At 39.7% G+C, this 61966-nt stretch overlaps 1 protein-coding gene and 1 pseudogene across 1 annotated transcript; both read left to right on the forward strand.

Moving 5' to 3' along the window:
• Positions 1-8353: 8353 nt before the first annotated feature.
• On the forward strand, positions 8354-9901 carry LOC117695532 (C-terminal-binding protein 2 pseudogene; annotated as a pseudogene).
• Positions 9902-33241: 23340 nt separating this feature from the next.
• On the forward strand, positions 33242-60267 carry Pasd1 (PAS domain containing repressor 1). The gene is given in 26 exon segments (XM_076919007.1): positions 33242-33270; positions 33935-33947; positions 33949-34108; positions 34479-34564; positions 36518-36607; positions 37988-38087; positions 39094-39243; positions 39687-39688; positions 40290-40418; positions 41983-42056; positions 45146-45236; positions 45955-46135; positions 46499-46938; positions 47934-47964; positions 47967-48085; positions 48485-48521; positions 48524-48617; positions 48707-48753; positions 48756-48795; positions 49241-49322; positions 49324-49381; positions 49384-49446; positions 49490-49564; positions 49567-49764; positions 57346-57491; positions 60223-60267. Coding segments are annotated over 26 exon segments (2580 nt in total).
• Positions 60268-61966: the final 1699 nt, after the last annotated feature.

A 61966-nucleotide genomic window follows, 5' to 3' on the forward strand; every position in this document is an offset into this window, starting at 1 on the left:
GGAAGAGGGAACCTGAAGAGATCACCTCCAATAGAGAGACAGGGTCCCCAGTGGAGGGATCGATCAGGTCACCAACCCTCCTTCAAAAATTTTGACCCAGCATTGTTTCTGTCTAAAGGAAATACAGGGACAAAAATGGAGCAGAGATTGAAGGAAAGGCCATCCAGTGATCTGCCCAACTTGGGATCCATCCCACTGGCAGGCACCAAACCCTGACACGATTACTGATGCCATGTTGTGCTTGCAGACAAGAACCTAGCACAGCTACCCTCCGAGAGACTCTACCAGCAGCTGACTGAGACAGATGCTGATACTTACAGGTAAGCATTGGACTGAGGTTGAGGACCCCTATGATTGAATTAAGGTAAGGAACTGAAGGAGCTGAAGGTGATGGCAACCCTATAAGAAGAACAACCATGTCAACTAACCTGGACCCTTGGGAGCTTCCATGGTCCCTGGAACATATGTAGCAGAGGACGGCCTTGTCTGGCCTCAGTTGGAGAGGATGTGCCTAATCTTGTAGAGACTTGATGCCCCAGGGAAAAGGATTTCGGGGATTTGTGGGAGTACCCTATCAGAGGCAAAGGGAAGGGGGAAAGAGATGAAGAACTGTGGGAGGGGGAACCAAGAGGGGGCAACATCTGGAATGTAAATATATAAAATAAAATAAAATAAAATAAAATAAAAAATACTGATTACAAAAATGGACTCTAGTCAGGTCCATCCCTGGTGTCCCAGTGAATAGTGATAAGATACTTGTTGTAGAGGTTCCTTAAGGACAAAATCATACAGTCACTGCATTTCCAATGTGGCTTTCTTATTTTCAAAGAACTACAGCTCCCAGTATTCCAGATAGTGGGTCCTTGTAGAGCTTACAGGTTAACTTTGGCTCTTATAATACCCAAACCAGAGAAAAATGTTACAGGAAAGCTAAGCACTAATTCTCCTTATGAATATTAATTTAAAAGTTATTCACAATGAATGGAGATATACCTTAGCTAGTAGATTGCTTTCTTAGATTGTTCAAAGTTCTATATCTAACTCCCCAGAATTAAGAAGTAAATAAAATATATTATAAAGTATCACCAGGGCTGGGACAGTAGCTCACTTGGCAGAGTAGTTCCCGAGTGCACACAAGGACCTAGTTTCTATCTGCTGCACATCACAAACTAGATGTAGGGGCATACATCTGTGATCCTAGCAGTCTGGAGGCAAAGGCAAGAGAACTGACCAGAAGTTCAAGGTTTGAGAACAGCTTGGATTACATGAGACCCAATCTCAAAACAGAAATCACAAACAAAATGATAGCAAAGGATCCTACTCTAAACAAAAATCAGAGAGCATGAACAAGTGAGCTTTTGCTCAGGGATGTAATATTGTAATACACATTCATCAATCCATGCATACAGAGGAGGTTTAGTTTTAATAAAGAAGATACTGCAATAAATTGAGTCACTCAAAAACATTTATGCTTCAGAGCATGCGAAAGTTATATTTTGTGCCATAGTCTATTAAGCATACAAAAGCATTATACCTAAAATGTACACACTTAAAGCATACAGAAGAACCAGGGGTGGGAAGTTGTAACGTCCTGACAATTGTTTTTGTGAAAGACTGGTCTGTAGCATGTGAAACTGCTTTGTACCATTTCACCCTCAGTAAACCAGCTAGAAGTTTAAGGCCAGAATGAACTACATTAGCAGGCCCATATCTCTAAAACAAAAGAGAAAAAATTTGTGAGAATTTTGATATTCTTCCCTATTTCATACAACAGACTGTTATATGTGGATGTACCAGAGAAGTGGTATGAATATCATTCTCTTCTACTTCCTTTATTACCGTGTTATTAAAGCAGGACCAGTTTTTCTATAGTCATGGAACTGAGTTTTGCAAAAGAGAAACAAAAGTCACCACATTTGGAAGTAGGTTACTCAAGTCTCAAATTTGCCTCTGTATGAGATCTTAGGCCTTTCTTTTTTTTTTTTAAAAAAAAAAGGTTTATTTATTTTATGTATAAAAGTGTCCTTTCTGCATATATACCTGGGTGCCAGAAGTGTGCATCAGATCCCATTACAGATGGTTGTGAGCCACCGTGTGGTTGCTGGGCATTGAACTCATGACCTCTGGAAGAACAGCTAGTGCTCTTAACCACTGAGCCATCTCTCCAGCACCAACTTAGGGCTATTAATTCGACAAAGTGATCCAAGCATTTGAGAGGTTGAGGCAAGGCAGTCAATAGTTAGAGGCCAGCTTGGACACATGGAAAGATATGTCTGCAAAATTTAAGTAGCTATGTATATGTACATGCATATGTAAATGTATATATGTCTTTATCTCTGAATGCTTCTTTAGCTATAAATCATATAATTCATATTGACTCTTGATTTTTAAAAGTTAGCCTATAAGTGCCCCTTTAATATAACTGCTAAGATAACTTTTTTAAAATCTACTTTTATATGTACTAATGTTTTATGTACTTGTATGTAAGTTCACATGTGTGCCTGAAGCCCACAGAGTTCAGAAGTGGGCATTGGAAAAAAGCTGAAGTTACAGATGTTTATGAGCCATCATGTGGGTGTTGAAAATCTAGCCGATGTCCCTTGTAAGAATGACATATGCTCTTAACTGTTTGCCATATTTCCAGCTCTCCAAAAGCTTAGTTTCATAAGTTACCCTGTTTATTTGAACTTATGCTAATAGTAAAAAACAAGTAGAACTTTTATGTCAGGTTAGATTGTAGTTTCCATGCAAGTGTTGTAGATAGTTCAGTTTCCCTGGGTCCCATTCTCACTGAGTTTCTCCCCGTAGAAATGGGTTGCCAATCTCCATTGTAGTTAAACAATTTGGCAATGGCCATAAGATTTTCCTTGGTGCTAAGGAAATAATTTTAAGCACACTATTTCTTTGGCAATAAGATTCTATGTACCAAGATGATTGTCACATTATAATAGAGAAAAGTATAAAGAACACAAGTGTCTAACAGCAGGAGATTTCTAAATTAATTGTGGAATCTCCAACTAATAGAGTAGTATGCAACTCCTAAAGTCAACTGTCCTAGTTTGCTTTTATTTGTTGTTATAAGACAGTGAACAAAAGCCACTTGTAGGGAGGAAAGGGTTTGTTTTACTTTTGTTAAGAACGTTAGGGCAGAAACTCAGCAGGAATCTGGAGTAGAGGTCATGGAGGAAAGCTATATGGTGGCTTCCTCAGCTTGTTTTCTTTTTCAGCTTAGGACTACCTGTCCAGGGATGTCACTATGCACAATGAGCTAGGCCCTTCCACACTCAAGAATTATTCAAGAAAATGGCCTGCAGAGAGACCCACAGCTCAATCTGATGAGGCCATTGTTCAATGGCAGTTCCTTCTTCTCAGGTGACTCTCATTTGTGTCAAAATGACTTTTCTTTAATTGTATAAAGACTATTATAATAATGTCAACATATAAAATCAGAATATAAAATTGTATGTACAATCTGTTGCAATTGTGTGACAGATATATAAATAAATTATCCTAAGGTAACACTCATAATTACCTCTGCCTAATTAAAAATATTCTTGTTCTTCAAATTTTTCATTTTTTCTTCAATAGGTAAAGTATTAATTTTGCAATAACAAAAATACGCAAATGTGATGTGTATTCAATTGTGACAAAATTATTAGAATGGCGTACTTGAATAACAATAGTGAAAAAGCTTTTTCCTTTTTCATGTAAAAGAGAAATCATTCCTATCAATTTTTGTTCTCCAGAACAATATATAGTCTTCAGATAGTTATTTGTACCATGCTAGAGTAAGATAGATTACAAGTGCAGCCATATGACCCCATACACATCTCAGTTGATTAACTGGCCCTTTGAAGTCACTGCACGAAAGAATTTTCCATGTCCTCTAATTTCAGATAATGGGTGCCATTTAAATATATAGATTTGTAAAAATTTCAATTCTGTTTGAAGAGGCATTCTATAAACATGCTGAATGTTCAATTCCAAGTTGAAGATAATGGATAGTACATCTTTAGGGACATGGTGTTCCACATGAAGACAGAGACAATGTGTTGCTTTTCACAGGCTTTAATTGGCAAGGACCTTTTTGCATAGAAAGATTAGGTTCATTTGAATTCTCTTTGTATTTGTGTCACAGTGGTGGCTTTATATACTCAAGAGTCAGATGATAGATCATCTGCCCCTGTCTGATAGATACATATTTCAAATGCGGATCTATCTTTTTAAAAATGAACAAAAGGTCAAGGGTCTTTTTGAAAGTGCTCCGCAGTAGATAGAATGAGGCTGAATCCTCAGAGGGCCCTTCAAGCATCAAGCTGATGCTGACTCCCAGGCAGTTAATACATTTTTATTCAGCCACATGGCTAGATGTAGATAGTTCCAGCTCCCATGTTTCCTTCTCAAATACATTTTGTGATCAAGAGGTCCATCTCTCTCTCTCTCTCTCTCTCTCTGTCTCCGTCTCCGTCTCCGTCTCCGTCTCCGTCTCCGTCTCCGTCTCCGTCTCCGTCTCCGTCTCCGTCTCCGTCTCCGTCTCCGTCTCCGTCTCCGTCTCCGTCTCCGTCTCCGTCTCCCTCTCCCTCTCCCTCTCCCTCTCCCTCTCCCTCTCCCTCTCCCTCTCCCTCTCCCTCTCCCTCTCCCTCTCCCTCTCCCTCTCCCTCTCCCTCTCCCTCTCCCTCTCCCTCTCCCTCTCCCTCTCCCTCTCCCTCTCCCTCTCCCTCTGTCCCTGTCCCCCCCTCTCTATCTCTATCTCTCTCTTGTAGTGCTAAGGATAGAATCAAGGGCCTTGCACAAACTAGGTAAGCACTCTGCTACTGAGCTGGAGGAGTCTTCCCAGGCTAAGAGATGGGTTTCCAAGATACTGGGTCAGTAGCCTATGGGGTGATAATTGGCAAGAAGTAGCACATCTTCCCTCCTGGGTTTAGTCTCACAGCAGGCATTGACAAACATGATTTTGAATTCCTGAGCTTTTCACCTTTATCTCCTGAGTGCTGAGATTACAAGCTTTGGATTTGGTGCTGAGGATCATGCCCTAGGCTTTGTGCACACTAGGCAAGTGCTGTATTAAATGAGTTATGCCTCCTTTCCCATTTAATTTTTTCACTTTTTACCTATCTGCATCATCTCCCTTCTTGAGATTCTGCTCTATCTTCCTGTGTATGTTACATTTCCTTCCTGAACTTCATGACTAGATTCTGGTCCAAGTTTGGTCTTATTCTTCTCCCAGCCCTTAGAAGCTGATACCTATTTCCTTATGAACCTGACCTCCAGCCCTTCCCCCTCACCCTATCCACACAGGGCTCTAGCTGGATTCTAACATCTGCTGAAATTAGACTAGTTCAAATAAACAAATAATTAGCATTGAAAAGAGGTACTTAGTTGCTCAACAATAAACTAACATGAACCATTATCCGAAAGTTCATGTAAATTAGAGCTTATTTTCCCATATCAGTTTATAATTTGAAAACATTTAAAGGAAATCAGTTTCCCCTCTTGAACCAGACACAATACAATGTCACACAATTTACCCATTTTTAACTATTAAGTGTGACTAAACAGTACATTGGTATAAAACACAAAACTCAGCGTCCTGTAAGTTGAAGTTAATTTTAACTCATTGAAATTTTAGAAAATCAGGTTGCAAAGGAGTCTTGAACACCATGGTTAAGGCATGCTACTGTTCAATGCTTACAAACACTAAGCATTCTCCATGTTTTAGAGCACTGTTGTTAATTAATGGGCAGGCCCAGAAGTCCTAACAGAGCAAGGCTGAATGCCTCCTCCCCTCCCAAGGCCAGTGTGGCTGGGGAGACTGCAAATGTTCCTGCAACACTAAGTGTTGGCATGTTTACTCACCATTTTCTCTTAGCCCTACAAAACTAAGAAGCTAATATTATGTTTGCCAGACAGGGTGGCCCTTGCTCTTTGGTTTTTCATGATTGAGATAACTGGAACTTGCTTGTGTTTTCCAGCCAGAAGCCACTGCTGTTAATGCTTTCAATATTGAAGCACTCTGGTTAAAGCATTGAGTCAAATTTAAGGGAATCATCAAGCTTTCAGAACTAAAGTATAAACAGAGGGCAATTTTCAGAAATTTTAAGTCCTTCTTCCTGGCTCTGAAGTCTTTCCCTGAGACTGACATTAGGCAGGACTGTCATTTTCCTTGAGGCAACAAGTTAAGCTCCCCAGGAAATTAGCTTTTGTCTTGGTCCATCCTGTGTTTCCTCCTTAGATAATCATTGCAGATTCTTAAGCATAAAAAGTCAAGCTACACAAGATAGTTTGTCTTTCTTCAGTTGTGCCTACATCTTCATAACCTAGGCAAGCACTCCACAGCCACTTATCTACACCAGAAGCCCCCAACAGGTTCTTTGCACTAGAAAGTAGAAGTGGAAAATAGGTGAAAGACAAAAACCAACAAAAACAAAAACCTCAACAAAAGAACAACCCACTTAAACAAAACAAAGAATTTGATACATCTGATTTGATTGATATATAGATGAAACTTACTGCCATAAAGATAATTATTCTTTTTTCTATTACAATAATTATATTTTTATTAAAACAAAGAAGTATGAAAATATTGTCCAGGCATGAATTAAGAGAGAAATCCTATCTTTCGACATTTTGTTTACTATAACCATATATCTTAGATATTGTCTTTTTTCTTGCTTTCTTTTATTTATTTATTTTTTTTTGGTTTTTCGAGACAGGGTTTCTCCGTGTAGCCCTGGCTGTCCTGGAACTCACTCTGTAGACCAGGCTGGCCTCAAACTCAGAAATCCACCTGCCTCTGCCTCCCAAGTGCTGGGATTAAAGGCGTGTGCCACCACTGCCTGGCGCCTTTTTTCTTTTTTCTTGAATATTTTATTTATTTCCATTTCAGATGGCATACCCTTTCCCCAATTCACCTCCCTAGAAACCCCTACCCTAGCCCCCTCCTTTTTTTGCTTTTATACCATTTTAATTACATGCAAGTATTAAGGTCAGTTGTAGGTTGAGGAACTAGAAATACAATAGACACAAATAGTCAAGGAACAAGCCAGACAATAAACACAAATAGTCAAAGAACAAGCAAGGCAATAAATAAAATTCTGTAAATACTCCCTTGATCACTGTTTCTAAGGGCTTATCAGGATGACCAAAATATCTGAGCCAACTTCCCTGTCCTAGCCCAGAGTCATTTTCATGTCTGAAGCCTACTTCCTTGTTCTAGCCTAAAATCTAGATTCTTGTCTGAAATTACTTCTTTATTCAAGCTTAAGATTTAGATTACTGCCTGAAATTACTTTTTTGTTCTAGCCTAATGTCAGATTCCTGCCTGAAGCCTACTTCCTTGTCCTTGGCCAATGTCATATTCCTGCCAAGCAGCCCATTTCCTTGTCCATGGCCCATGTCAGATTCTTGCCAAGCAGCCCAAAAGCTTTCTGTCTCTCCCCCTTTTTTATTTCATAAACAAGATTGAGTCTCTCTTAGGTCATTCTGACAAGAATGCCTTCCTTACCTGTCAAGAAATATGCATTATCAAAACCAAAGAATTTCTGCCTTAGGTTGGTAAGGCTCAGCACAGAATCTTACCTGTCCTTGGCTTGCTAGGCTGTTAATGTAATAATTCTGTCTGTAAGTCCATTTTCAATCTCAAGCCATGTACTTTGGCTGCCAACAAGTTGACGTTGCTAAAGACAAGCTTTAATAAGATGGGCAGGAATAAAAGTATTTCCAGGACAAAAAGGGCTAACATGATCAAGCTATATATGCCATTCTTGCTTCTTAAAGTAGCAATTTTAATGCTAACAAAGCATGCCTCTCACTCTTTTTCTTTCCCTCCCACCTCTCGCCCCCCCCCTTTCTTTTCTTTTTTTCTTTTTCCCCTTTGAGATTAGGTCTTACTATCTTTGTACCTCAGGTTGCCTTCAAATTCCTGAGACTCATGACTTGTGCTCTATCTTCGGTAATGCTGAGATTACAAGCATGCCCCCACTGTACCTGGCTAAATTTTGAAATATCAGTGAAATACTTCTAATGAAAGGATTTTGATGTACCATTTCTAAGAAAATGGGTTCTATTAAGTGCAGTGCATAATTAAACTGAATTTACATTTAAAATTGTTAAATTAATTTATGTAGTTACAAATAAACAACTGCAGGAGTACAAATTTATAGCTATGGGTACAGCTTTTGGTCTTCAGTTAATAATAGATCGCATCTAGTGAGATTTAAAATAAATGGACTTCCCATTTGGTATGTATACTATGTGGGAATGGGAGGGGTGGGTGGGGTGGGAGGGGTGGGAGCCACTGCTACCGCTGCCTCCCGGGTGGGTGCCCTTCTCCTTGGACGCTGGAGACCCAGGACGAGGGTTTTCATCACTGTAAATGGTTGCGAGTCGATGAACTGCACCTCCTGAAAAAGACGGACAGCCCATCGTGTGAGCTGTAGAGTTTGTGGACGCATTTCTATTGGGTTCATAGTGGCACAATGCACGCAGACTCCTGCGAGTTCCCCTAAGTTCTTAGCGGACTGCTTTGCCTTTTGAATCAGAGAGTTGCAAAGTTCGATAAAGAATGGCCCTTGTGTATAAGCACAAAGTCAAGCGGCAGCGATTGGACAGGAATTGTGAAGGTATCCGCCCCCAAATCATGAACGGCCCCCTGCACCCCCGCCCCCTAGTGGCACTGCTGGATGGCAGAGACTGCACTGTGGAAATGCCTATCCTGAAGGACCTGGCCACCGTGGCCTTCTGCGATGCACAGTCCACTCAGGAAATCCATGAGAAGGTGTTGAATGAGGCTGTGGGCGCCATGATGTACCACACTATCACGCTCACCAGGGAAGATCTGGAGAAGTTCAAGGCCCTGAGAGTAATAGTTCGACTTGGTAGTGGCTACGACAACGTGGACATCAAGGCTGCTGGTGAGCTCGGGATCGCTGTGTGCAACATCCCATCTGCTGCAGTGGAGGAGACCTCAGATTCGACAGTCTGCCACATCCTCAATCTCTATCGTTGGAACACATGGCTGTACCAGGCCCTACGAGAAGGCACACGGGTACAGAGTGTGGAACAGATCCGAGAGGTCGCCTCAGGAGCTGCTCGGATCGGAGGGGAAACATTGAGCCTCATTGGCTTTGGTCGCACAGGACAGGCTGTTGCTGTTCGAGCCAAGGCCTTTGGATTCAGCATCATATTTTATGACCCCTACTTACAGGATGGGATAGAGCGGTCTTTAGGCGTTTAAAGGGTCTACACCCTGCAGGACTTGCTGTATCAGAGCGACTGTGTCTCCTGGCACTGCAATCTGAATGAGCACAACCATCACCTCATCAATGACTTCACTATCAAACAGATGAGGCAAGGGGCGTTCCTTGTGAATGCAGCCCGAAGTGGCCTGGTAGATGAGAAAGCCTTAGCTCAGGCCCTCAAAGAAGGCAGGATACGAGGAGCTGCTCTGGATGTCCATGAGTCTGAGCCCTTCAGCTTCGCTCAGGGCCCATTGAAGGACGCTCCAAATCTCATCTGCACACCGCACACAGCCTGGTACAGTGAACAAGCATCTCTAGAGATGAGGGAAGCAGCTGCCACTGAGATCCGCCGAGCAATCACAGGCCGCATCCCAGAAAGCTTACGAAACTGTGTCAACAAAGAATTCTTCGTGACTTCAGCTCCTTGGTCAGTCATTGACCAGCAAGCAATTCATCCCGAGCTCAATGGTGCCACATATAGGTATCCACCAGGCATTGTAGGTGTGGCTCCAGGAGGGCTTCCTCCAGCTATGGAAGGGATCATCCCTGGAGGCATCCCTGTGACTCACAACCTCCCCACAGTGGCACACCCTTCCCAAGCTCCCTCCCCCAACCAGCCCTCAAAGCAGGGAGACAATCAAGAGCACCCCAACGAGCAATAGCAGAGAATGCCTGAAGGTAACTTGGGACCAAGAGACAGTAGAAAATGGATGAATTTGATGGTCTTTTAAACTGACCCTGGACATCACTGATACTGCAGTGTTAAAGCCACAAAGCTAGAAAACTGAAGATGTTCTCTGCTTCCAAGGTGTGGGAAGACTAGGACGTGATTATTAATGACCAACTTCTGTTATTGTGTGTAAAGTTTTTCATCTGTGCATCAAATCACAAAGACTAAATAGAGCTTTTCCTTTATCAATCCCCTGGGCACAGCAGGGTCCTGCACAGCTTGCTCTAGAGTGTTGCATCAAGAGCTCCGAATACCAATAAAAAGTTGAGAGGAAATCCCCATCAAGACTAGTCCCTTTGGTCTCCAGGGCTGGTGCCTCATTTGCTGATAGGAAGATTAAAATTAAGACAAGATGGGGAGGACACTGTTTGCCTGTGTAGACATCTCCGCCACAGGATTGAAGAAGTAAAAGCTCCTATACAGAAGGTTTCACATCTGAGCAGCAAAGTCGGTTCTGAGTTCAGTAAAACCTTCTGATACAAAAACAAAAACAAAAACAAACAAACAAACAAAAAAACAAAAAAGGAAAAGAACAAAAGAAAAAAGTATTAAGTTTCACAAGCTGTTTGTACGCAAATATATTTTCTCAGTTTCAGATCCTCAGCTATTTTATTGAGTGGAAAGTCTTGGACAAGAAGGGTTCAAGAAGAATAATGTTTCATTTCCTTATGTCTCAGGAAACACTTTTTATGGTAACTTGTCAGATTGTCTATGAACAAACTCACTTTTTTAGACATTGATAAATTCTTTGCTTCACATGATATTTTATACAAGAACACTTCAGATGTGCTATTAGATGTGACTGATTTTAACAAATCCTATTAGATTTGTATCAGCTGGTTACATGTTCTATTCATAGTCTTTTGTGAATCGTTGCCTTTTGTTTCTAAAGATGGCCTATTTTGAGCCTTTGTATAGGTACATTCCTGTTTTTGTGACACAAGAAAAACTTTAAACTGTCCCAAAAAGAAAAATAATGGCTATCAGATGTTTTGCTTTAGTGTGAGTTATCGTTACTGTATTTGTTTATTGTAAAGGTGGACATTTTAGCATTCAGTGCAGTTTTCAATAAAACGTAATTAAAATTTCTTTTAAGTCCTGACATTTAAGTACATCTCACCTATGTAAAAGCTAGCTCTTGAGATGTCATCACACTGTTAGTCAGCCAGTTTCCAACTCTTGTGGTGACAGTGTCTGATCTTACAGAAGTCCCAATTAGGCAGGCTATCCTGAAGATGAGTCAGTGCTTTGGAGTGAAGTCAATTCCAGAAACAAAACTGGTTAACTTTTAGAATTTTGATTTTAATATGCCCAAATGTAGGATGTGAACTCTTTTTGATTGGGGGAAAAGGGGGAGGGGAAATAACCTAAGCTAATACTTACGAAGTGGCCACAGACTTCCACTTGTACTTACCTTCTAAAGTAGCATTCAATGCTTTTAAAACTCACAATTCCAAGGTTCAAGAGAAAATGAAATGTCTTACAGTGTAAGCCTGCCTGGCTGCCTTCTTTTTAGGAGGGTGCTCCACCTTAACTGCCCTATAAAATGAGCTCACAGATCTCTGAAAAAGAGGTCCCAACCATCTACAAGCCAGTATTTTACTTAACATTGCTATGTCTAGTGTAGTAAACCTAACGGTCAGAAACAGAAAGTCAGATCTGAATCCATGGTGTGCCTAGGTTTTGTTTAATTAGATCGTGGTTGCTCAAACAGTCCTTTAGAAATGATTATATATAAACTGACTCCAAAGAACAACATCAGGATAAAAACAAAGTACTGGTTTCACCTTAGAAAAAGAACCACAAAGTCCATGTAGTTATAAAAGTATTACTGTCCAGTCCATCTAAAGATACCTACACCTGCCACCCAGCCATGTATAATCTTTGACAAAGGACGGCTTTATACTTTCTTGGGACAATAATTATGGCTGTTGGTTTAGTTCAAGAGCTTAACATAGCACTGGTTTCCCCAAGTGTTGGCCTTTTCATACCCAGCAGTCTGCTATAGAAACTAACGAAAGCCCCATTCCAAGAAAAGGAGCCTTCTTTAATTCTTTCCCACAGGGAAGAATAGGTACCTATCAATTTATATGTGGTCAGGATCACTGGTCATAAATAAATAAATAGATAAATAGATAAATAAATATAGAGGTAACTCGGAAAAGGACACTCAAGAAACTACAATATGCAGAACAAGACTCAGTCCTGAGCCTGACGTACCACAAGGTTTGGGTACAGTGCAGATGCACCCAGAGACCAGTTTTTACCTCTTAGCTCTTTGTGGCTCATTTGGGAGGAAGGTGGCTTAACTGGATCTCTGCCTCCTAAAAAAATCAATTCTACACATGGAGGTCAGCTATTCTAGATGCTATGGATGCTAAGTACTTAGAATGACAGCCTTCTATCGACTTGGTTATCATTCGCTGATCAAAATGAAAACGAAATAGTCAATTTGTAGAAAAACATTTAACTACTGGAACAGTAACATTTACCAGTATTGTTACCACAATTCATTTATATGGCGTCACCTACTATGAAAATTACTTTCTGGTTTTAGCATGCAGCATAAATGAATGACCTTTCATCCTGGGAACACCTTTTTTACCAAGTGTTCACAAGAGAGAACTAAAGACATAACAGCTCATAGGTATTTTTTTTTTTTTTTTAGTATTCCAGCAAACTTAAAAATTGTGCACACTTCAATACCATCTCATCAGAAAAACAAGATCTAAAGGTTTCACAGCCTTTTCATTAAAGGGGGAAAAAAGGAAATGTGTGTATTTGCTATTTTCCAACTGCTTGCCACGTCATTCTAAGTGCTTATCAGGACACTACATGTTGTGTGTCTGAGGAGGTCAGAAATGTTCACCCAGTACTAACATATGCCTGAAGTGGTCAATTAATACACTCCATAAATTTTTTTCTAAAAGTATAGTTTTAACTTTAAATAATGGCTATAACTAACCAATGTGCAAAAACTCTCAGACTACACAGAAACTGATGATACAATGCATTGACCACCTTACTGCATTTTAAAAATCTTTATTCTGTACTGAACTGTATTCCCAATCAGCCTAAGCAAAGGCATGCCCTTAATACAGGATCTGCTTAGAGCAGAGGTGACAAAGACAGGAAGAATCTGAAGACTGTCTGCATGGCTGCCTGGGAACAGAACAGGTTGAGTCCAAGTGACTGTCACATAACCCACCCAATGATGAGTGAGCCTGCGCCCTTTCCATCGATCCATCCAGGGTATACGTGCAAAAATGCACCTACCCAGAGTCGAGTAAGAACCCTTACAGGGCACTCTTCCAAACAAATAAATATCTAAATAAGAAAAAGGGCAAATCAGAAAACTTGAAAACAACAGAAACTAAAACCCTCTTCAAAAACAAGAGACAATGTTTATGTTAAGTCCACTCCAAAAACTTGCTAGTTTTTCTTGCAGTTTGTTCCTAAGGGTTTGATTTTTTTTATTTTATTGGGCACAACAGGAACTAAATTATTAATAAAATAAAGGCTTGTTTATTTTAAAAAAAATAAAATTCCACCTGAAAGAAATCCTGAAAAGAAAATGTTAAAAATGTATTCAGTTTATTTTATTTAAAATATGGAACTATATAATTAGGTAATTGCTGTTTCAGAAGTTTATTGATCAGAAGCAATAAAATAATCACAATTAAAAATTATCCAACAAAGATTTTATCGCAAACCAAATGTATATTAAGTCCTGTTTTTCTTACATAAAAGTAATAGAAAATTTGATAAGAGAAAGCAGAAACCTCAAAGTTGGCATTGAAGTGTTTTCTGGAAACACAACAAAAAATTCCCATATCTTCTTTCACTGTTTTTTGTTAGTCTTATACAATCCGTCAGCCGTAACAAAAATCCAAAGCTCCAGCTCATCTGCTCAAAATGGTTCACTGACATTCTAATTAGATATTATTCCCCATGGCTTTTAAAATCTCATATTTACTCTTTTAAATTTCAAATTATTTTTTAATTTAAAAAGATAAAATCTGTTTTAAATATAAAACAAAATCAGAAGTTGCTACACCTTCAATTTAATAATTGGAAGCACAATTAGCTCCTGGCTGTTTATTCTGAAATAACGACTGCTTGCCTGTGTCAGTAATTATTCATACATAAAATTTTGCACTTTTGAACTTTGGCAAATGATTAAATCATGCAGTTAAATTATGCACCACTATTGGATATAGAAGAACAAGATGCAAATAGAGAAACCTGAAAAGGCAACTCCTATAAAGGATGGGCAGCTGTCTCATGTCTTTTCAGAGAATTTTTATAGTTAAGGTGAGAGATTTGTTGATGAGACATTTCTCTGCCTGTACTGTTATTCCCAGAAATCCTTAGGATGCATGGAAGAGTTCAGGGTCTTTGAAAAATCCATAGATTTCTCTCTGAAAAATCACTAATGGGGGGAGGGATTGTGGACCAGACCCTTGGATCTTCCCATCTTCAAGGGAGATTTAATTTAACATTTCTGGTGATAAGGAGAAGCATGTTCAATATTTTTTCTTCTCTATTATCTCCTGCTGCAATCCTCACAGTCAAATACAAAATGCAATCTTCCCACAGAAAGGCATACAGCAGGTTTCTGGGCATTGGTTATATACTCTATGATTGTCTTCCATTTTTACTTTTAGTAGATTCTTTTATAGAGTTCATTAAAAATTTAAAATTTGTATGTATTAATGTGTGTGTATTTATGTGTGTGCACATGAACACATACATGCATATCAAGGTGTGCTTTTGGAGGTCACAGGATAATTTGACAGTTGATTCTCTTTTTCCACTCTCTGGGTTCCAGGGATTGAAGTGATTAGTGTTGGCTGTAAGTACCTTTACCCATGGAGTCATTGTGTTGACTTTAGGACATTTTTGAGACAGGGTTTCTTCTTGTCTCCAAAGCTCTGAGGATAATCTTGAGCTTTTTCCTGGTCCTGTTGCCTCTACCTCCTAGGTGCTTGGATTATTATAGGCATGTATGCCACTTTTGGTTTATGTGGTCCCAAAAATAGAACCCCAGTCTTTGTGAATACTAGGTAATCATTCTGCCAACTGAGCTACATCCTAAGTCCAATCCCAAAAGACTTTCTATGTTTTTGGTTGTTCCTGAAAAAGTGCCTGAGTTGAGTCATCTCAGGAACAATCTCCATCTTGCTGACAAGGTCAAAACTGAGTTCATGCTTCCAAGCTCTTGCACCAACTCCTATCCTGCTTCTTTAGGTGTTTCATGTTTGACTGTCAACTAGTAAAGAATGTGAAGAGGGAAGTTGCCTGCTATCTAAACTAAGACACCCAAGTTGTAAATGTATTGCCTGTTATGACATAATTGACTACAGGTAGTCATTCCATTCCTTTGTTACTGGACCAAATGTTCACCAGAAGGACCAAAAGTCCACTAGAAGGACCACCAATACTATTAATCAAGGACCTGAAAGCCACATGATGCAGATAAGGGTCAGTCACCAATGCTTACATCCTTGGTCAACCCCTTGTGTCAAAATATGATTGGACAATGCTACAGCCCACCCACTCCCCTTGGCTTTGTGATCTCATCCTTTAAAAATAATGTACAATCTCCCTTCAGAGTCACAGGTCAGCTTCTGAATCTGTTCTGTGTCCCTTATGGATTAGTAGGGGCCTGAGTACAATAAAAATTTGCCATCTGTATACTTACTAAGATGAATGTTCAAAGGCCCAGCACCTGACTCTGTGCTGTTGTCCCTGACTGGTCAATTTTTGCTACCTAATCCAAATAAAGATCTTGTTTTGCCCGACTCTTGTGACTATTCAGGTTGTTTTGGTTTTTTGAACCCCAACACTTTTAGTTATCAAATCCATTTTTAAAATCATATTATCTTTAGTGATTATACAAAAATGACCTCTTTCAAATAATGCTAAGTAAAATCTTGAGAAAGAGAGCTGTTTTGAGTTGGTTCTAACCATGGGAATATGTACACACTCACACACACACACACACACACACACACACACACACAATCACATCAGAGAGAGAGAGAGAAAGAGAGAGAGAAGAGGAGGGAAAAAGGGGAGGGGAGAGAGGGAGGGAGGGGGAGAGAGAGGGAAAGAGAGAGGTGGAGAAGAAAAGAGGAGGGAGAGAGAGAGAGAGAGAGAGAGAGAGAGAGCACATTTTGTGCCTGATGGTCATTGTTAGTCTTACAAGATAAGACCCTTTTTCTAAGATTTTTTCACCAAGCTATATAGGGCACACACAGCATCTAGAATCTTTACTTATGTCTGTACTCCTGGGTTAGCAATAGAGGCAACTATAGACTTGATAGATTGATATGAAAGGCATATAGATATAAAGGTGTATGCTTTCAAGATTCATCAGTTGATGTGTAAAATTTCAAAGTTAATTAAGATAACACTATTTCCCTCTATGAGTTTATCTCTCATAAACAGACCTGATTGAGTATGTAGTTTAGTTGGAAAAGTGTTTGTAGAGCATGGGTAAAGTCCTGCATTCCGTTTCCTATACCACTCACTAAAAACAAAACTAAATAAAACAGACAACAGGGAGTAGATTTGTTCAAAATACGTAACAATCACTATCTAGCAAAATGGGAAACTTGGAGACTTTTGATAGAAGTTCATTTCATACATTAATATATTTCAGGTATTTTTTGTTTTGTTTTATGATTTAAGACTGAGTCTCATGTAGTCCCAGTTGGCTTTGAACTTGCTATATAATTGAGGATTCCCTTGCCCTCTCAATCCTTCTGTATACAGGTCCCAGAGAGGTGCACATGCTGTTTTCAATTTCTTATCAATGTATAAAGGAACCTCATGGTCTGGACCTGATTGGAGAGACTTGCTGAAGGTAATGGCTTGCCACAAATAGCTTTCAAGTCTGTGTTGAAGAAACAAAAGCTTTCATTTCATATCACTTGTATAAACTATTTTTGTAGCTAGAGAAATCAATTGATGTTTCATATTTGTTATCTTGATTTTCTGTTCCTAAACTTACCCTGTAAATTCACACTGTGCTTATAAGTAGTGATGCAGTTGGTAGTTCTATAAAGCCATGTGCAAGGACTTTGTAATTTAACTAAAGAAACAAAACAGCATTGGATTGTGTAGACTTCCAGGTATGACAAAGGGAGTGCTCATAGTGGAGGACATTTGCAGCTTGCAGAACAAGGAGTCCTGGACTTAGACTCGGTTAAAAGTAAGGTTTCAAGAAATTGAGCCCTTTTATTTTTTCAAAACTGAAAGACCTGAATAAACATTTACATTTTTCTCAGGTTGAATGAAATAGCTTTGAAATCTGACAAGACCAGGTTATGAAGATTGCCAATGGCAGAGACCTTGAAAGTCACGCTGCCTGCTTTTTTTCCCCTAGAATTAATTCAGCACTATGATTCATAGGAATATCTTTCATTATTTAATTAGGAGAAGTCTGTATTATTATATGTTTTTTATTTATTCTGTAAGTGGTGTGTGTGTGTGTGTGTGAGCATTTGTGTGCACATGTGCAGACCATTCATATGTATGAAGGTTAGAAGACAGCTTTTGAGATTTTTCTCCTCCTACTTTGTGGTTCTGGGCATTGGTTTCAGATTATCAGGATGGACAGAAAGTATCTTTAAATACTAAGCCAGCTCATCTGTCCCCATTACTATTTCTTTTAATTTACATTTCAACAAAAGTAAATAATAGGATAGAAAAAATTATAGTGAACAACTCTGTAAAATAGTTGTATTTTTTTCCTTTTAGTTTAAAATGCCGAGTGAGAAGCTTCCTATTTCTAATTGCTGAGAAAACATATCTTTTTTTGTGTTCAAGCTGAGGAAGGAACCGCAGGAGTAATTTTCATTACTGAATTAGGAGAAGCTTGCATTCTTATTCTTCTTTTGATTGTGTGTGTGTGTCCATCCATGTGTGTCTGCCTGCCTATGTGTTTCTGCCTATGTGTACTCACTTGCTGCCCACGTACTCACAGGGGTCAGAGGGAAAATTCCAGGTGTCAGTTCTTTCCTTCCACCAAACACGTTTCATAGATGGAACTCAGATCCTCAGGCTTCGTAGTAAAAGCAAACATCTTTATTCACTGAGTCATCTTGCCAGTCCCCATTGATATTTTCTTATTTATTTTTTTAACAAAATGAAATAATGAGATAGACTAACTTCCTCTAGCTGCAATATAGTCAAGCCATCCCATCATTAGTAGGTAGCCACCTTAATTATGTCAAAAAGAATTAATGGTACCTGTGGGTCCATATGCTTTACTATCCTACAGGAATAACTGTGAAGGTAACAATCCTCACCATGTGACTTCTTACCGGTGAGAATCGGTGTTGCGCTGAGCTCTGTACTTTAGATTTAGTAACCTTCATATGGCAGAGAAAGTAGATTAAAGAGTGTGAGGATTTAGATTCTTATTTAATCTTTCAGGTTAATTTTATTTCCATATATATTCATGTTCTGCCTGCATGTATGTATGTGTATCACATACTCATCTGGTATCCATGGAGAAGAGGGTGTTGAATCCTCTAGAACTTGGGTTCCCAATGATTGCACAACATGTCATAGGTACTGAGAGAGATCCTGAGGTTTGTGCAAGAGCAATCAGAGCTCTTAGCCATGAAGCTACCTCTCCAGGCCTCACTGGGATTCATTTGTAAAGACAGTGTTCTTTCTCTGCAGCCCAGGCTGGCCTGGATTCCTGAACCTCCAGTTGTTTTCCTTTGCGATCAAGAACTTAAAGTTTCTGCATGGCTTTTCCTAAGTAGAATATAAATATTAAATTGACTCATGCTAATTACAAGAAGCAGAACAGTGTTCCTGTTACTTGCTATGTATTTGTGGAGTGTGTGTCTTCTGACTTGACTTTCCCTAATGTCCCTAAAGAGGAGGATGTTAGCAGGTTAATGAGTTCCTCTTCAGAGTCTAATAATTAAGTACACTGTTTAAGTAACAGGATGTTCTTTGATTTTAGTGCTCATGACTGGCAATAAATGTCTTCCATATTTACACACAGAATTTGTACCTCTGGGAAGACAGAGAGCTGAGGGCGGTCAGCTTAGTCATAAGGCACACTACATATTACTGAGTTAGTATTCATTTAGCTTTGGAAAGGAGAACATAAATGTACCGATTTGGTTACTGTTCTTTTGTATAGTGATGATATATGTATGCACTGATTGTTCCCAGAAATTCCTCTTGCTTTGTATTTAGTTTCTGTCAATGCATGCTTACTTGCTGCTGTTTTTCTTGGCGTCAGGTGTTTAACTGTTGGTATTATCCCTTCAAGCTCGTTTCCTTTTCAAGGTATACTTTGAATTTCAAGATTCCTTTAAGTTCTTACCAGACATATTGGGTAAAACTCTAAGTTAACCTGTAAGCTCCACTCACCCAAGGACCAGGTAACTTCTTGGAATGCTGAGAATTGTAGTTCTTGAAAAATAACAACATCACATGGGAAAATTTGGTGGCTATATAGATTTGTCCTTAAATCCTTAAATAGCTCTTACAAAACATGTTTCCAGGGCACTCAGTTGGGAATTCCAGGGAGTCATCATGACCAAAGCCCATCTTAGTCAGTGTTTAACTAAAGCATGATTCAAATTTAGCTCAAAATGGTAAATCACAGGATTAGAAAAGAATATATATATATATGTATGTATGTATGTATATGTGTGTGTGTGTATGTGTGTGTGTTATATTTCCTTCACATCCAATGGCAGCTTCATCTCCCTACTCTCCTTCCCCACATTCCTCCTTTCTCATCAGAAAATAGGAGGCCTTTTTGTAGATATCAACCAGCCATGGCCTATCAAGTTGCAGTGAGACTAGGCATATTTTCTTTTGAAACTAGACAAGGCAGCCCAGTTGAGGAAAAGGGATCCAAAGGCAGCCAATGTAATCAGAGATAACCCCTGCTACTGCTGTTTGGAGTCCCACATGGAGGCCCAGCTGCACAACCATTAGATATGTGCAGAGGGCCTAAGTTATCCCTCCCACGCATGCTTTCTGGATGGCAGTGCAGACTCTATGAGACCTTGTGGCCCAGGTTAGTTGATTCTGTAGGTTTTCTTTTGGTGTCCTTGATCCCTCTGGCTCCTCAATACTTCTTCCCCTTCTTACACAGGACTGCCCGGGCTCCACCTCATGTTTGACTGTGAGTCACTGCATGTGTTTGCATCAGTTTCTGGGTGAAGCCTCTGTGATAACAGTTATGCTAGGTTTCTGTCTTCAAGTATAGCAGAATATCATTAATAGTGTTAAGGGTGTACTCCCTCTCATGGCATATTAAGTTGGGTCAGTCATTGGTTGGCCATTCTTTCAGTGTATGTTCCATTTTATCCCTGTACACATTTTGTAGTCAGGACAAATTTTAGGTTGAATGTTTTGTGGTTGAGTTGGTGTCCCAATATCTCCATTGGAAATCTTGCCTGGTTGTAGGAGATGCTCAGTTCAGGTTCCATAACCCCATTGCTAGGGCTCTTAGCTAGGGTCACACTCATAGATACACTGAAACCTTTATGAGTTAGCTTCCTGTGACAGTTTTCTGCCTGGTTTCTGGACTCTGTTTATAGCGGTATCTTATATGGGGACATAGAGACGATAATGAGGTCCACCAGTCCTTTCTCCAGGACAAAGGGAGACTCCCTCTGGCCCACTGGTTAATTCTGATTAACTTGGGGAGTTCAACCAGAGCCACCAGATTCTCTCTTCTGACACTGGAACCATGAGAAGAACACCCTTGTGAGTCTGGTAGCTAAAGTTCAAAGTCTTGTCCTCTGAGAAGCCTGGTACCTTGGCAATCAATAGGATTCCAATGCCTAGGCTACACAACAGAGCTAAGGAAATATAGTGGTATTCCATGACACTTGCAGTCAGGCTTATGGTTTGGATAGTCTCAGTGTGGATATGGGAGCTAAGGAGGTCTCAGAGAGTCTAAGCCTAACAATTCCTAGTATCTGGATTGTACAAGAAGGTTATAAGAAAATTTCTCTGGGTCAGATTGGTGAACCCCTGAAGCAGAGGACTCCAATTGTTAAATATCTTTGTCTCATATTTTCTGTTGTTGTTGGATCTATGTTTTCAATCCATTGCCATTTTGACTCTGTGTCTTGTCTTGTGGATGGACCTATTGTTATATGCTCTGACTTGGGGTGACTGGATAGACAAATGACAGGACTGACATGGTGCTCCAAAAGTCACTCCCAAAACTAAAGGAGCTTTGGGGACATGGGATATGGTGAGTCTGTGCACAACCTATAGCCACTTACTATGGCTCTCCAATATAGATATGGATAATATTAAAGTTGTTTTATGCTTTTCTACTTTAAAAAAAAAGCTGGCTTTGGAATCAGGTTTGGCTCAGTCCTTTTCAGACCCAGGCATGCTTTTAAAGTCTCTATGTCCAGGGTCAGAAACTGACAAAACAAAACAAAGAAAGCAAAATGGTTTAAAAAAATCATTAGCTTATTTATTTACTGGATGTGGTAAAAATCTGAAATATCTGTAACAAAAGGTTAACTTAAAACTTGTAACATGGAGTTGATGATTCAAAGTTTGTGCATAGGTAATCTTAAAGGAACCATGTGGCATGATTCTATTTTGGAATATAAGCAACTCATGGCTTGCTGCTATCTTTACACAACTGCATGGCTCATGGCCATCTTGGCTAGGGTTGGAGAGGAGAGATGTCATATGTCTTCACCACCATCTTTGGACAGCCATGTGACTGGCAACTGTCTTTGTTGGAGGGGAGGAACGTCTTTATGGATTTACCGGTATCTTGGTTAAGGGCAAGCCTGTGGGTGTAGTATGGGCCAACCAGAGAGACTACAGGTCTCTAAAGATAAATTTAAATTGGGATAGGATTTTTGTATGTTAATTACTATCCTGTCTTAAAAGCAAGGTTTATCCCCCTCCACTCCTCTCCCGGATCTGAGGCCTGGTGCAGACTTGCCTCAGGTCCGCTCCTGTGTGGACACCGAACCCCTCCTGAGACATCATAGAGGGTGCACTGAACCCAGAGTGGTAGGTAAGAAGACCTAAGCACTGCCCTGTGTCCATAGCCGGATGCAGGGAGCGCTCAGAATCCAGCAGAAACCCAAACCCTGCCCCTTCGGAGTGGCACTCCCTTTCCGCCATTCTCCCAGATCTGAGGCCTGGTGCAGACCTGTGCCCAGTCCACACCTGTGTGGACACAGGACTCCTCCCGAGACAACCTAATCCAGAGTGATAGAGGGTCCACTGAACCAAGAGTGGCAGAGGAAGAACTGAACTCAGAGCGACAGACAACATATCCTGAGATATCCTAGAGGAACCACTATATTCAGAGCAGTGGACACCTTATCCTGAGACTTCCTAGAGGTGACAATGCACTTAGAGCAGTGGGCACCTGATCCTGAGTCATTCTGGAGGAGACACTGTACCCAGAACAACAGACACCTAGCTGGTCTGCTACCTTAAGGCACGATATCCTGAGGCATCCTAGAGTTACCACTGTACTCAGAGTAGCTGGAGAAGATCACAGAGACATCTGAACCCCGAGAAGATCAGACACAAGCAAGATAACTGGAAAGGCAGGCTTCAGTCAGAGACAGTGAGTACAGGCAGCACTAGAGTTAACCAGATGGCAAAAGGCAAGCACAAGGACGTAAGCAACAGAATCCAAAGTTACATGGCATCATCAGAACCAAGTTCCCCATCATAGCAAGCCCTGAACACCCCATCACACCAGAAAAGCAGGATTCAGAATTAAAATCACTTCTCATGACGATGATAGAGGACTTTAAGAAAGACATAAATAACACTTTCAAAGAATTTAAGGAGAACACTAATAGACAGATAGAAGCCCTTAAAGAGGAAACACAAAAATCCTTTAATGAATTGCAAGAAAACACAACCAAACAGGTGAAGGAATTAAACAAAACCACCCAAGATCTAAAAATGGTTAAGTAGAAACAATAAAGAAATCACAAAGAGAGACTACCCTGGAGATAGAGAACCTAGGGAAAAGATCAGGAGTCATAGACACAAGTATCACCAACAGAATGCAAGAGATAGAAGAGAGAATCTCATGTGCAGAAGATACCATGGAAAACACTGACACAACTGTCAAAAGAAAATGCAAAATACAAAAAGATAGTAACCCAAAACATCCAGGAAATCCAGGACACAATGAGAAGGCCAAACCTAAGGGTAATAGGTATAGATGAGAGTGAAGATTCCCAAATTAAAGGGCAAGTAAATATCTTCAACAAAATTATAGAGGAAAACTTCCCTAACCTAAAGAAAGAGATGTCCATAAATATACAAGAATCCTACAGAACTCCAAATACTTTAGACCAGAAAAGAAATACTTCCTGCCACATAATAATCAAAACATCAAATGGAAAAAACAAAGAAAAAAATACTAAAAGCAGTAAGGGAAAAAGGTAAAGTAACATATAAAGGCAGACCTATAAGAATTACACCAGATTGCTCACCAGAGACTGTAAAAGCCAGAAGATCCTGGACTGATATCATACAGACCCTAAAAGAACACAAATGCCAGCCCAGACTACTATACCCAGCAAAACTCTCAATCAATATTGATGGAAAAACCAAAATATTCCATGACAAAACCAAATTTACATAATATATTACCACAAATCTAGCACTTCAAAGGATAATTGATGGAAAATTCCAACACAAGGAGGGAAACTACAACCTAGAAAAAGCAAGAAAGTAATCTTCCAACAATCCTAAAAGAAGGTAGTTATAAAAAACATATCTCCACTGCCAATAACAAAATAACAGGAAACAGCATTCATTTTTTCCTTAATATCTCTTAATATCAATGGAGTCAATTCTCCAATAAAAAGACATAGGCTATCAGATTGGATATATGAACAGGATCCAAAATTTTGCTGCATACAGGAAACACACCTTTGTGAAAAAGACAGACACTACCTCAGAGTAAAAGGTTGGAAAACAATCTTCCAAGCAAATGGTCCCAAGAAACAAGCTGGAGTAGCGATTCTAATATCAAATAAAATAGTTTTTCAACCAGAAGTAATCAAAAAAATAAAGAAGGACACTTCATATTCATCAAAGGAAAAATGTACCAAGAGGAACTTGCAATTCTCAACATCTATGCCCCAAATGCAAGGGCACCAACATACATAAAAGAAACTTTACTAAAGCTTAAAGAATACATTGCACCTCACACAATAATAGTGGGAGATTTCAACACCCCACTCTCAGCTATGGACAGATCATGGAAACAGAAACTAAACTGAGAAAGAATGAAACTAACAGAAGTTATGAACCAATTGGACTTAACTGACATCTATAGAACATTTCATCCTAAAACAAAAGAATATACCTTCTTCTCAGCACCTCATGGTACCTTCTCCAAAATAGACCATATAATTGGTCACAAACAGGTCTCAACAGATACAAAAAGAGTGAAATAGTCCCTTGTACCCTATCAGACCACCATGGACTAAGACTCCTCTTTGAAATGGACAAAAACAACTGAAAGCATGGAAACTAAACAATACTCTACTCCATGATAACTTGGTCAAGGAAGAAATAAAGAAAGAAATGAAAGACTTTTTAGATTTAAATGAAAATAAGGCACATCATATCAAAAATTTGTGGGACTCCATGAAAGCAGACTAAGAGGAAAACTCATAGCTCTAAGTGCCCACAAAAAGAAAATGGAAAGAGCATACACTAACAACTTGACAGCACACTGAAAGCGTTAGAACAAAAAGAAGCTAATATACCCAAGAGGAGTAGACGGCAGGAAATAATCAAACTCAGGGTTGAAATCAACCAAGTTGAAACAGAAAGAACTACACAAAATATTAACAAAACCAGGAGCTGGTTCTTGAGAAAATCAACAAGATAGACAAACCCTTAGCCAGACTAACCAAAGGGCACAGAGATAGTACTCAAATTAATAAAATCAGAACTGAAAAAGGAGACATAACAACAGAAACAGAGGAAATAAAAAAAAATCACCAGATCCTACTACAAAGGCCTATACTCAACAAAATTGGAAAATCTGGATGAAATGGACAAATTTCTAGACAGATACGAGGTACCAAAGTTAAACTAGGAGCAGATAAACCATCTAAATAGTGGCATAACTTCTAAAGAAATAGAAGCAGTCATTAAAAATCCCCCCACCAAAATGTCCTGGGCCAGGTGGTTTCAGTGCAGAATTCAATCAGACCTTCAGGAAGACCTAATACCAATCCTCTTCAAGCTATTCCATCAAATAGAAACAGAAGGAACACTACCCAATTTGTTCTATGAACTACCATTATGCTTATACCTAAGCCTCACAAAGACCCAACAAAGAAAGAGAACTACAGACCAATCTCGCTTATGATATTGATGCAAAAATACTCAATAAAATTCTCGCAAACCAAATCCAACAACACATCTAAACAATTATCCATCAAGATCAAGTAGGCTTTATCCAAGGAATGGAGGGATGGTTCAATATTCAGAAATCCATCAATGTAATCCACTACATAAATAAACTCAAAGAAAAAAACCACATGATCATCTCACTAGATGCTGAGAAAGCATTTGACAAAATTCAACATCCCTTCATGTTAAAAGTCTTGGAAAGATTAGGAATTCAAGGTCCATACCTAAACATAGTAAAAGCAATATACAGCAAGCCCAGTAGCCAACATCAAACTAAATGGAGAGAAACTGGAAGCAATCCCACTAAGATCAGGGACTAGACAAGGCTGCCCACTCTCACCTTACCTATTCAATATAGTACTGGAAATCCTAGCTAGAGAAATTAGACAACAAAGGGAAGTCAAGGGATACAAATAGGAAAGGGAGAAGTCAAAATTTGACTATTTGCAGATGATATGATAGTATACTTAAGTGACCCTAAAACTTCCACCAGAGAACTCCTAAACCTGATAAACAACTTCAGCAAAGTGGCTGGATATAAAATCAACTCAAACAAATCAGTAGTCTTCCTCTATTCAAAGGATAAACAGGCTGAGAGAAAAATTAGGGAAATGACACTCTTCACAATAGTCACAAATAATATAAAATACCTTGAAGTGAATCTAACCAAGCAAGTGAAAGATCTGTATGACAAGAACTTCGAGTCTCTGAAGAAAGAAATTGAAGATGATCTCAGAAGATGGAAAGATCTCCCATGTTCCTGGATTGGCAGGATTAATTTAGTAAAAATGGCCATCTTGCCAAAAGCAATCTACAGAGGAAACTGGAATGGCTGGAAAGCACCTTAAGAAATGTTCAACATCCTTAGTCATCAGGGAAATGCAAATCAAACAACCCTGAGATGCCACATCACATCATTCAGAATGGCTGAGATCAAAAATTCAGGTGATAGCAGATGCTGATGAGGATGTGAAGAAAGAGGAACACCCCTCCATTTTTGGTAGGATTGCAAGCTGGTACAACCACTCTGGAAGTCAGTCTGGCGGTTCCTCAGAAAATTGGACATAGCACTACCTGAGGACCCAGCTATACCACTCCTGGGCATATACCCAGAAAATGCCCCAACATATAACAAAGACATATGCTCCACTATATTCATAGCAGCCTTATTTATAATAGCCAGAAGCTGGAAAGAACCCAGATGCCCTTCAACAGAGGAATGGATACAAAAAATGTGGTACATTTACACAATGGAATATTACTCAGCTATTAAAACATACCTGGATTTTTCATGTGGGTTTTGGGTATCTGAACTTAGGTCCTCGGGCTCATGCATGGCAAACACTTTACCACCAGAGCCATCTGATATAAAAGTTTTCTTATATAAGTTTTTCTATATAAGTTTTCTTTTTAAAAAAAACACTTTTAAAGTTAGTAAGAACAAAGGGTTTGAATATGAACACTTGGAGAAAAATTTGCCAGGCATATACAAGGCCCTAGGTTTAATTCCCAGCATTGCTAACAAACAAATAAACAGACATAATAACGTAAATGTGAACAAAACCAGCCCATTCTTAAAGAGAAGAATGATTTGCACTGTTGACAGTTTTGACACTTGCATGTATCTTCAGTGATAAATTTGAGACCACAGATTATTGTCTACTGTTTGGGAAAGAAATGTGTTCACATGTACTGTGATTTCACAGTAAATTATTTTTTTATAGGAAGCCTGCTTACCCTAGGATATAGAAAAATAGTAAGTATAATCTCGGCCTTTCTTTTAATGGCATGAGCCTGAGAATTATAACCCTTCTTATTATAAATAAAGATTTATTTTATATATAGCTCTGTTACAGTATTTTTACTTCTGTTCCATCATATTTTACATGTCTTTATCTGTTGTCCAGCAGCCTGAGTACTGGAGCTTTATAACAAGCCTTGATACCTAGTAAGTAAAGACCCATTCTTTTTTATACTCTTATTTTATATTATTGTAGGGATTTGGGGCTCTTTATTTTCCACAGCTAGTTAGAATGGCAAAAACTTCCTGAATTAAACATAAAATATTGAGCTAGTGGTATGGTTCATTTCGGTTCCATCTCAGCCATGCAGGAGTTGTGTATAATGGCAGAGACCTTCTATTCTAGTGCCTGTGAGCTGGAGGCAGGAGGATCTAGAGTTAAGGTCAATTCTTGGGAGTTGAGGGAGCAGCTAATTTAAATGTAATTCATATTGTAGGTCAAAGCAAACAAATAAAACAAAAATTTAAAAATTAAAATATCTATAGTAATCTGATGTGGGGAGCCTACAGAAGGCAGCTATCATCCTTGCAGCCATCTTGAGCCATATACCCTGACAAGAGACTTGTTTTCAACAGCCTACAACAGCTGAGCACACTCTGATAACATCTTGTTTTATATACCCAGGATTTTCCCTTGAGTGTGTGTGGCTTAAAGGTGTGACTTAACAAGTGAGACTTATAAAAGGTGAGAGGCAGATAGAAGAGGGGACTGGAAACTTGGAACTTGGAGGCACTAGGGACTAGGAACTCGAGATTTGGGACTTGGACAAAAACTAGAGACTTTGAAAGAGAGAAATAGAGAGACTTGAGAATAATGGGACTGAATCATACTCTAGTCTGGTCTCCATTCTTAGTGTCCACCCTCACTCTCTTCTCTTGCTGAACCCTGTACCTGCAGACTGGAGCAGCAGTATGAGCCAGGACTATTTAGCCCCCAAAGTTTGGGGCAGTGCAGGCTCTAACAATTTTGGCCCCCAAGCTTTTGGCAGTGTGTGTTCCAACATTTGGACAGAGTGGTCCCCGACAATCTGAGGGGCAAGATGTGAAACCCTCTAGTATTGCAGTTCTTGAGCAGGCCTCTGGTATTGAGTACCTTAGCCCCAAATGTGTTACAGTTATTGTGTGAGCCTAGAATGCAGAGCATCTTCAGTCTTCCTCTATGCTTAGACTTGCAGCTCTAAGACTAGGAAATTGAAATATTTCAGCCGTTGGAAGCAGCCAGTTTTCTAGGTCTTGTATATACATAGGAGGTAGGGGATTTCTTAGCTATGAACACAAACCAGCATTAGAGCTCTTAGCTGGCAACTGGGAACACTTTCTTCCTCCTCAGGTCTATTCCTGCTTCTGTTGTTGCTTTTCTGCCCTTCTTTCTCCCATAGGCATTCTTAAACTGTTCAGCTATCGTTTCTGTAGCTGTGTAGACAGCTACATTGCTGCTTTCATAGTTCAGTCTGCTGACAACTAAGCTGCCATTGCTGCTTTGCTGCCTCTTCTGCTTCTCTCCTTCCTGTGATGATTTATTCCTGTGTTACCATCATAGCTTAGATTATAAATAGAAGGCAAGAAAATTTCCCTTGAGGGGGATGGAGAAATGGATCTCTTGTTAGGAACACTTGTTGCTTCAGTATATGACCTATGTTTGGTTCCCAGGACCTATTTAATGGCTTACAACTATTTGTAATTCAAATTGCAGGAGATCCAAAATATTTTTCTGACCTCTGTAGGTTTCATACATGCACATGGTACACACATATATATTTGGGCCAAACATTTACATAAAATAGAAGTAATAATATATACAGATATAGATATATTTACAAGCATTCTTAAGAGAAATCTTTTATTGGACTGGTGATGTAAAACCAGGAAACAAAAGGCAGCAACTGGTGAATGTCTTCTTACAGACACCTTGAGCCCAACTGCCTATGCCTTTTAGAACCAGTCACAGTCATTGAGGCTTATATTTTAGGCCAATCACAGCCTTGCCACTAACCACTAATCACATTCACTAAGGATTATGTTTAGACAAATCACAATGTTGACTCTTAAGACTAATCATAGTCAATTTAACTTGGTATTTTAGACCAATCACAGCCAATTTAACTTTGTATTTTAGACCAATCACAGCCTGGCTCTTAACAGCCACTACAACCATTTAAATTTGTGTTCTGGACCAATCACAGCCTTGCCTTCTAGGACCAATCATAGTCAGTGAGTCTTATATTCTCAACCAATCTCATAAGCAGTGTATGTTCTATAGTTGCCAGGATACAGTAAACATAAGACTACTTGACTTCAAGTGAGTGGAGAGGTAAGGTTGACTATGTTGGAGCTCTGTTGTAAGGGCAAAATCCTTAGTTATTTCTTGTTTAATCTTGTCCCAATCATTGAAATAGGGATGGTAAACTCACCAACAGTAAACTGTGAATGTGATAATTTCATATTTCAGTTGTATCAGTTAATAGTTAATATAAAGCTGTGTAGTTAAATGTCTGAGGTATTCAAGGCTTAATTGTCTAACTTGGTTTTTTATGAAATAGCTTTCCTTTTCTTGAAGAATACTATTTATACCACAGTTCACAATCTCTGGTATCCTCAATTGACAAAAAAACCCAGACTGGCTGTATTTTTAAATACTGACCAGTTTTATCATGAGGGTCATACAGTACAACAACTACATAAAGGATGGTGAATAATAAGTGATAAGTTATAGGTCATTGATTTAAAAAGATGATAGGTTATAAACAATTTGATAAATTATAGATTATAGAATATAAAGGAATTAGATAACAGATAATAAATTGAAGAATTAGAGCTATCAGAGAAGAGGAAAAATGAACATTAGCTAATATATTATAGAGGAGAGATATGGGATGAAGGAAAAGAGTTTTGATGATAGACACAGAATTGGTAAAGGGTAGAAGAGAGAGAAAGGATGATGTATGTAGAAGATCTAGAGGATAGATGCTAAATAGATGGAGATAGAGACACCATAGGCAACATAGAGATGGGACACTAGACACAGGTTAAAGATAGAGAATAGACAGATAGAAGATAGACATAGGATAACTAGAAGATAGATGATAGATAGATATAAGACAGACAAAATAGCTACACTCTAGCTTCTAGAGGATACATGATAGATAAATAGAAGATAGACAAAGGATAGGTAAAGGTAAGAGGTAATTATATGAAAGAGAGACACAGTGGAACTAGACATAATGATAGATGAAAGATAATAAAAGGTGTCCAGAGGATAAATGATACATGGAGTGTAAACAGACACAGGACAGCTAGAGGATAGATGATAAATAGAACACAGACACAGGATAGCTAGAGGATAATGAACCATAGATGGAAAAAAAGGCATAGGATAGCTAGAGGATTGATGATAGATGGAAGTCATATACAGGAGACTATTGGATTGCAGATAGATAGATAGATAGATAGATAGATAAGATAGATAGACAGATAGATAGACAGACAGACAGCTAGATATATGAGAGATAGAGCGATGAGTGATAGATAGATATTAAATAGATAGATAAACATAGATACAGGGTAGCTAGTAGATATATGTTCCATGGATCTTATAGAGATACAAGATACCTGGAGAATAGATATGAAATGTATGGCTAGAAGCCAAAGAAAGTACAACCAGAGGATAGATGATACTTAGATTATAGGGATACAGTGTAGCTAGAGGATATGAGCTATATCAATAGTATAGAGATACAGGATAGAAAGAGGATAGATGATGTATGGATAGAAAGAATATAGAAACAGGACAGCTAGACAATAGATAGATAGATAGATAGATAGATAGATAGATAGATCACAGAGATTCAGGGATGCTAGATGATAAATGATGCATTGATGGTAAAGTGACACAGGTTAGCTAGCTAGATGACAGTTAGATAGTAGATAGGGATGGAATACCTAGAGGAGAGAATGATAAAGAGATGTGAGTCCAATACAGGAAAGTGAGAAGATTGATGATAGATAGGTAGGTACATAAGTTGGTAGGTAGATAGAAAGATATAGATATATAATAGGATAGATTGAAAGATAAGCAGGATTCAGGGTAACTAGAAGATAAATGATTCATGAATGGAATATGTACACAGGATAGCTAGATGATAGATAGTAGATAGATAGATAGATAGATAGATAGATAGATAGATAGATAGATAGATATTACAGAGATTCAGGACACTTAGACAATAAAAGATGCATCAGTGGTAAAAAGATGCAGACTAGCTAGAGGATAGATAACAGATGGTAGAGGAACAGGATAGCTAGAGGATAGGTGATAGAGTGATGTAAGACAGACGCAGAAGAGTGACTGAAAGAAGATTGATGTTAGGTAGGTAAATAAGTTGGTAGGTAGACAGAAAGATAATAGACAGATAGATATAGATAAGTAGAATGCACGGGAACTAGAAGACAAACGATTCATGATGGCATAATTACACAGGTTATCTAAGAGACAGATGATGGATGGATGAGAGAGAGAGATAGAGAGATAGAGAGAGAGATAGATAGAGAGAGAGAGAGAGAGATATGCAGGCTACCTAGCAGATACATGAACCATGGATGGCATAGTGTCACAGTGTAGCTGGAGGATAGATATTGGATTTAAGGATGGAATCCAGGCATAGAATAGGCAGAGTATAGTTGATGGTTTACAGAGAGTCAGAGTAACTAGAGGATAGGTGATATATTAATGGTATAGACATACAGGATAGGAAGAAGATAGATGATGTATAGATAGATGGAATATAGGCACAGGATAGGTAGATGATAGATGATACAAAGCTGGAAGATACACACAGGAAATTTGGAAGATTGATGATAGATAGGTAGATAGATAGGAGATAAGCAGTACAGTTAGAAGATAGATGACACATGGATAAAATATAGACCTATGGTTTCTAGAGGATAGTTGATAGATTTATGGATAGAAGATAGCTAGAAGATAAAGAGTAGAGAGATCACAGAGATTCAGGTTAACTAGATGATAAGCAATACATTGATAAATTAGAGATACAGGATAGATAGAGGATAGAATATAGATAGATGGAAGACAGGCAAAATATATCCAGAGAGTAGATGATAGAAGACATACATAGGAAAGCTACATAATTGATGATAGATAAATAGATAGATGGATAGATAGATAGATAGATATTTAGGTAGGTAGATAGATTAGATAGATTAGATAGATAGATAGATAGATAGATAGATAGATAGATAGATAGATAGATAGATAGATAACAGATATTTCTGTTAGTCAAAAATATCTATGTATTGCGTAGAGATTCAGAATAGCTACAGGATAGCTGACAGGTAGTACAATAAAGACAAGATAGCTATAGAATAGATGGTAGGTTCAGCACAGTGAGAAGACAAAGGATAGATACTAGATAGATAGGAGATCTACCGAGTGGATAGACACAGGATAGCTAGAATGTAGATAATTTGAAAGATAGACACAGCATAGTTAGGATTGCTAGGGAATAGATGATAGTTGGGTAGAAGGCATATAGCAGATTGTTTAGAGGATAGGCCATAGACATATTGATGATAGACACAGGTGTGTAGAAAGATAGATGACTGATTGGTGGAAGATAATAGAGATAATGTAGACACAGGAGAACTATTAGATAATTGACAGATGAAAGTTAAACACATGATAGGTAGAGGGAATATGATACGGAGAGACACAGGCTATCTAGAATATAGATGATTCATAGATGGAATAAGGGCACATGATAGCTAGGGGATAAATAATCCATAAATGGAAGATTAGACTCAGAACAGCTGCAGTAGTAGGAGATCCTTTGATGGGAGATAGACTCAAGATAACTACAGGATACATGTAAACATAGACATAGGATGCTTATCAGGCATATAGTTTGATAGACATAAGAAGGCTACAGCAGGTAGATGCTATAAATTGTAGAAAATTTTTTACTTAGTAAAATAATGGTCTTATTTGGTTTTAGAATCCAGCTTTTACCTGACTGAAAAATGGAGAGGAATACACAAAAAACGAGGAGGTAGGAATTTGTAATACAGTTGGCAAAGCTTTCTGTTCTGACCTCTGTTGGTATTTCAGATAGTAGACAAACTTTCTCAGGGAAGCTGAGGGTAGATTGGTCTCTTTCGTGGGTTTTCTATTCTTCCAGTTTTATTGGAAGACCTAGTCAGAATTACTGTTAAAGCAGGTGAGAACAGAAGGAAAGCTAAGTCTTGCCATTTCACTCAAACTAATTCAGGTTTAATTTAAGTGATTGCTAAACAATGCCAGACATTGTATTAGGCTGTACTGGGAAGACATGGAAATGGATTGGTTTTTACTTTTAACAGCCTCACAGTCAAAGGGTGGGAACATTGACTTTCATTTCATTGTTTTAATAGAAATAGATCTTATTTGTTTGCTTGTTCATTTATCATTTATTTTGGAAACTAGCTCATGATATTTAGCCCAAGACTTGCATCAAATCCACAATCCTTCTGCCATCTCACCTGAGTACTGGGATTAAGGCCATTTTCTGACATATCCTGCCAAAGTAGTTATTGTGTATAATGAAGACCTTGGATGTTATAGGAATGAAAAAGATCTGTCTTTCTCTCGTCTTAGTCCTCCTATGGGGCACCATATCAGTAATTAGCCTCAGCTTTACCATACATAAAGCTCATGTTTACTTCTCTGTAAATTAGTGGTGCCTCTAATCCTATGCCAGAGGATAACCCATGAAGATATTCGCAATTTGCTGAAGAGAATTCAGAAACTGATGAATAGAATTCAGAAACTGATGAACAGACTTGGATATGGATCATCTAGAAAGAGACCCAGAGAACAGCCTGCTATTGCCTCTCTGTCTTCTCAAAGAGGTTTGACTTAGGTCCATTTCCCTGATTCTATGCACTCTTTGTGGCTAAACTTTTCAAAATATTTTCTAGGCCATGCTCCACTCCCTCACAATGCATTTCTTCTTCAACCCTCTTCAAGATGCCTATAGCTGCTAGCACCCTACTTCACGAGTTCTACACACACCCTGTTCTCATCACTTTCACAGAGCCCACATAAAGATGGAAGGAGAGAATCAACCCACCAAAGTTGTCTTTGAATCTCTACACATGAGTAATGGAACACATAAGCACCCCCTACCAAACTAACAAAGTATTTCTCTAAATTATAAGCTGAGAATTCTAATATCAGTAGTTATCTTAATTTAACACCTGTCATTTCTTTTATGCAAAGGAATGTTCAATGTACAAACAAGTTATGAACAAAACACAGTTCCTGTTTTTAATACCTATGAAGAATACCATAAGACGGTTCTTCAGGTAAGGGTCTTTTAATTTGCTGTTTACATTTACATGTCGATCACATAAAATGCAAGATGCACTACATCACATTTCAAAGCACAGCTGGAAAAGAACAAGTTTTCAAACAATGATGAAACAAATATTATAACAATACACACTCTTAGATGGAAACCTAAGCCACGTGAAGGCATCTTTTATCCTATCAAGCACTTTTATTTTAAAAAAAAACAAGGTAGGTAGGTATCATATATTGAAATTTTTGTTGTTAAGAGGCTTCAGAATATCTCATTTGAAATCTGTCAATACTTTATTAAACCAAATGCATATTTAAACTATTCTAGAAGCTCACTATAAACTGCAGATATGGTTGTAGGCAAAAGTGGAGGCTGTGTGCTGTGAAACTGTGAGAGTCACTCGTCTACAACCTTTTAGCTTCTATTTGGTATTAGTAACTTCCCTGGAAAACCTTTTCTTAGAGAAGTTTTTTTTATGGCACAAATATGTCGTAAGTATGATCACAGCTGTTTTTAAGCACAAAAATGGGAAAAACTAATAATTTTAGGGCCTGTGGAAACAGGGACACATTGATTTGATAGTTTGACTCATGAAAAAAATTGAAGTTTTTGTTTTTCAATTGAGCTGGGGGTTGTTAGCTCAATAACAGCACTTGTCTAGCATGTGGGAATCCTTAATTCAATACTCAGCAAAAGTAGCATAAAATTTTTGATTAACACAATGATTCTAGGAGGTGGTCAGTTGCTATTTATGTGCTACAAATATCTCCTCTTGCATGAACCTTTGGGTGAGGATAAACTCAAACCAGTTCCAAACCACAACAGGTAATAAGAGAATATTTGAAACTAATGGTTCGTTTCATTAATGATTAAGGTATGGAGATATGCATGATCACCTATGAGTACTGGCTACTCTAGCAGAGGATGTGGATTTAATTCTCATCACTCACACTGCAGCTCACAATGGTCTGTAGTTCCAGCTCCAAAGGATCTGATGCCTTCTTCTGGCCTGTATGGGTACCAGGTACACACATGGTACACAGACACATATGCAGGGAAAAACACTCATACACACAAAATAAAAATATTTTTAAAATGTTTGTGCTCATTATGATACAATTTACTTTATCGGAGATTTATCACCAGCATTGCTCCTTTCAAAGGACTGATTGACATTTTGTGTTTACAATGAGGTACTGTTACTTGCAACTATCTATTTGTATGAATTCTATGAGCTTGTTTCTTAAAATAATCATTTTATTGCAGAATAGGGTAAGGAAGTACTGCTTTGAAATAAATATTGGAGTTGTTGAGGATCACACAAGCTGGTGTCTGGATCACAATTCTAAATTTAATGAATGCAGACATTGCATTAGCAGTAATTCCTAGAAGAGCCCCGCTTTATTTGTCCTCTTCTTAGAGGTGATACTGAGGCAGGCACACATGTATCCACATCTCCTTGCTCTGGACAACATTTTGGTATTTCACATGCTCTAAATGTCACCTTCTGGGAAACCTGACTTCACACCATTATACATTAGAAAAGTGAGGACACTAACTATATGTTTAAGTCGAACACTAGGCTAAGTGTAAATGAATGTGTCTTTAAAAACTTTTAGCATTCAAATACTAAACATGTTTAAAGTGTGACCATCTACACTAAGAGATGAATATTTCTAGTGTGTGATAGAAAGTTTAGTTATTGATTTTGGGTACACTGAAATATGTTTGTCCAAGTGGCACATCATTGATAAATATCTCATGCTTAAGATGAAGTAGATTCTGTGTAGGAGGCAGAATAATAGAATTTTAATTAAGGATGTGCCTACTTTATGGATATGTAAGAAATGCAATACATTTTCTGTGTTCTATTATAATAATTTATACACTTAGAAATAAAGGTATTATTTTATTATTGTTCCACTATTTAATTATGTTATTATTCTGTCTTTATTAGTCATTTGAAAATATTTCAATTGTACTGAACATAGAAGGAAAAGTTGTTTTTGTATCCCAGAATGTGACACCTCTTCTTGGCTATCGTCCAGTAAGTTCTTGCAGCTTTTGGGGAAATGGGTCATTCTGGATTGTTGTTCATAAGTTAGTTCTTTTTATCCTCATATAAGTCATTGGTGTTCAGCTATGACTCTGTGACATCATCTTCTCTACTAGTTTCAGTGTTTAGTCAATAAAAACAAGCTGGGATTCAGGCAAAAGTTCTTACTCTTCCCTCACCCTATCCACTTCTCTCATGTGTGTCTAAGATGAAATGTCTGTCAGAAAAATAAAACATGCTTCTTGTTAAGAGTCTCAGAAAATGGCACTGAGTAGGGTTAATGCCTGACTTCTTTTGTAAGGACTGAGTGCTTGTATTTTCATTCTTGATTTAAAGAAACGCCTTGTCAATATCAGGTGAGCATACACCTACTGAGCTAGTCTCCAGCCCAATGATTCTTTTTACAATGATACCACCTCTCTTCGACCAATGGAAGAATAGGTAACACCTCTTGGTACTTTATATTTCACATCAAATTTGTTGAATTTTTAATTTTTAACTTTTTGTCAAACTCCTTTAAAAAATTAACACACAAAATAATTGGGTTTCACTATGGCTTTCTTTCTCTTTTTTTCATTCTTTCTTCCTTTTTTTTCTTGGCAAGGTAAGGTAGCATTCTATATTTCACCCCGCCCCAAAACTACTTATGTAGCCTCAGGATGGTCTTGGACTCAGGGCATTCCATTTTATAAATGGACCAATGAAAATATTTTTATTGAAAAAATAAGTGTCCCTTTATGGTACAGGGGAAAGGGTTGAACTTTTTCCATAAAAATAAACAAGGACAAATTAAATGTAGAGAGGGCTTGGGACTTGAATGTATGAGGAAGGTGCAAAAAAGAAAAGATTCACATTGAAAAGTGAGAAAGTGCGGAGTCAGTGGAAATGGCTTTCTGGCAAGAGTTGAATAGTCACTAGTTGTGTGGCACGGTTGTGTGGCATGCTTCTGTGGCACAGTGGTGTGGCACAGTTGTGTGGCATGGTTGTGTGGCACAGTTGTGTGGGGTTTTTCCATCCAGATTCACTTGCTTGGTTCAAGACTGGAGACAACATTATGGGTGAGGAGCTGAGAATTTTTTCGAGGCTCATAGCAAAGAGGGAAACAAGACAGGGTGAGGATTACAGCATCTGTGGTCTCTGAGATGGGTAGGGAAGGATCCAACTGCTTGAGGGAGATAATGCACAGGAAAACTGTGGACAGAATGGATTGTAAATGTGGAGTAATTGCTAGAGGGTAATGCAAACTGCCTGAAGCACTGCACCTATAGCTATAAATGGCATGGGCAGCACTAAACACCTATGGCAAGGATACAGGGCAGACTAATGGTATTAGTATTGAAAGCAAAATCTGTTCTTTCTCCTGCTCCCTAGGAAGATATTATTGGGACGAGTCTATTAAATCTTGTTCATGATGAACAAAAGGATGACATATCTGAGAAGATCATTCTTAATCTTCCATTGGCAAATATAGGTATGTATACATGGTTTTGTTTTCTTTTTTAATTTAATTTTTGAATTGTGTGTGAAAAGTAATACTTAGCTGAACAAATCCTTGCTCTCTTACACCTTAGTAGTTTTTGAAAAAAAAATCAGTGTAGTTGCTGATAATATATTTATTTAAGTTAATAGCCTATAATTTCAAATACTACATTTCTCACACTTAAAAATTATTTCCTCTGGAGAAGTATGGAGGAGCTCAATGGGCCCTTACTCTCAGATGAGGAGCCCTCCCACTCGAGTGGAAGAGCTCAAGAGAGCTGATGGATGCTGAGGGAGGAAGAGTGGGTTACCTCTAAGGATGTAGCCCCTAGCAGTGATTCTTAACCTTCCTAATGCTGAGACCCTTTAATACAGTCTCTCATGCTGCGGTAACCCCCCACCATAAATTTATTTTCATTGCTACCTCATAACTGTACTTTTGCTACTGTTATGAATGGTAATATAAATATCTGATATGTACATGGTCTTAGGTGACTCCTATGAAAGAGTTGTTCTACCCCCAAAGGACTGAGAACTGTTGCTCTAGTGGAAGGATATGGGTAGTACACATTGGAATTGTGTATTTTGGGGGACACAAAGTTAGGAAGGACTGAGTGGAGATGTGGAACTGGATCTGAGCTAAGTTGGAGGGAATGGGACATGAACATGATCAAAATATATCACATGCATGTATGAAATTCTAAAAGAGTCAATAAAATTATTTAATTGAGAAATTATCCCACCCTGTCTTATTCTTTACAATAAAACATAATTACAGCAGCCTTTCTCTAATTTTAGTAGTGCTATATAAATTCTAGTGTATTGTGTTCCAGCTAGTGCCCTATTTTATGGATATAAGAATGATATCTCTTCTGAGTACCAGCATTTATGGAAAGAAAATTGTGTTCTTTAAAATATTGTCTTGACTAAGGAAGACTATTATTGTCTGAAATAATCCATCAGACTACATAACTTTACTTGTATCTTGCTCTCTTTAGTGGGAAGCCTAATCGAATTTTGCTGTTATATAAGAAAAGGAAATGTAGGTCAGAGTGGCCAGGACACATATTGTTACAGGGCCATGTACCAAGGGAAATATATATATGAGTATGTGAAATTCATCTTGTACCTACAGGATTCTTATGATGGTAAGCAACCCAGATGATGATACTTACATGATGTTCATGAGTGCTGTATTCCCTGATTGCTAGCACACTTATTCTTGTATTACTGTCATTTGTAAAATACCTGATACCGCTACACTCACAATTTCTGGCTACATTAGATATTTAAAAATACTGAAATTTATAAGGTGGGGTCATATAGAAACATAGATGATTATGTTGGTAGAGGATGTGGATGTCTCCTCTGACAAAACAAAATAATTTTAAAAACCTAATCCAAAAAATGTTTAATGCACTGAATAGCTTAAAGGGAGCTCCATGAATGACTTGAATAAGTTACAGATGGATTTGTAGTTTGTAAACCATACCACAAATTAGATTCACTGGAGTCTAGAATTCTAACATCATATCAAGGGCCAATATATAGAATATAAACACTAAAGCTCTATACACTGACCTGGGGAAAGAAGTCATTGCACCTAAATTTTTCAATAGATAACATTTATGTCAAGTGTGCTATGGGACCTAGTTTTTGAGGGTTAAGGAAGTAAAAGCTGAAAAATCAAGATACAAAATTAAAATTGACCCATAAAATATCTGAGTTAATCAGAGGTAAGGTATAATACTTTGTGCTTCATGTACCCAAATGCGTGTTAAAATATTTCTCCTATTTCTTTCTTGAAAGTTAAAGGTGAAATATCATTAAAAATCACTTGGGCAGATGCATGAACACACACATACACACACACACACACACACACACACACACACACACAATTTTTTTAGAGACTAACTCAAGAATCCATAGGTCAAAAGAAAAAGATTGACATCAGCACAAAAATCACACCTTTGATTTTCAGTATGCATGCCTCGTACATTAGTGGTGACCATGTGGGGAATCTGGGGATCTTAGCTGGAAGGGAAGGAAGATAAAGAGAAGCCCATGGCTCAGAATCTTGAAAAATGCCAGTGAGGTGACAAACAGCATTGTGATGTGGAAGTTGTCTGCCTGCTTGCCTAGCCAGGATAGCTTCTGATTTAATTGCCATTATGTCTGTCACCCTTAGAAGTCATTTGTATTTTTCGGAAACTACGGTCCTAATAGTAGAAAGATTTGGTCTTCTTCTCCAAGGCTGTTATGGGAGGAAAAGTACTATGTTGTGGGAAACATTTCTGTTCTACGTATGCCGGATGAGTCAGTGAGTATGCTGTATATCTCTCTCTTATTGATGGGCACATCATTTTCACTTTCAGCTACTGGACATCAGTGTACATACATTTAGTATTCAGCAAGGAAAGAACAACTTGTATATTAGTTTTATAAAGTGAATTTTCATGTCCTCCCTCCCTCACAACCTTAGGTACTTGATTGTAAAGGCTTTTTACAGGTCAAAGGAAAAGCTAGTTATTAAAATGCATGTGTTAGATTGAAAATCATTTAGTTTGTATTTTCAATGACATGAAATACTTTTCATGTCCTAGATACTGCGGTAAGTACCAGGGAATCACATACAGGCAGCCAACAGACAAGGCACTGATAAAAGGTGTCACGAGAAAGTGAGCTGGTGATTTGTGTTTTGAATAGGGTACCCCCAAGGCTAACAAAGGCAGTCTATACAGAGAGTGCACTGACCTCAATTTGGAGAGTTTGAAGGAATAAAATTGGTTATGTGACTCAAATAAGGGAAAGAGTGAAGGGGATGGTGGAGACAGGAAAGTGATAGATTGTGCAGAACTTTGCTCACTGTAGTAATACATACAGAATTTATGCTAAGCAGACTATGATCTGGACTGAAATCCCTAGGCTGCTTTGTATGTGGAACATGAAGTATAAAGAAACAAGAATGGAGATAACCAGATGTGAATGGCAGGAATCTGGATTGATTTTAGTCATGGGGATGGAAACTCCAGGATTTGGAGTGAATGGATACAGGGATAAGTAGAACATTGTAGACTGGGTAGTGTTAGCAGCCTAGATAAAGTGCTCTGTTTGGCTGTGGACCATGTTTCTATTGTGATGCCATAGTAGATCACTCCTAGATTCAATTTTAGAACAAACCACTTTTCCATATTGAAGAGAGTGAGGAAAGCTGTATAGAGGAGAAGACTGAAGGAAGTTGTCTGATTTGATTGCCTCATTCACTCTTCCTTCATACTAACCCTCTGGGATCTGAGTTTCATCTTCTGCCACAAGAATGTAGACTTCTAAGATACAGGATGACTCAGCCCCAAGATCTGTTTCCTCTTCTGAGAAAGAGAAAACAAATCTTTGCTTGTCCCACCCATATTCCACTAGTCTCCATCATGGCACCAGAAAGTCTATTTGCGATTTCCTCCAGTTTTTCTCTCTGTGCCTCTAGGATATTGTTTCTATACCAGTTGATATTTTGGAAAACAAATTAAAGAGAACAGAGATAGCAGTCAGAGGAGTCTTTATAGTGTGCTGGTGTAAAATAGCAAGCAGTGAACTTGAATCAAAGTGAAATTCCTAGATCTACTAGTGTTGGACTAAACCACTGTATGTGCATAATTTGTTTTTATACCTGTAAACCTAGCATCTTTTTCACACCGACGTGACACTTGGATTAGTTATAACTTGAATATATAATGCATGTTAGAAATGTCAAGTTTTTCTAGTACATAGGTACATTTAATGCCACTTAGGGGGTTAGAAGAAGGTGTAACTCTTCTCTGTACAAAGCTGTAGATTTGATTCTCAGAGATGCTAAAATGGTGACAACTGATGATGCTAATTTTTTGCAGGCACAACCAGTTAACATTCAAACAAATGGTGTAGTTGATGATTCCGTTGATGACAGTACTATACAACACCATAGGTAAGAGGTATCATGGCTGTAAATAATGCAGAGCTGAAGCAAGTTTTTTCTTTTGCTAAATAAAGCCAAAATAAGAAAGATTAAGAATTTTAAAATGACCAATTAGCTGTTCTGAACATACCATATCATTTAATATAATTTATTGTCTTCCAACAGAATAAACACGGATAAATGGTTTTTTATTTTTAATTTTTAACATGCTCAAATTATGTTTAAAACTACAGAATTTTCCTTGCCTTTCTGTCTATTTTTCTCTCACCTACCTACCTGCCTACCTACCTACCTACCTACCTACATACATACATACATCTGTATGTGTGTTTGAGTAGACCACCACCAATACCACTTCCAGTTTCCAGATCTGTATATTTTAATGTATGGAAGGAATCGTTTAACTACTGTCTGTTGCATCATTTCCTAGATTAATCCAATAATGGTCCTAGAAAAAAGTGACAGAAAAGAGCACATAATATACATCTGAGGTTGTTCCCTAATGATGCAGCAGTGGCTTATATCCTGCTCCATCCACACAGGACAATGGAGCAAACAGTTCACTTGATGTCAGGTGTAAAGATGACTAGTGCAGGTCACATTATTTGTCTGTCAGTTTGTGTGTGTGAGAGTGGAGGGGAAAGGGAGGGGCAAGAGGAGAAAGAAGGAAAAGTGAAAGGGAAAGGAAGAGGGAGAATGGAGAGAGAGGCTCGAGGAGATAGCCTGAGTGCAAGAGATAGTGATAGAGAGCTAGAGAGTGAGAGAGAGAGAGAGAGAGAGAGAGAGAGAGAGAGAGAGAGAGAGAGAGAGAGAGAGAGAGAGAGAGAGAGAGAGATTTTCTGGCTTTCCAGGAACTCACTATATAAAGCAGGCTGGCCTCCAATCTCACAGAGATCCTCCTGCCTCTGCCTCCCATGTTCCGGGGTTACATGAGTGGGCCACCATGCACAGCCTGCAAGACAATTCGAAGGCAAAAATTTGCCTTATGCTTTCAAAAGAAACCCAAGCTTTTCTTTAAGACAGTTCTGTCAAGCCAAGTAAATTTAAGGTGAAAGATAGATTAACATCTGAAGTACATGGGAGAGCCAGAGGTCCCAGGTTACTTACTACCTTAAAAAAATGCACGATTGGGAACAGATGGATAAAAAGTAACAATATTTTGCAGCCAAGGCTTGGGGTTTAGAAAAAGTCCAGGATGACGTGAAGTGTTTAAATTTCAGTGACTGGTTTCAATTGAAAACAAGGAGGAATCTGAGTATTGTATGGTTGTCCATTAAGACCCAGTGCTTACAATCAGAAGCCTGTGAAGGCTCCGTCCGAAGCCTGCTGGCCACCAAGCCTACCGGCTGTGAAGCCTGCCTAGACAAACTGAATTTTGCTCATCTGTAAATTCACAACAGGGAACTCAACAGAGGCAGAAGGTGGATTAGAGGTTGCCTCTGGCCAGGTATTATGTGCAGAGTGGATGGGGACAGAGAGGAATGGTAGCTAGAACAGTGGAATACCTTTTCTGAGCTATGAAAATGTTCTCAAACTGTCTTGGGGTTGGAGATTTATCTTAGTGCTTGCCCAGAGTCAGTCACCAGCATATAAAGAAATATGTAAATATGAAAGGGCTAAAAATGCAAAAGGGAACTAAAATCATTATAATCATCTTATGATCTGGATAGACCAGAAATCCTTGAATTGAAAGCTTTAATTGAGGTGTTTGAAATGTGTGTTTTGTCATTTTTTTTAAAAAAAAGGATTTCTCCACTGGCAGGGAATGTAGCTCAGTTGACAGAGTGCTTGCCTAGCATAAACCTAGCAGCATATGCCTGTGATATCTGAGTTGAGAGGTGGGTGCACTTAGAACAATTTAAAGACAATCATTGTCTGTGTATTTTGCCTACATGTATGTCTGTGTGCCACATATTTCCAGTGCAAACAGCGGCTGGAAAGGGGTGTGAGATACTCTGGAACTGGAGTTACAGAGAGGTGTAGGCTTCCATTGAGGGAGCTGGGAATTGAATCTAGGGCCTCTGAAAGAGAAGTCAGTATTCTTAACTGCTGAGTCACTCCTCCAGCCCCAAAATAAAAATTCTAATAGTCTTCCTTGACAACATACTGAGTTGAAGCCTAGCCTGGGATATGTGAGATCCTACCTTCAAGAAGAAATCAACATGTGTGTTGTATATATGTACACACATACATGTGTATGTGTGTTATGTTAGAATTTTCTCTAAGTGTTAACTATTGTAAATAATATGCTTATGTTTAAATTATTTCACACTGAAAATCAAACCAGTAAGAGTAAAAATTGTACATTTCATGCCCAAATAATATCTGCAGATGGCTGCAATAACTCATTAACTGGCTTTTCCTGTTTTAACTCTTCTTTATGCCATCAGAATCTCATAAATATCACTTAGCACATTTACTGTTAGGTTATCTTGTTTGTTTATTTTTTTTAAAGTCAGACGTATTACTATACCTCAACCACTCATATTTTGTACTGATGGTGGGTTTCTTGTTGCTTGACCTCCCAAATATAAACCTTGTTTTTTGTGTTCTTGTCTTTGCAAGACTAGAATAAGATTTAGAACCAGGACATAAACTATGTTGGCTAAGTGTTTTTCCATGGAATCACACCTCTAATCCTATGACACAGGACATTTTAAAGTTAGACATACAAAGTAGTGGGTTTACTTATGGTATTTCCGTGCATACATATCATTATACAACGTTAATTTTAATATGATTTTATTCATTCTTTAAGAATTTCACACAATGTATTTAGGTCATATTATCTCCAACTTCTCTTCCTAACGCTTCACAGATCAGTTCCTATGTATTTTCTCCTGTGGTGTGGCCATCAATCCAGTCAGAAATTGGTTGGTTGCACCCATAACATTGTAATGCCATGATTGTAAACATGGGCATGTCTTGCCATGCTAGGCATTATCCTTGATCACAGTGTTCACAGCTAGTAAGCCTGTTGATGAATTTCTTTCCTCAATCCACTTCCAGTACTATGAAAGTTATCCAGCAGTGAGGAATGCTTCCTGACCAATACACAAAAGACATATTAATAATGATTTCTTTATGGCTTTATTAAGGTTTCGAAAACGCCACCGTAGGAACGAAATGCAAGCAGATGCTCAGGCTGAAGTTGTGAATGTGGAGGAGTGTCCTGAAGCAGGCACAGAAGTATGTACATTGGCAGTCACCCAGAGAACCATTGGGGTCTTTATTCTTGTTATGTTATTATTTAGTTAATAGTGTGTTATCAATATAGAAAGACTTTCATTTCAATAAGTGTCTTATGAGCATGACAGTTTCTGTTATTGTTTTCCTTACTGTAAGTAACTGCCATGCTTAGAATAGTCCTTGTGCTTATCCTGACCCTAAGTTGAGCATCTACAAATGGTTTAAAATAACATTTGACTAAAACATAAGCAGGCTTAGGGAAAACTGACATCGTTTGATTCTTTTATTCTCCTAACTTGCTCTATAGCCTTAACCCTAGAAATTCTAGTGTCCTACAATTCATTTTTTTCTTACAGCCAAAATACTCTTACTGATATTTTCAATTTAATCTGCCTAAAACATTATCTCATACTTGGCATTTATTGTGTTTGAAGCCTACCTTACATGTTAGGAACTCTGAGAAAACCCATCAGTGGCCACTTCCTCTTTGAGGCTTAGTACCCCAACAATATTTTTAAGGATGTGTAGGTGTGTGTGTGTGTGTGTGTGTGTGTGTGTGTGTGTGTGTGTGTGTGTGAAGATTTTGTGTCATTCTTCAATTACTGAAGTATATTGTGAGGTATGTCTAAGGTTTGTGACAGGTCTGCCTGTTTTTCCTAGTATGCCTGTCTTATTCTATCTTGTAAGTGAAATGTGTTATCTTCTGTTGGAAATTCAGGTTGAGATTGTAGAAGTTCAAGCAGCCACTCAGCGATTGCCATTTGAATTAGTTCAGGTCCGGACAGCCTCTCACTCAAGCATAACCCCAGACTTAAGTGCAGCCACAAGCATAAGCGCTGGCATGAGGACAAGCACAAGTTCTTCATCTATAGATATTTCATCAACAACACCAGTATCATGTAGGCACAATTAGCTATTTGGATGTGGTCTAAAGAAATGGGATGACCTTCAAGGTCATAACAAGGTTTAAAATAAAGACAGTGCTCAGGTTATAATGGTGTGAAATAACAGATGTCAAGTCTAACTTTGCCGGTTTTCTGTAAACTTTTGGAGATGATGATTTCAGAGCAATAAAGGTAAGTATCTCTTCACAGATTCAGTCAATCCCTAGTCTTGTACATTCTAGAAATCCCAATTAGAAATGTGCAGATTCTCCTTCTTCCAATAGGAAGAATTCAAAAGAATTATTATTCACTTGCTTTTTCCATTTTTTGGCACATTTTACTGTTTTGTCACAATCTTCTCTGTGCTTTCTTCCTTAGCCCCTACAAATGGACAGGGGTATGTGATAGATCCAAAATATATGCTAGAGCCCCAAGACAGAGAATTTGAAGTAGGTCCAGAGTTCCTCCTAAATGACAGCCAAGATGCACAGGCCTCTCCAGAACAAGGAGAATGCACTGAAGAGGATGTGAAGAAACCCTTGGAAGAGGCAAAGATATCCAATCCTAAGGAACATGTAATTGATGAATATTCTGCACGTCATGATGCTTCTTCAGATGATGATTTCTATATAATAACAGAAGATACTGAAGACAAGAAAGACCCTAAGTTCCAAGAAGTCGTTGTGGGTCAAGAACAAGGACATCAGAAGGCACCTGAGGCTGCCCCATCTTGTCCAACCACACCATTACAGGCTGTGCGCCCAGAAGCTGTGGTAGAACCCACAGTACGCACAGATTTGCAGGTCCATGATGCTGAGGTACATCTGAAAGTTTTTCAAAGTGCATTTTTTGCACCTCTAACATTGTCGAGCTTAAATTCACTTTGCCCAGGTTAACTTTATAGTTTCTAATCTACTAGCTTTTCAAATATACAAGAATGTTTTGTCCTTCAGAGAATAATTGAAGTAAGTTGAGCTGCAATGAAAATACTGGATTTCTACTGGTCCTGATTTTCCTCATGTGTGGGCAAATCTCGAGAGAGGGCAGCTCTTTTGAAGACTTATCCCAACCTTCTCCTCAGCAAACAGCAGCATAAGCTAGTTTCTTTTCTTCTGCTGGCCTTCATTTCTTCTATCTGTGATTGTGGATATAACCATGTATTTGGATAATGATTTTCTAAAAGGCAGGATTCTTAAATATACAGGATGATCAAGGAAGGAAGTGAGTTTGTATCAGTTATGCAGAATTGTTTGTATCTCTTACTGATCCAAAACGCAGATACTCCACCCCCAATTCCCCAGGCAATCGTCATAGAATAAAACCTAAAAGATGGATGTTTCAGTTTAGCCCCAGCAATGTGACAATGGCAAATTCCTGAGTCTTGGCATCTTTGTTTTTGAAAAGGCCTTCTTGCCTTGCAGGGATTTTTTTTTTTTTTTTTTTGGAGTACCATGAAATTTCATTGAACTATTTAGAATAAAATTTATGTGAATACATTTATCCTTTTTAAAAAAGTTTTTAAACTAAAATGTTTTGTTTTTTTTTTTTTTTTAATTAGTACACAATGAAATTCTCAGTGTAGATATGACTTTTTAATTCTTATAATAATGAGTAATGGGTCTGCAATCTGGTTATGTACAGGAGGTGATAGCCCAGGCAGGTCTTAGCAGGGCCCAGTGTAACATCTATATGTCTGGGGTTTCTTCAGGGCTTGGGTAAGCAATCCCTCCCCATGTTCACTTGTGTTTCGTACATTAAGGAAAAGCATAGACTAACAGCAGATCTTTGTTACTTTGTGTACTTACAAATGCAGCCAAGGAGAACTTATCAATACCAGTGTCCACTTTTGGGGAAAGGTTTGCTCAACTCTGTGGCCCATGAGTGATGATGACAGAGGTCTATGATTTGAATATAAGTAGATCCTTCCATGATGAACAACCTTCTTACCCAGATATTGAAGAGGAGGTATAGAAATTCAGTTTACTTTTATAACTGAAAGGACATTTCATTTTCAAAGGAAGTTGGATTGCTTCCTTTACTTGGTTTAGCCTACTCCATACATTGCAATTCAGTGGTCCCAGAAAGTGAAAAGTATCTGTGCAAGGTAGACCTGAATATAGGCTAGATGATATACACATGTTTGTGTGGGTGTTCTGGATTTTTAGAAGTCTGTAACCCAGGGGCATGTCCATGAATACTGTGCTAGCAAAGCAGTCAGTATTTCCTATAGCCTCATATGTACAGAGACCAGACTTTTATTGTTTTGAATTCATTTGAATGTTAAGTTCATTTCTTGGGAGGGGGTGTTTTTTTCAGACATTGAATTACTTTTATGTTTATTTTTTGATGCATCAAAACCTGTAGGATAGGGAACAAGAACAATGTGAATATGAATTGGCCCAGAGTATGAAATGCTTCGACACTTACCATATGAACGGCCAGGGCAGCAACAAACCGGGCAAGGACAAGGACCTCATGTATATGTTCACGAGAGCAGGTACAGGGATAATCTGAGCCTGAGATGTAAGAAGGGGATGTATGGTATACCTGTATCTTTTTACAATAACCCTGTTGTGTTTTGTACAGGTGGGTGAATGTTATTGATGACGTGGGGTCACCCACCATGAATTTTTTGGAAATGACAACTCTCAGCATTCACGAAATGAGACACATAGGTGAGAGATAGATTGGGAAGAAGGGTGGAGGCCATTGCCTTTTCCCTTGTTCTGGCTAGTAGTGCCTATCTGAGTACTTATTAATAGAATGGAGGAGCTTTCACACAGAAAGCCTAGATAAGACAGCCTCAAAGTGAGAGACTTCAAATCTAAGCCTTGAAATTAGTTGGCTTCATTGCTCAAGTTCAGATTCTCTGCACAGGTGTTTGTAGAGAGTCTTTTATTGAACACAGCTGAGTAATTCCCAGTTTCATGTCTGTGCTTTAACATTTTGGAAATGAAGGCATGGCTATGAAAACCAGGATGTAGATTGTAAGATTTCTGTTACATGCTGTGAAGAGCTAATAATACATAAATGTGGGTCAGATTATATGTAGCATGGAGAAATTTACTCAGAGCCTCATTCTGTGACTTATGTCACTGTTCCCAAATTCTTCTCTTACAGATGTCGGGAGGATCCTATTGATTGTGCCCCTCTACTTTTGATCATTCATCAAAGATCATGCCAGGAAATAACCGCATCAAGTTCAAAAATTGGCAGCCTCATGTCAAGTAACATTACCATCATGTCAAGCAATCATAGTGTCATGCCAGCATCTGTACCATCATGTTCAGCATTCGCATCATCATGCCAAGTATCTGTACTGATACGTCAAGATCTGTACCAAAACATCAAGTTTTCTGCACCAATTAGGTCAAGCATATACACCATTATGTCAAGCATCTGCATCAACATGTCAACCATCTGCATTGTCATGTCAAGCATTGGCAGCTCACGTCAGGCATGTGCACTGTTATGTCAAGCATCTGTAGTGACACATCAAGTATCTGTACCTCGATGCCAATCATTGGCAGTGTCACATCAAGCATCTGCACCACCATGTCAAGCATGGGCAACATCACGTTCAAACATCAGTGGTGTCACAACAAGTATTGGCAGCATCATATCACCCATCAGCAATGTCACACGTAGGTGTTTCTCAATCATCTGGAAACCTTGATTTAAAAATACCGTGCCCTGGAATCCTCAGAAAATTTTACAGCTATAGAATAATGTCATGGGCCCCATTACAGAGCATTATCATTTAGTAAAGGTCCACTCTTGGGTTTACAGGCAAAGAGAGAAATCAGTATTTAAAGAGTTGAGATATTCTATAGCTTTTATTATTTTGCATTAGAAGGATTCTGAGCCCTTCTCATGAGGGAAACACACTAGAAATATAGTCTCTACTTGAAATGCAGACATGAAGTATTATTCAAGTGAGGAAGTTACACATGTAGAAACTCATTTGCTTTGTAAAACCAGTGTTACTAGGATCTGTATATGACTGAGCTAGATGGATGGTTCTCAGGTCAATTGACATTCTGTCTTCCTCAGCACAGATTATCTAATGAAAGAATTCTAGCCAAGCATTTAAGTTAACCACTCTCACACACCCCCTTTATTTTCTCAGCATGCTTCTTTTGAACCACCGAAGAGAGAACATTTCACGCTTTCTGCCCCCTGGACAAGATCACTCTGGTCCTCTCTGGGCTGAAGAGGACACTAATCCTCATCCATGAGGGGAAGATGAGGCTGAAGACAGACCTCCACTGTCTGCATGGGAAGGGGCCATACAAAAATGGGAGAGTCCCTTGATGGGAGAGTGGTGTGTGGGGTTATACTGCTTTGCTTGCAAATTAAGTTTGTAGTTATTCGTAAGACAGTCAGTTTATTGGAAATATTGCTGCAGAAGTTGACTGTTACATCCAACTGGTGTGTGATAGCAAGTGATTCCTGGTCCCTGCTTGCCCACATCACTTTGTGTATATGTATATCCAGATGTGCTTTTGTTGTGGCAAGCTGACTTCATGAGCAGAAATGTCAGGGACCTACATATTTTCTGATAAAATTTAAAATACCACAGAACTGCAACATGGGGAGGAAAGCTGTTCTATCATGCCCTTTCCCCAAATTCTGGGGCCTTGTTTATTTTTTTTTTATTTTTACCTCTTTTCTGTAGCCCCATGCTATGTGATAACCCATGTTAAATTGTATCCAATTGTGAGCAACTAATATCTGTTCAAAATAGTATACATGTTTACTTAATAAACACTATGCTCTACTACAAGTCTTATGTCTGTGTTGTTGACTTTGATATCCTAGGAATATTCCTAACTTGGTAGACTGTGCTTATGTCTTGATGAAGAGCCCATATTTTAGAGCTAAACATCTCATGCAATACAAAAGGTAAAACTAGGAAAAGCCTACTGTATTAGCATTTTTTTGCCACACTTACAAATGTCACTGGCTGCTACTCTTGCATGTGGCTATGAGTATAGACACTGTCCTCCTGAGTGCAGCCTTTCTGTTTGGTTTGTCTTTATGTGTGTGTTGTCTCAGCCTTACTTTTAAAGTAAACAAACCAATGAAATAAAACCAAGAATAGTCTGGCATGCCTCAGGGCTCATGGTTTATGCCCGAGGGTTAGAAAATGAATGTTTCTGTGCTCCCTAAATTCACTGGGATCCTTAATCTCCAGTGTGATGGATTTGGAGATGAGGTCTTGGAGAGGTGATTATGGTTCTGAGGATAGGAGTATGGCAGTGGCTTTTGATAGCTCCTCAACCATCCTGGTACCAGAGTGACTTTGGAGTTCCCTTTGTCTTCCCACATATCACTTATAGTTCTTACAATCACAGGTAAAGCTCTGCATTTTGAAAAGGGACTTTAGTACTTTGGTCTTCTGCTGCAGAATAGGACATGGGAGAACAGAACACTTTACTCCCAAACATAAGACTGCAGAATGCAGCAATCAGAGTGAGCAAGTCTAAGGGAGGCATGGAATCCCAGGAGACCAGAGGCCACCTGTGGAGACAACTGGTTTACTTCACTGTTTAGACTGTGGCTGTTCTTGGTGATAACCTCCTCAAGCAGCCCTGGGACATCTGAGCACAGTTGCCCTCACATTGTTAGGTTGTTGGGTAAATGCTGAGACATACTGAGTTCCCTGGTTTGGCTGTTTCCCTTGCTACATCTGCCCAGCCCATACCAGCTAAGAGGAAGTAGAAGCACTGAGTTCTCGAGAGCTTGTGAGCACTGGAGTCAACAACTGGAGCTGGCATGACATGCTGAGCCAGGAGACCTGTCCCTCCCTTCCACACCACAGGAAAGTTGCAAAACCCTCTAGATTGTAGAAACTGGAGAGGAAGCCCTAGCCTTCCTCCACCATCTTCAACAGAGTAGTCAGTAGTCCCAAGATTCAAAGCAGGCAGCTCTGATCCCCTCTCCTGTGGTTCTCTGTTCTTAGCAACAATGACAATAAGGTGGGCCCACCTGGGTCACTTTGAATTTGTTTACCTTTTCAGCATGAGGCCAAGTTCAATTCACCTATGTGGGAAAGCTCAGGACTTGCATTTCTGTGTGGCTTGTGCAGGTGAAAAGATGAAGCAGAGCAGAGCTTCCAGACAGTATAACTTACACACATGCTCATTCCCACATAGACAGGACAAGGCCTGATCTGTACATAATGGAACATTAAATACACACAGGTTTATAGCTGCACACTTAACAGTTTTCCCTGGCATTAAACATTTGTAAACATTCCTATTCCCAAATGCATTCTATAATAATAAAGTGTTATTAAAACTACTATCCTCAACCCCTTTCACACCATCCAACACAGCACCAGCCAATACCCAGGGTTATGTAGTGAGCAATATTTTGAAGTGTACCTTAAAACAATGAAAGGGAAGGTAGCCTTGGAACATTCTAGCATGTAAGTACTGTTCAGCCTAACGGATCTGCACACATGTTCCACAGTAATAATCGTTCCACCCATGTGATCTCAAGCCTTGCTCCTGAGCCCCTGATTTGCTCCAGAGAGCCCTTCACTCCCTCTACCTGCTGGGACTCTGACACTGTCAAAGGAAGGTATGTGTTGAGTGTTTTACACCCTACTGAAATCCTCCCCTCAGGCTCTCTGGCACTTTACTTCTGACTAACTGAAACAAGAGCCTGATAGCCTGCCAGAGGATTCAACTGTATGGTCAGAAGCCACACCTTGCCCTAGCTGATGTGGGATTACTCCTGCTACCCTAAGGACACATAACCACTGAGTGGCTCCAAAACTTTCAACCTCAAGCACCACTCAACAATAACAAGAGATAACTCCTGGGAGAGGGAGACTGAGTGCTGATTTTCTTGGGATGCACACTTTCATAGGTTGTTGTAACTAATTTTTTTTTCCAAATGCCTACTTTTAATGATGGCTCTTAATTGTTTTAACTTCCCTTGTAGCCCACCACCCATCAGAGGTGGTGGAAAAAGAAAGGATACAGGGGAAGTGGACCTGTTTAGAAAGGTTCTTTGGAGCAACTCCTGTCTGTGTTGTCTGGAAATCAGCAGTTCAGTTCACAAGTTAGCAAGCAGTGGCAGATCGATCCACTTGCAAACACCCCACAGATACACCAGCTGTCCAGTTCAGTAGAGTGAGGTTAGCAATAGTAGTGACATGACCTAGCAGAGACAGCCAGGCCTCAGCCTTGGTACACATCAGCAGGAGGGACCAGGAGGGATGCCAGGGATGTCAGCTATGCCTCTCTCAGGGAAGTGAAGATGAGCAAAGATGGGAAACCTACAAGTGTTGCACAGCTAGCTCTATAAGCAAGGGAAGCTCAGTTCCTGTCACTGTCAATTCCTATTTATACCATCCAAATATCACGAGTCCTCCATGGGTCTTGCCTCAGCACATGCATCTATGTCAGCTGATATCACCCTTCCAGTCAGCCCAAGTCCACAGAAGCTCCCAGAGATTGCAGCAAACCACCAGCAGGTTTTAGGTGCATTTCTTTCTAGAGTCCAAACAAATGGAGCACAATGAGACAGACCAATGCATGCCTGTTGGTAGCAAAGAATCCTTCATCACATTTCCTTTCATGTGCTTGTGTTAGCAGATCATCCTTCCTCCTGTGTCTGCTTCAGTGAAACCTCTTTTCACGAGCCTTTCACACCTGTGTCAATCAACTTCAGGAAAACACTCCTTCACATGTTTGCCCCAGCAATACAACCAACACAACTGACTTTCCAGAAAACCCTTAAGTTTCCGCTTCAAGTTTTCCATGTTCCAGTTGAAAGGGTTAAAAATTTTCAAAAACTTCTAGCAGGTGGAGCAGAACCAAGAGTGCAGGTCAGCTTGTTCATGAGCTCTGTGTTTCAGGAACTTGGCTGACCACAAGATAGATGGTTGAATACAAATAGGCTCTTTGAGAATAGCCTATACAAAATGTTCCCCATAACTGTTCCTTGGACCCTGTCACAAACTGAATGGTGAGCTGGGACTTTCCACGGGTACTTTCCAATAACCCCCCTTCACTCCCTCTGGGTTGTGGTTTCCCCCCTGGGTTGTGTTTTTTTCCTTGTGGTTTTTGCCTTTATATTCCCTCTATCTCCAAAGCCCAGGAGTCAGACCCCACTGCCCCTGTGTGGGTCACGGGTCTTGACCTCAGCATGATGATTGAAATATACCTCTTGCTGATAACATCGAGTTTGGTGGTGTCTTATGAGTTATTGGGTGGTCCTGAATTCCCCAGGTTTGAGTGTGGGGAGTTCCTCCCTTTTGTGAGGACTTTACATTTTGTTTCCCTGACTGGGAAATTGTGATCATTCTAAGCTCTAAGAACCCACTCAAAGGTATGATTTCTCTTTCTGGACTGTTTTGTAGCCTATATTGTCACAGTAAAAGATGTCTGTGGTTTCTGTGTTTTGGTCCAATGCCAGGTCTGTCTATAATCAGCTTTGTGAAGTTACTTTCAGTTTGGCAGCAGTTTCTGTCTCGGGAAGAGGCAGCAAACTGTTTTTGGTCTTTGGAGGAGACAAAAAGGTGATCATCAGACTTGCTGGTGGGTCACCGGCTGCTGAGCCCTGGGAGACATCCCAGAAGGACAGGGATTCCCAGGAACTCCTGGAAGAGTCCCATCTGGGTGCCAGGGAGGATGCAGAATCTCTCCTGGCTGGCACTCTTGATTGAGACAGGTTTCTGTTAGTCTCTTTGTGTGTTTGTTTTGTCTGGGTTTTATGTTACTTATGACAATAAAACAGACTGTGATGACTACCCTTAAGTTTAACCTTAGACCATTGGACTGAAGTTAGAACAAGAGCACATAACTTATCAGTTGAGATCAAGAAAGGTCCATGACAGACTTTTTGTGCCTCAAAGTGGTCGACTTTTGATGTTGGCTGGCTGCCAGAAGGGGCTTTTGACTTAACTAAGTTATTTTTCAGGAAGGACTGGGGTCACATCACGATCAACAGTCATACATTACTGTGTGGCAAGACCTGGTCCAAGATCCACCAACATGGGTGAGAAGAAAGAAGCCAGGCTTCTGATCCCTCCCCCCCCCCCAACCGAACAAGGCACAGGCCAAACTAGAAGATTAATCACCCTTCCTTTTCAGATAATCCTGCCAGTCTGATGGGACTGGAAGAGTCTTTAATGTTTTCACACCATCCCACCTGGGATGATTGCCAGCAACTTTTACAGGTTCTCTTTACCATAGAAGAATGAGAACGTATAGAGGGATTAGGAGATAGAGAGAGTGAAAGTACAGGGTCTAGACAGACAGGGAACCTCTATAACAGAAGACCAAGATCAAACGGGAGTGGAGAGATGCAAAGACATCTGTTAGAAAAAGATCAGTGTACCCTTTGTAAAGAAAAAGGACACTGGACCCGAGACTGCCCAAAAAAGAAAGGCAGGACACCTAAGGCCCTGACTTTTGAAGAAGATGACTAGAGGAAACCCGAAATTTGGAGGGGACCCCTATGGACTTTCTGGTGGATACTGGAGCAGAATATTCAGTTCTGAAACAATTATTGGGAAAAATAAAAAAAAAACAAAAAACAAAAAGACCATAGTTATAGGGGCAATTGGGCAGAAACAATATTCTTGGACTACTTCATGAACTGTTGACCTGGGGAAAAACAACTGTCTCATTCCAGTTATTCCTGAGTGCTCTATGCCTTTGTTAGAGAGAGCCAAAGTAGAAGTTTACTCAGACAGTACCAGAGGTGACTTGGGGGACCCCCACCTCTATATGATACTAGGCTTAAAACTAGAAGATGAGTAATGGCTTCATGAGCTTCAAAAACTGCAAGAAGCTCCCACACACACACACATTAGTAAATGGTTAACAGAATTTCCAAAAGCTTGGACTAAAACCAGCACCTTCTCTATTGGAGTGCGGCAGTACCCAATGAGTCATGAAGCCAGAGAAAGAATTAGACCTCACATTCACAGACTGTTACAACAGGACATTCTGGTTCCTTTCCAGTCACCATGGAACACCCCTTACTACCGGTAAAGAAGCCAGGCACTACATTTGACTACATCCACCACACATAAAGGCTTACAAATAACTAAGACAAATGAGAGAGTTCCTAGACACTGCTGGCATTTGACCTAGTTGCCAGCAGATGGCCTACTTGTCTGAAAGCCATCGCTGCTGTAGTCTTGCTTGTCAAAGATGCTAACAAATTGACTCTGAGACAGCAGATAACTGTTGTGGCACTACCTTGAGGACATTATCCGGCAGCCCCCTGACCAATGGATGACTAATGCCCACATGAAAGGGTGATCTTTGCCCCCCCCCCCGGCCATCCTGAACCCTGCCACCTTGCTGCCTGAGACTGATGATTCCTCCCCCATCCATTGCTGTATTGACATTCTGGCTAAAGGGCCAACCTTGGCCAGGAAGTTCGAGCTGGTATATGGATGGAAGCAGCTTTGTGATTGAAGGTAAGTGGATGGCGGGAACAGCAGTGGTAGATAGAAAACAAGTGATTTGAGCCAGCAGCCTGCCAGAAGAACACTGATAGCAGGTATGCCTTTGCCACTGCCCATATTTATGGGGCAATTTACAGACAGAGGGGACTGCTGACTTCTGCAGGAAAAGACATTAAGAACAAAGAAAAATATTGAGCCTCCTCAAGGCCATCCATTTGCCTAAAAAGTGGCCATAATTCATTGTTTTAGACATCAGAAAACTCAAGATGGTGTTTCTAAAAGAAATCAGATGGCAGATATGACTGCTAAAAAAGCTGTTCAAAGAACTATGATCCTGATTGATGAAGGTCCTAGAAAATATCTTGAAGTCCATGTTACCAGTTTCAAATATACTGCCGATGATTACATAAAAATAGACAAACTAAGATTCCAACCTGAGTTTCTTTATACACGGGTAGAAACCTCAGAGAGAAATTAGTCCTTCCACAGAGAGAAAGATGAAGATATGTGACAAATTTACAACGTTTAACTCACCTAGGAGCTAAACACCTGAAGAACTTGGTAAAGTCCTCCCAAATGTATGTGTTGAACTTATCTGATGTAGCTGAAACAGTAGTAAAAAAAAAAAAAAAACCCTGTGAGGCCTGTGCCCTGACTAACGCTGGGTATTCAAGATGTCCCCCAGGAAGTAGACTTCAAAGAGACAGACCTGGGGCCTTCTGAGAAGTAGACTTCATGGAAGGCAAACCTGCTAAATACAGTAACAAATACTCCTTAGTCTTTCTAGATACGTTTTCAGGCTGGGTAGAAGCCTTTCCTACAAAGACTGAGTCTGCCAACATGGTGGCTAAGAAGATCTTAGAAGAGTTCTTCCCCAGGTTTGAAATACCCAAAATAATTGGGTCTGACAATAGACCCACCTTTGTTGTCCAGGTAAGTCAGGGACTGGCCACCCAGCTGGGGATTAATTAGAAATTACTTTGTGCATATAGACCCCAGAGTTTAGGACAGGTAGAGAAGATGAATAGAACTATTAAAGAGACCTTAACTAAATTAGCCTTGGAGATTGGCAGAAATGACTGGACAGCCCTCTTCCTTTCCTTGTGGTTTTTGCCTTTATATTCCCTCTATCTCCAAAGCCCAGGCGTCAGACCCCACTGCCCCTGCATGCCTTAAGGGTCTTGACATCAGCATGCTGATTGAAATATACCTCTTGCTGATTACATCGAGTTCGGTGTCTTGTGAGTTATTGGGCGGCCGAGAATTCCTGAGGTTTGAGTGGGGAGTGTTCCTCCCTATCGTGAGAACTTTAAACAGTGAATGTCCCTACACTCAAGCACATGCTGGCTGAGCTAAAGAGACATAGTTGGCTTTAAAATGAGTACATGAAAGTAGGGGTCAGTGGAAGAAGGGGAGGTAATGTGAGGTGCTAGAAGGGATAGAGAGGCAGATTAATCAAAATACATTTTATTCATTCTCAAACATCAAATGAAAATGAAATAACTCTCAGTTTAGAACTACAGTTGGATAAAATACGCCATAGGGGATGTCAAATGAGTGGGCTTTCTAGCATTAGCAGGTAAATTGCTGCATAATGATCTATTGCTGTTCAATGCAATCCAAGCTCTCCTCATTGGTCCTATCTTTTCATTCCCTCCATAGTGGTTTCCTTCCTCTGTCATACACTCTGCCTTCAGCTTTGATGAACCACAAGGCTTGATACAAAGGTTCTGCACCTTTCTGCCCTCATGCATTGCCAATATTCTAAACAGCAGGAAGTCCTTCCCCTCTTGCCCCTGCATCTTTGCCTACAATGCAGAACCCAGGGAGGAAGAGCTTCCCGGCTCTCTTGGAATATCCTTGACTGTTCAGCACCAGCTGTTTGTGCATAGTTGCTCTTATTAACACCACAATGGGTAGAGGTTGGATCAGACCATAGTTGTTCCCAGAGGTCACAAAATTTAGGACTACCTTGTCGTGAGCACTTATTCCCCTAGACTGCCAGTTGGTTCTGACAGGAGGTGCCCTTGGGGTAGACAATAAGGCAACGAGCAGCCGTCAGACTGGTTTTCTAATGCTTTAATTCCACACTCGGGGTCACACACAATTGTTGTGGTTGAGGAGCGGACTTCCTCTTCCACTACCACACACAGACAAAAGAATGTAACGGCTGTGGCTAGTATTCCTAACAGAAGGATAGATAACATGTCATTACAAGACCTGACCAGCGCGTCTCAGGCTCGGGCTCCAACGTCTCGGGATCACCTCTTTGCATTCAGCGAGTCTTGCTCCGATGGCTTGGGTCAGTTCTCTGGGCCCACTGATGATCAGTTGGTGGTCTGTATCTCGTTCATTCACTCGTCGGGCTGAGTGGAGTTCAGACCGGCGTGGAGTTCACAGGCAGGTCATTTTGGACCGACTTTCCTTCTCTGGTCAGGGTTCTTATACTCTATCCTACCCTTATCCATCCTTAACACTTTACTGCAAACGTCACACTTCTTAATCTATACGCAGGGCTCCTCTGCTGGTTATCTCTTCCCAGCCTTGGCTGGTATGGTCTTATCTGTTAGCCTGGATGTCAGCTGCTTCTCCTAGCTGTTTCTCCTAGTTGCTTCTCCTAGCCTGGCTGTCAGTAGCCACCTTCCACGTTCACTACACTTGTGGAACTTAACTGGCTTTCCACAAATATTCAAGGTGAATGTCTTTGTGAATCCAGGGCTTAGTTGTCACCAGGAAAATGTTTCACATGGGAAATCAGTGGCTTGAGTCAAGAGCAAGTGGGAAATCAAGACTGGCTTGGATCTCTGCACAGAAGCTCTCTGAGAGGATCAGCAAGACAGTGTTCCACCTCTGACCAGTCTATCTGGCTCAAGTGTAACTCATCACAAGCCTGTGAACCTAAAGCAGTAAATGGGCTCAGGTTTCTATCTCAGGGAGGAACCTCTACCATTAGAGTTCTGATTCCTGGGATGGGTATAGTCTGATGAAACTAGGGAGCTAATTGGTAGATGAGACAGCTATACACACTACCCACACTTTGGTGGATCTAGTTGGCCTCTGGAAGTTTCTCCACAGCACACACTATTCCCAAGACTGCAAAGAGATGGGGGTGGTAGAAGGGTGAGTGATTGACAGTGACAGTTAAGTGCCAAGATGCCTGAAACTTCTGGAGCCATGGGTGTTTCCTGCTCAGATGGAGTCCTTGACCTGAAAGTCAAAGGGTAATTAACCGCATAGTCACCTTGTTGATGAAACAAAACCCACAAACCTACAGAATCAAACCATGTCAAATGCAGACAGGCAAAAGTTAGCAGACAGGACAGACAAACTTCAGTATTTAGAATAGAGACTTCAAGTGTTTGTATAATCCAAGTTGCAGCCTGTGGAGCAAGTAGGTGAGAGAGGAGCTGAAAATTCATCTGACTAGGCATGGGGTATGACTGCAGCAAGGAAATAGGCTCTAGGTTTTAGGAGAGGGCTGATATCATGGGCTGATTTAAACCTGAGCCTTTGGATCTGCTAGGCAAGTCTTTGTGGAGTCCTCATGCACAGTGAATTTCCCAGGACAGGTGATGTGGTTTATCAGGCTTAGTGCTGCTATTCTATTCCACATTCCTCACCTACTGAGAGTTGTTGTCCAACAAGTGCATTCTTCTGGATTTAGGAGAACCAAGACAATACTTCGACTTTTGACCTGGACCACCTGTGAATCTCTGTTGATTCATGGGATCACAGGGAAAAGGTTAAAAGACAGTTGCTTGACAGCAGGAGCTTTATCTGTACTCCAAAGCTCTCCAGGATCCTAGGAGCTAATGAACAAACAAATGTTAGTCATCTTAAACTCAGCCTGCAGCCTCCTCCTGAGCTGCTGTGAGACCAGCCCCTCCTAATAGGTCTCACAGTTCCTTCTATTTTCTTGGTCCAGTTGAATCTTCTCTCTCTTGGTTCCCTCCTCTAATCATTGTACTTTCTTCTCTCAGGAACAGTCCTTCCCAGACTCTCAGTCACCAAGATGATTCTCAGATATCTGCCTGACTCTGCCATTTTCTCCCATCTGTCACCTAGAAGAGTGGTTCTCAACCCTCTGGGTTTTGACTTCTTTGGGAGTAGAACAACACTTTCACAGGGGCTATTTAAGACCATGTGCATGTAAGATATTTACATTACCACTCACAACATTAGCAAAATTACAAAAATAATTTTATGGTTGGGGGTCACTATAACGTTAAGAAGGTTGATAATCACTGACCTAGGACATGCCTGTTTGTCTCCTCTCCTGTTATACATGAAGGAAAAGGTAAAGAGTAAATGAATGAGAGATAAAGGCAAAAATGAGTAGATTTTATATTGTCTCATCAGCCCATGTTCATCTTAGGCCTGACAACAAGACATTAGGGAAGATTTACTAGCTAGTGGCTCCCGTCATCAGCAAGAACACATTGGAAAGGCTCTGCACATTGGGTTCCAGGATTGTTGTGGGTTAGGTTCAGCCTGTGATACTACATAGCATGGTCTCAGGCTTAAGCCAAAGGTCTGATGGCTTTTTAAGATCAGAATATAAATTCAGTTTCATCTTCACAACAACTTCCTATAGCTTGGGGTGTCCAAGAACACACAGTGTGTGCTTTCTGTGCTTATTTTAAAGTTGGAGTCTTGTCAAATCCCTACACATGGACCAGGAACTCAAGACAAGCACAGATAAAGAAGGTTCCCATTGTTTCTTGATGCTCACAGCTTCTTCTGTTCTTGCCTACCACACCATACCATCATACTACCACACCAACACAGGCTACCACAGCATACCACTGCACAGCACATTATAGAACAGCACAGCACAGAACACCATTCCACACCACACCACACCACACCACACCACACCACACCACACCACACCACACCACACCACATATCAGCCATTGGGTGGGTATCAGCAATGGTTCCAGCTTAGTAAGTATCTCCAGGCACCTTGAAGTTCAAGATGTGTTTAGAGGGGGCAGTAGAGCCAAAGATACGCTGGGCACAAGAGTTCCAAGCCAGATAGGGAGTGGTCAGACTCATTTCTGGTCATCTTTTGCCCCCGTGTGTACAGCATAGGAATTGCAACTCTTCCGTGGCCTCCCTTGTGACCTTTCAAGTTAATATTTCCCAAGTGTTCTGTTCTCAGCCTTTTCAGACATTATGTTCTCTTACCACAGTCAGTCTTTTGCCCTCCTTGCCTGTGCTCCAGTTGAGGAACAAGTAGCCAGTATTGGATGAATCCAGTTGTGTTGGAGGCCGACTTTTAGCAGAAAGCGGCTATCAGCTTTGCAGCCATCTTGAGCCATATACCCTGACATGAGACTTGGATTACAATATCCTACAACAGCTGAGCACACTCTGATAATCTTGGTTTAGATACCTTGGGCATG

The sequence above is a fragment of the Arvicanthis niloticus genome, chromosome X, assembly GCF_011762505.2.
Source record: "Arvicanthis niloticus isolate mArvNil1 chromosome X, mArvNil1.pat.X, whole genome shotgun sequence".
In the NCBI taxonomy this organism is placed as follows: domain Eukaryota; kingdom Metazoa; phylum Chordata; class Mammalia; order Rodentia; family Muridae; genus Arvicanthis; species Arvicanthis niloticus.